This window comes from Perognathus longimembris, chromosome 1 (genome assembly GCF_023159225.1).
Source record: "Perognathus longimembris pacificus isolate PPM17 chromosome 1, ASM2315922v1, whole genome shotgun sequence".
Taxonomy (NCBI): domain Eukaryota; kingdom Metazoa; phylum Chordata; class Mammalia; order Rodentia; family Heteromyidae; genus Perognathus; species Perognathus longimembris.
The window spans coordinates 12,609,931-12,682,019 of NC_063161.1; the positions used below are offsets into that span (position 1 = coordinate 12,609,931).

The 72,089-nt window shown below is 42.4% G+C and overlaps 1 protein-coding gene across 1 annotated transcript; it reads right to left on the reverse strand.

Moving 5' to 3' along the window:
* Window positions 1–13,191: 13,191 nt before the first annotated feature.
* C1H12orf75 (chromosome 1 C12orf75 homolog) lies at window positions 13,192–46,318 on the reverse strand. Its single transcript, XM_048349504.1, has 6 exons — window positions 46,231–46,318; window positions 33,238–33,262; window positions 19,009–19,044; window positions 17,782–17,861; window positions 16,534–16,566; window positions 13,192–13,905 (listed from the first exon to the last, which is right to left on the reverse strand). Exons 1-5 carry the CDS (start codon window positions 46,274–46,276, stop codon window positions 16,562–16,564), a joined length of 192 nt encoding a protein of 63 aa, XP_048205461.1. The 5' UTR covers window positions 46,277–46,318; the 3' UTR covers window positions 13,192–13,905; window positions 16,534–16,561.
* Window positions 46,319–72,089: the final 25,771 nt, after the last annotated feature.

Consider the following 72,089-nt stretch of genomic DNA (forward strand, 5'->3'; position numbering starts at 1 on the left):
TGTTTCAATTCTGTATATTAACCCAAAAACATGTCATATGGTTTGAAAGCTTAATCCATTTATATTGTAAATTTTTTACATTATTTTTATTTATATCATTTTTTAAAATGGTTCAATGGATCTCCCTTTTCCTGATTTCTTTTCCCTTCTTTACTTTAACCTACCTTTTCTCATTGCCTTTTAAAAAAGTATTTAAGGCTAAGTGTGGCAGCTCACATCTGTAATCTCTGTTACACAGAGGTCAGAGGGGTCACAGTTTGAGCCTAGGCTAGTCCAAAAAAACCCACAAAAATTGGCAGAAATCATCTCAACCAATAATCCAGAGTTTGCTCATGGATGAGTCCTGAGGACAAATCCATCTCCTTTGAGTTATCCCAAGTCTCCTGCCTCTCGAGTTCTACAAATTTCCCTCAGGTAGCACAGGATTCTCCCACTTCATATACACCTCACATGATGTTACTGCAAAATGGCGCTGCTCACACTCAGTTCCCCACCCAGAATACAATGAAGAGAAGTCTATCCAAGTTTCCACTCTGAGAGGCTGAGGTCAGAGCACGGGTTCCAGTCCTGACTCCAAAGCGTGCTACGAGAGTGATGTTGAGTGGGATACTTAGGCTCTTAGAGCTTTAATTTCTTCACATTAACTGAGGTTGCACTTATGCAACCAAAGGTTACTAAGTACCTACTGCATGCCAGGCACTGTGTTAGGGCTTGGCATCCATAATTAACAAATAGAATCCCTGCCATTTGGCTGGGCTTACATTCCTATGGGGAAGAGAAATATAATTCCAATTTGAAGTTCACTGAGGGAAAATTATACACCATTATGGGAGAGTATGGGACAAAGTAACTTAGCATAGGGATTGTGGATAATAATTATATCTACCTCCTGCATTTTGGAGGGAATTAAGTGAGATTAGAAGTCTGAGCAGTGCCTGGCATATGGCCAGAGATGTAGACATGGCCACTATTTATGTCATTTCAGCAATATAAGGTGTCTATCTTGGGGCTGACACATGGTGTATATTTTCCTTCTCGACAGGCCATTCTTATCCTGTATATCTATGGTTCATTGTGCTTCAGATCTAGCTTGAGGTGGGGTGAGTAGAAAAACAGAGCCTGTAGAAGAGAAAGCAAATCCTTTTTCACCTCTTCCTAGTATCTGTGGCCTGTGGTCTTTCATAGTCTTGGTTTATAGATGAATCACCCCAACTTTTCACTTTCTTCTGTACATATCTATATGCCCAGATGCCTTTTTTTGTGCTTATGCTGGGGCACGAACTCAGAGCATGGGCACTATCCCTGAGTTCTGTGTTCAAGGCTAGCCCTCTACCATTACAGTCATACCTCACTTCCTGCTTTTTGTTGGTTAATTGGGGATAAGAATCTCATAGACTTTCCTGCCTGGGCTGGCTTTGAACCACAATCCTCAGACCTCAGCCTCCTAAATAGCTAAGATTGCAGGTGTGAGGCACAATACTCAGCTACCCAGATATTTTTAAGAACACCAGTAGGACCAATGACCTTCCAAACACATTCATCCTGTAACAACTGGCTTGAGGTGGGGTCTTGCCGGGCCTCGCTTTACCCCTCCATCTGCGTGGGGGGGGGGTGGTCCTGGGCTTTTCTGTCTCTTCCATGTGGGATCCATTCTCTCTCTCTCACGCCTCCTGGCCAGTAGAGGTTAATCGCCAAAGCGGGGTCCTGATGCAGCCTCGGTTCGCATGTAGTTGCGAGACCCCATGCCCGCCAGCCCAAGGAAAGACACGGGCTTGTGGTGGTCTCAGAGACAGCCTCTGGGGCGTTCTGATTTATTCAAATGAGGAGTCAACAGATATACCCCCAAAGGCTGGCACAGGAGAGGGACTACAGGTTGGCCACAAGGACTGTCCATCAAGTGATGTCAGGGGACTTCCTTTGTGGGCGGAGACCCAGCCCCCCAAGGACTGGGTTCTGGGGTCCCCGGCCATCAGACACGTGCTAGACCCCCAGGGGCGGGGGCTTCTCTTCCTGTTAAAGGCGGAAGGGGAGGGGACGGGCTAAAGCCAGCTGTGGCCTCTTAAAGGCACAGCTGTCCCCAACAGGGTCTATAGCTGGCAACCATTCCAGAGGCCCCTGTTTGAGTATTCCTTCACAACAATGAGAAGTGTTGAGTTCATTCAATGTCCCTCCCTGCTTCCTCATCTCCCCAGTTCCATCTACCTGGAAATAAGCTATTTGGAGTGCGGTGGTACGTTCTGCATCTTCCATCACTCGGGGTTGCCCTCCAGGAGCAGTGATCCATCAAAGCAGAGGCCGTCCTTGGAGGGCCACTAGGAAGTCTGTGAAGCCAGCTGAGAGGGATGCTATTTTAAAACCCAGACTTCAAGGTATTTGGATGAATCCCAGACTTCCCTGCCTCACTGTTACCTCCCTCCAGAAGAGATTCAAACTGTGAGGTGGAAAGGAAACCACCTTAATTGGACCACTAATTCCCCACGCAGCTGTTGAGCGACACACTACAGTGAATCAGGCTCCTTGGAAGCTGGCTTAGGAAATATTTTTCTCAAACCTGATGAGACAGAGTGCAACACTAAAACCAGACAAAGTGAACTCTGGACCAGGAGCTCTGGTTTTCTTCCAGGTTTTCGATCATGTGGCAGGTTTCACTTTTCAAACAGTAACAATAGTTCCCATCTATTGTGTCTCTTGAGTGCCTACCAAAAAAAAAAAAAAAAAGACTCCCTTGTTTACATAAGACAGCTCTACTATGATTCTCATTGTTTACCAGTGAGAAAACTGAGATTCAAGAGGTTAAGCAAATTGCCCAAGGCCACCTATTTAGGAAGTCACGGTGATCTGAAGTAAGCCCAGGACCCAGTTGGTTCCAAAGTCTGGGCTCTTAACCATGATTCTGGAATGAAGCAGGGGGGAGACCAAGGCATTGGAGGGCAGCACCAGGAACTACAGAACTGGCCACCCCATGCAACAACAAGTAGACAGGTCCCCAGGGGATGTGGGCCCAGGAGCCTAACTTGACCATTTTCTAATTCCAGGTTCCAATTTTTAAATGCTACTTATTGGCTAGAATACTTTTTTGGGGAAAGACACTGGGCAAACTAAATGAATAAGCCTCTGTGATCCAGTAGGAATATTGATTTCCCACTCCTGTTTCCTGTGGGATGAACTAGACTCCTCCTGGCCTCCCATCTCTCTCCCCCAGTTGGTGAGTTTTGAGAAAGGAACTGTGCATGCTCATCTCCTTTCTGAGAGACAGTCTGGCCAGCAGAGACAGTCTCGGCTTCTCTGGATGGAAAAATCTATGTAGATCTGGCACACAGAAAGCCATGTTCTGCAGAATGCTTGAGACATTCTTACCTACAGTGGAAAGGGTAGACACCCCATCCCACTCCTGTCTTTAGTGAGAATGAGTCCAGTTTTCCTCCATTCAGTATAAAATTGGATACAGGCTTATTGTGATACACTCCTATTCATCATTTCTCCAGAGCTTTCATCACAAAAGGATGTTACTTTGTGTCAAAGGCTTTTTCTGCAGTGATCATGTGCTATCTTTGTTTCTGTGCTACATTGTATTTATGGATTTACATATGTTGAACCAACCTTGCATGCCAGGAATAAAATCAACTTGATGATGGTGTGCAATTTTTTTTCATGTGTTAGCGAATTAGGTTGCCTAGTATTTTATTAAGATGGATCTAATATTCTCTTGTTATGTCCTTGTCTGGTTTTGGAATGAGTGAAATACTGGCTTCATGGAATGAGTTTGGTAGCATTTCTTCCCTCCTTATCTTGGAGAAAAGTTTGAGGACTGCTGCTGTTCTTCTTTAAAGGTCTGCTAGAATTCATCAGTGAATCTCTCTGGTCCTGAGCTTTTCTTTTTTGGAAGACTCTACTTCTCCACTTCTACCTCCTTGTTCATATAGATAGATATATTTAAATGGTGTATGTCCATTTGTATGATTTAGGTAAGTCAATTGTATATAGAAAAGTATCTATTTCTTCTAGATTTTTCCAGTTTGTTTGAACATAGTTTTTCAAAGTGTTTCATCATGATCTTCTAGATTTCACTGGTATTTGTTTTGATACCTCCATTTTTATCTCTAATTTATTATTTGAAAGGAACTTTTCTGTTTCGTTGATTTTTGAAGGCTTTGGGGGGTTCTTTTAGTACATATTCCATTGATTTCTGCATAAAATATTTCTATTTATGGGTTTGGTTAATTTTAGTTTTCTAAGAGTTTGAGGAATATCATTAGGCTATTTGAGATAACTGTGTTGTTTTATTTCTTTTCTGTTTCATTTTGTTTGACATAGGCACGTACAGCTACAAACTTTCCGCTCAATTCCGTGTCCCAATGTTTCTGGAGGGTTATATTCCCATTTTCTCCAAACTTTTTGATCCCCACTCCCTTTTTGGCTTGTAGTAACTCGAGAGCTCATCTTTGTTTCACTTGCTTGCTTAGCTGGTACTTTACCACTTGAGCCTGCCTACTGCCTAGTTTTATGCTGATTATTTTAGAGATAGAGCCTCATGTACTTTTCTGCATGAGCTAGCATCAAACTGTGATCCTCCAGATCTTTGCCTATTGAATGTCTAGCTCCTTCCCCTCTTATTTCTTCAATCACCCATTTATCACTCACCAATGTATAATTCAGTCTCCTTGTATTTGCCCACTTTCAGCAGTTTCTTTTGCTGTTGAGTTCTTGTTTTATTCTGTCTGATAGAATACAGGAAATTGTTTGATTTCCTTATATTTTCTATGATTTGCTTTATGTCCTAAAAATATGATCTATAACTTTCATGGCTACTGAGCAACCTGCCCGCGATCGACTTGATGTTCCTGTTGTGATCTTCAAGAATGGGGACTTGCTCCAGTCAGGGATGGTGAAAGGGTTCACCAACCCCTAGATCCTTCACTACCTAAGCTCGCACGCTGCCCTAAATTCTCAGCTCTCCTGCATCTAATTCTCTCTCTCCAAGACCACTTTTCTGGCAGTCTCCCCGGTGTAGCTCAGTCTCTAGACTAGTCTGCCTACGGACTGCTTACCCCCTCAGCTAATGTAGACCAGTATCTCTGGAACCTCCTGCAATCCAAGCTGTCCACAAGAAGAGGTGAGCTCATCCTTCAGATAATAAACTGCTCTCCTCAGCTGGATGCGGCTGCCAACAGCTTCCTTAGCTCTCCCTGTGAGCCGTCTGTTTGCCTGAGTCATGACCTCTACCTCTCTGTCAGAAGCAGATGGTGATGCCATCAAACTCTTTATCCATGTTGCACTTGCTAATCATCATCCACGTGTGAAGTCATTTATTCCTCACACTTCTCTGAGTAGTACAAGCTATTTTTCTCTAAATTCTTGGTTTCCATATTTGAAACATAGAAATCATATTTGTCCTTACATAATAAATTCAATAACTTAATAAGTGGCATGTGATAAGTACTTCATATCCATTAGTTTTTAATATTTTATTGTTGATACTGTCTTTATTTCACAGGCTAGGGAACTAGGACTCAGAAAAATAACTTGCATAAGATACACAGCTAATAAGTGGCCAAGCCCCAAGGTAAACTCCTTGATATTATTACTAAACATCTCCCTTTTACAAAGAATGGCCAAATAAGTAAAGTGAGTGCTCAATTACTCCCTGACAATACAGGAGAAAGAGAAAATAAAAAACAAAAAACCCAAGCTGCTACTAGAAATCAATTCCACCAGAGGGCAGTATATGCATGTATTACATAGGCATGACTTACAGATACTATACCAATTAGTAAGGAAGAAATTGATTCAAACCGTTCTTACATTTTTGTCACATTAAAATGTAGAATATGTCTATCAGGATTCAATATAACCACATATGTTAAAATGCCTGGTAAATGGTCCAGCAAAAGAAAAGGTCATCAGTAGTCAATAACCTGCTGTTACTCAGTGAGCCTGACCAGCACTAGGGCTGGGTGTCAGGGAGTACAGGTGTGAAGTTCGCAAGATGATGAGAGACAAAGGCTCAACACACTTCCTACTCGCCACTTTCCCTAACTGAAAGACCATAGCAATGGTTCAGGCACAAGATAGTGCTGGCTTAGAACCAGAGGTGGCAGCAAACAAGATAAAAGGAGTTAGAATTCAGAGCACATTGAAAGCAATGAATGAACCTGAATCTAGAAAGTGAATGCAGTGAGTGCTCCGTTAAGACCAATATGCTAGTTGGTGTAGGAGCACCAGAGGGAAATGGACCCATCCTGCCAGGAGATGGCATGGGAAATCAGCCTTTACAAGTGTGTAGCTGCTTAATGGGCAGATGGAGGCAGGGGGAAATACCACAAGCAGAAAGGCATGCCCTGAGAATAGAGCTGTAGCTCAAGTGGCAAAGCATCAGCCTACCAAGCCCAAGGCCCTGAGTTCAAACCTCATTACTACCAAAGAAAAAAGGAAAGAAAGAAAGAAAGAAGGAAGGGAGGGAGGGAGGGAGGGAGGGAGGGAGGGAGGGAGGGAGGGAGGGAGGGAAAGAGAAGAAATAATTCTCTGGATCATGGTGTCGAACATGGACAGCCTTTGGACCTTTGAAAATGAGAAGGTAAGGAGTAGAGATTACCCAAGACTTGTCCATGCTAACTACCCCACCCCACCCCCATAAGAAAGCAGAAAAGATGAAAGAGAAAACACTGAGATTCTTTCATTTTAAAGAACATGCATAGGTATTCCTAATGACCAGTCTTGTTTTAAATATCTTGGAATATATACTTCATCACACACATAAGGAAAATTTCTTTGTTGTCTTCTTATAGTCACAAATGTTATGGTGCATGCATATATACATTATATCTAGGACTATTCTACACCCAATTTTGCTAGAATTTGAATCACTGGATCCAAGACATTGACATTTATTTTTTAATGTTCTTGATTCAAGTTCAAACCTTTTGGCAAAGATGAGTCGATTTCACCACCATACCCTCAAGTGAACGATACTAAATGAAATCTACAGTCTTGGGCTTTTCCCCTGAAAGAGAAGGGACAGGGCTTTGATTTGGGGTCTCTCCAGCTGCTGTGCTCAGAAGAGACATCTCCAAAGAAATGTGTGTCTCATGGGGATTGGGGAGAGGCCAGTTGTTACTATATTTTGTTTTGCCCTGGACGGAACAGGAAGCTGAGGATGAGCATTGTGGAGAATTCATTGGTGGTGTGAAGAGAAGTGACAAGATAGGAAATACTCAACTAAAGGGAATAGACTGGATAGCTATAGATGGTTAGACTATGAAGTGGGACATGACAGACCCGCTGGAAGTCTCCAGTGCATGGCAGTCTCTTATTTTCATACAGCTATATTCAATTGGACAAATGTAAGGTTCAATCAGGATCATGGTGAATAAAATGAGGTGGTATATGGGAGTTAGGAGGAAGTTATGTGCAAAGGAGTGATCATCCTGGATAGCCTTAGTGTGTAAGCTGGGCAAAAGGGGATGGGACAAGTTAGAAACAAAGGCAGAAATGAGTGGTTCCATAAAGATCAAAATGAGTTACAGGAAGAAGAGGAGATGATGGTGAAAAGGTGGGATGTTAAGTTGCCATGGGAAAGCAACGGTGGGGTATCATGATGGAGTGCATGAGTGACTGAGGACAAATTCACTGGAGGTGGAAAGGCCTCAGAACTTCAATCTAGGGTCCTAGAAGCTCCTGCACATAAACAATGAGATCCAAGAGTGATACTGAGGAGCCAGGAATCAGCATGGCAGTACAGCAGCAGTGACCGGCTATCAGCGGATGACCATGAGGTAGGGAGGGTAGTACCATCTAACGGGGATCATGCCTCTTATTTTTTTTCCAATCACTTGACTTTAATGAGGCTGACTTCTTCCCGTATGACTCACTGGCCACTTACAATCCTTTCATGAACTATCTTTTGGGTTTCTTGGTTGATAATTCTCTGATACATACTGTTGTTCATCTTTTTTTTAAAAAAGGCTTCCAAAGAATAGCCTGTCCATACTATCCCATTTCTAGATTATTCCAGAAGCTTCCACCCAGCCATTCTCTTCACTCCCATCCTTACCTCACCCCACACAGCATCCAGTAGCCTGCTAAAGCTGAGATGACATGATGTCTCCATCCAAGGGCTAAGAGCTTTTTCCTCCCAGTAGCCCTCAGACCCTTCTATCACATGATCATCTTCAGTCTGATCCTGGCCACACTGCTCTTTTTTGCTCTTCAGGTATGCCACACACTCCACTGCATGGGACATTTAACTTGTCCCTTCTCTTTAGAATGTCCTTCCAATGGAATCTTACATAGATGGCTACTTCTCCTCAGGTCTCTGCCTTCCAATGTCATCTTTTCAGAGAATTCTCTCATCATCTGATTTAACCAATTTCCACTGTCCCAAGTGGCCCTCTATTCCCTCTTCTCTGGTATTACTTTGACAAGTACAGATAAACTACATCCTCATTACTCTGTCTCCCTTCTATAAAAAGCAAGTCTCACAGGATCTGGGACTTCTGATTTGTTTAGTGTTATATTTCCAACAGAACAGTCACGGGGGAAATAGTTGAGTGAATGACTCTATGCATGAATGAATTCTGCTAGCAATCTTAGCATTAATTATTCATTAGGATTAAATTTACCCCATCGATTGAAAATGTCCCCAACGATTGAGGAAAAAAAAATGACTCAGCCCTGTATTATCCCAAAGACACTCCACTCTAACAAAAGAAGACAGAGTCTATCCTTCTCTGGGAAAGGGTCATAAATTCTTTCACATTTATACCAACTCAATGTCATTTCTTCATTATGAGTCCCAGGCCCTGACTTTAAGAAGATGGGAAACAAAACAAAATCCCTCCCCTTATTTTACATTATATGTCAAACAGGAAAGCAGCAGCTTCACAAAATAGAAGTGTGAGTACTAGTCATACTCCCTGCAGAGACAGATCTGCAAACAGCACATCAAGATACTAAGACCAAACATCCTCATAGCCACAAGTGGAGAGGGCTCTTCAGTGCCTGTGACCAAAGGCTGCACCACTCTCCAGTGGCTTTTCCCAAAGTGGCCCACAAGACTCTCACAAGCTCACCTCATCCATCATCCACCAACCAAGCTCACCCCCAGCAGATGCTGGGTTACACCAAGGACCTTCAAGGGCTCTGAGCCTTTGGACCCACAGTCCTTTGCCTGAAGGCTGCTTTCTTCTCCACCTAACCCTACTCCCCCTACAGCTCTACCCAGGAAATTGCTGAAAGTCTGTCTTTTCCTGCTATTAGGACACAGGAGTCCCTATTCTGTGCTGTCAGCATTACCATGCCAACCTTGTCTCCTCACCCCACCCCCACCCCTGCCAGCCAATTGCTGTCCATCACAGGTAACAGTGCATTCACTACTCTTCTGCAAAGCCTTGAATTCATAGATTGGGTTTTTTGGGTGTGTCTCTAGTAACCCAGCACCCATATGCAGCAGAGCAAGGACTTGGCTGGTAGTGGTTGATAAATGACTAAAAGTCTCAGGTATGTTAAATGATCCTGCATGAGACTATCTTCGTAAGTGAATTCCTCACTGAACTTTACCCTTCCCGAATTTCATTACTGAAATTCTTGAAGATCCTGAGATGGATCCAATACAGCTATTCACAGTCGTGACCAGGCCTTCTCTTCCTCTTCAAATCACACCAATTCAAACACCCAGAAAGGCACCCCTCCACTGTACTGACTTAGCCACTCCCCCTCAAGCTAGTCCATCTCACTTAAGAAAGCTCCATTCCTCAGGCCATCGTTCTTGAGAACACTCCAGGGGGAATGTATCTTTTCTATTTTTTTCAGAGCCAGATTTTTGTATTCCAGACTTTCAAAAGTAAATTCTGAAAATTGTCTTAATTAGGTCTAAGGATAGGTGCTTCTTTAGGCCTCTTAAGAAAATCCTTTATGAGCTGGGAATATGGCTTAGTGGTAAAGTACTTGCCTCATATACATGAAGCCCTGGGTTCAATTCCTCATCACCACATATATAGAAAAAAGCCAGAAGTGGTGCTGTGGCTCAAGTGGTAGAGTGCTAGCCTTGAGCAAAAAGAAGCCAGAGACAGTGTTCAGGCCCTGAGTTCAAGCCCCAGGGCTGGCAAAAAAAAACTATTTCTAATCAATATTACTAATCAGAAATTCTCTGAAATTCTTCTGTTATACTTTTAAGCAATGGAATACAGAACAAGAAGTGATGACACATGCCTGTAATTCCAGATACTTGGAAAGTGGAAATAAGATGTGGTTTTAAGGCCAGCCCAGGTGAAAGTGAGACACTATCTCAAAAATAATCCAGGTGTATGCCTGTGGTCGTAGCTCCTCAGGAGAAGGAAACAGAAAGATGGTGGCCAAGGTTGGCTTCAGGATAAATGTGAGACTTATTTGATTTGAGAAACAAACGAAAAAGCTAAAGGACTGGAGGACATGGCTCAAGTGGTTGAATACATGGGACCAGGAGTTCAATCCCTAGTATCATAACAAACAAAGAATATACCATTTGAAAGGGCTTAAACCCTTATATTTCAGGGGTTTTTAAGGCTCTACTAATCTCTCGTGTTCTTTTGAAAGATCTTCATGTGAATAGTTTATTCCTCTGTGAGACTTTCAATATTCTTGCAATCCTTCATAGAGAGGAATGTGGGTGGGCGTATTAACACATGTGACTCTACATTTAAATGACACCTAGTTGGGGGGAGGGAGGCTAAGACTTGTCATAATATGGAAGGTAGTATTCATTTATTATGAAATGTGATGAAGCTTTAAGAATGTATAACTAACTTTTGAATTGTATTTGTTAAAACTGCTCATTACTGAGTCAACTCAAGGCAGGTGCCAATGGCTCACACCTGCAGTCCATCTAGTCAGGCAGATAAGGTCTGAGGATCATAGTTTGAAGCAGTGACAAAAGCTAGATAAAATTCACTTTTCTTTGGCAGTACTGAGATTTGAACAAAGGCCCTCATGCTTGCTTGACTGGTACTCTGCCACTTAGGTCACACCTCCAGCTCTGCTTTGGGCTGATTATTAGACATGGAGTCTTATGGACTTTTCTGCCTGGGCTGTGAACTGAAATCCTTTGGATCTAGTATTATAGGCATAAACTACCAGTGCCAAGCTCAAAGACAGAAAAACTGCAGCAACAAAGTACTAATAATACCAGATTATAACCCAAATAACAGAATACCCCTAAATCCAAGCCAATGCAAATAAATGATTAAATAAATGAGTAAATGAGTGAGAAAGGACCAATATTTCTTAGAATTTCCAATAACACAGATAGAAGGAAAGGGCTAAATAAAAAACAGAGGTGGGGTAGAGCACCAGTAGCTCACACCTGTAATTCTAGCTACTCAGACAGCTCAAATCTGAGGATCGAGGTTCAAAGCCAGCCAAAGCAGTAACGTCTGTGAGACTCTTATTTCCAACTAACCACCAAAAACCCAGAAACAGAACTGTGTGGCTCAAGAAGTAGAGCAATAGCTTTGAGCAAAAAAGATCAGGGATAGTTCCCAGGCCATGAATTCAAGCCCCAGGTCACAGCAAGAGCAAAGGACAGATACTAATATCAGTGGACCAAACTTCACAGAGTAATGGCAGGGCCTCAAGATATCTCTTCCAAAGTATTTATTATCAGGACACTTTTAACAAATACCTCGAAATTTCATGATACTCTTTTCTCCAACAAGTAGAGCTTAATTTCTCTGTCTGTGCTCTAAATTTGGTGAATTTCTTAAAATGAATTGAAGCTAGAAAAGAAACACCAGAAACTTTACAGCAGAGAAAGTGGAGACACCATTTAACTGAGTGATCAAAGTTAGTATCACCCATAGTAAGTTAGAACTCTTGAGATCTTATGATACAATGGGATGAGAGGCTTATTGTGTCTCCATGTTCCTCTCTCAAAATTCTGTAATATCCATAAGAAGAAAGAGAAATTCAAATCAAGGGGGAATATTCCAAATTTCTAAGCAGTAGATTTCAAAAGGTATCAAGGTCAAAAAGAAAGAAAGGAAGGCTAAGAAAATGTCTTCAAGGGAGGGGAGAGAAGGAGATGAGAAGAGCAAATGTTAACAGAATGCAAACGTAGAATTCCAAGAAAAGACACCAGTGGAACAACTAATTTAATCTAATTAAAAGCTGCAGTTTATAGCTCATCTATGTTTAATTTCTCAATTATAGCAAGTACATTATGGTTATATGAGATAAACATTGGGGGGGTGAGTCAAGGACACACAAGAACTCTAATTGTACACTACAGGACTACAATTCTAACACCCTCATAAAGGTAGTTTAAAAAATTGTGCCAGTACTGGGACATGAACTCAGGGCCTGTGTGCTATCCCTTAGTTGCTGGTCCTCTGCCTCTTGAAATATACCTCCACTTTCAGCTTTTGGTGGTTAATTGGAGATGAGCCTCTCTGATTTATCTGCCTAGAGGCAGGCTTTAAGCCACAATCCTCAGATCTCCAGTCTCTTGAGTAGCTAAGAATACAGGTGTGAGGACTAAGAATATGGCCTAGTGGCAAGAGTGCTTTCCTCGCATACATGAAGCCCTGGGTTCAATTCTTCAGCACCACATATATAGAAAAGGCCAGAAGTGGCACTGTGGCTCAAATAGCAGAGTGCTAGCCTTGAGCAAAAAGAAGCCAGGGACAGTGCTCAGGCCCTGAGTCCAAGCCCCAAAACTGGCAAAAAAAAAAAAAAAAAAAGAATACAGGTGTGAGCCACTGATGCCTGGTCAGCTATTTAAAAATTAAAATTCTGTCCAAGTCAATCACTTCATTATTCCTAAGGAGATACCCTGCTGGTTTCCCATAATTTTTCATAGCTTCTTAGTAATTTTATTTTTTATATTTTTCATTAATTGGATGGCCTTGTGGTTACCACATGAACCAAATATTCAAGTAAATGCTTTTTACCTTGGGGAAAATATTTTGGTTTTTCATAATAGTTCAAAAATTAAGACTGACTTTCCTATGTTGACATACTGTATACATGCAAGACTATGACACACGTAGCTTCTTTGAAAGTATTTTTTGAAAAATAACTAAAGAAATCCAGGTAAAGAGGGAAAAAAATATTTAATTGTTGAAATACATTGATAAATTGGATCATTCACATTGCAGCAGGAATACACATCCTATCATAAGCAAATTAAGAACTTTCTAGATTCCTCACTAATCTTCAATCCTACGTTAACAGTACAATGGGAGACTCTCTATCAAATATTTAGAGTAGCATAAGCCTTTGAGTAAATAAAATAGGACTTTAGTCAACATGTGCATTTGGCATACAAATTTAATTCAGTTATTGTTAAATACTGCAGTGTGATACACTGGTTCTAATCAAGGAGATTTAAACAGAATTTGAAAACCAAACAGTAAAAACAGGGATGTGACAGCAGTAAGAATCCATTTCCCAATTTTACAGCTAAAAATTAATACAAAGTAGAAACAGAGAAAGACGACAAATATATTACTTTAGGGCAATTCATTTATAGTTCCCTATTATCTTACTTTACCAACATAATAAGGATTTTTGTCATATAAAAATTATCAAAAGAGTCTCAATGAAAAGACATGACTTCTGTGAAGTATTGTGCAACCGGGGTGTAAAATGCTGTGGAACCCAGAGGCCCAGGTGCACAATCACAGACCTCAGGAGAGGCTCGTCTTCCATAAGTGGGATGCAGAAAGTTCCACAGACCAGCACTCTGTCTAATCAATCAATTTCCCTGTACTAATTTCTCTGTCTAATCAATTTCAGCCTGTACTCACTGCTTTAACTACCCACTGAAGACTGTGGGAGAGGGACCTGGGGACAACAGTTTAGAATTTCCATGGAAAGATCTACGCGACATTACAACGTCCCCAGTGCTGGATTCCTTCCAAATTGATGAGCAAGCTATGAAGAGAACAAAAAGAAGAGAACAGAATTAACACACCTAACAAAATACAATTTTGATCTTTAAAAATATTTCAGCTTTAAACCTATAAATTACTGACCGACTGTCTTTTAAGTAAAGCATTCAACATCCGCCCATTATTTAGGTGAAACTTCAACATTCAGTTGAAATGTGGTCAGCACAATGCTGTTGTACAGAGAGATTTTATAAACTTACAATTAAAGGCGGCCTGAGGAACAGCCCACCCAGCCCTAGCTGCATGCACCAAGCTAAAAAAAATACCAGCTGCTGAGCCACACTTCCATGCCTTCTCTATATGGGAACTCTGGGCAGGTTGAGCCATCCTCATCATTAGAATTGATGAGAGTTGGTCCATCTGTGGACATCTGAGAACTCTCACATCAGCAGCTCTGTGCTCGGGTACCCCACACATCTCTGTGGCCATGCCTGTCATCCCGGAGCCACGCATAGAAGAACCTACTCATGTGTTTCATGATAGATAAGTCATGTCAGCTGGAGACATGGCTTGAGTGGCAGAGTGCCTGCCTTGCGAATTTAAGGACCTAAAGTTCAAGCTCCAGTACCACCAAAAATAAAAATAATAATTTCAAGAGATTCTGAAGTTATTCCTTAACTTGGTCAAAAAAAAAAAAAAAAACCCTGCCAAACCAACTTTGAACTCTGGCCTCTGAATTAGTTTAGAACTTACAAGTCAGTTTACAATTTACAATTCAGTTTAGAATTTACAAGTTGGTCAAAAGGTATAGCTGGTCTTTTTCATAATAATCTTCCTCTTCAGGGATGGCAATAAAAATACATTTCTGTCCATGAATAGTGAAAAAACAATGTTTTGGCCAGTATCTTAGTTATGTGAGCTGCCTTCATCCCAGTACTGGTAAATTATTAGCAGCCCATTTTAGATCCAGACTGGGGATCAGTCAATTGACTGAGGGGACAGTCAATTGTCTAACACTCCCATGAGGGATGTGAGAGGGAGAGAATCTCACCTGAGGTGTGGCATACAGCAGAGCTGCCCAGGCTCCTGATAAGTGTCCGCCCAGCCCCTCTTTGAACATCCGGCTTGTGCCTTTTGAGATATACTCTCTTTCCAGGAGGGGAAACAGTGACGTCAGCTTTCTTTCAACTACCCTACCTTTGATTATGCAAATAATAAAAGTACTTCTGCAAAGGGCAAACCTGGCAGGGAACTTGGGACTCGTGGGGAGGTAGAACTCTATTAAAATACTAGAAATAGAAAATCTCCGACAAATTCTCAACAAGAAATCCAACACCCGGTGGTCATGGGGACTAGGGAATAAACAGCCTTAATGCTCTCCCTTGATGAGAAAGCCTTTGAAGAACTGCTACCACCCAGCGTTGGCTGTGGCTTCTGTCAGGAAGAAACTGAAAGAGGTGAAGCTTCACTGTTTCTCCTTTTTCAGTGGGGAAAAGCTTACTAATCTCCACCTGTAAGCCTCTTCTGTAAGCCCAGCCCAGATACCAGCTCCGTGCTAGGCCTGAGTAAGAAGTTAGTTTCATATCAAAAGAGTGTTGTTTCTGGTCTGCCATTGGCTGGGTTCTGTTTATATAACAAGAATAATAGGATGATGGTGGTGAGAGTGGTGGTGATGATAATGATGGTGGTATTAGTGGTGGTAGTGGTGATGGTAGAGTGGTGATGATGGTTATGATGTTGCAGTAGTGGTGGTGGTAATGGTAGAGGTGATGGTGATAGAGGAGATGGTGTGGTAGTGGTGAGCGTGTGGTTGAGGTGATGGTGGGGTAGTGGTGATGGTGTGGTAGAGATAATGGTGGTAAAGGAGATGATAGTGGTGATTGTGTGGTAGAGGTGATGGTGGTAGTGGTGTAGCAATGACGGTGGTGATGATGATGATGATGATGATGGTGGTATGGTGATGGTGGTGGTCATGAGGGTAACAGTACCTACCATGTATTTCATATTTAGTCTTACCCACAACCCTTACATCTAACCATTAGATCTAACCATTTATAGATTATGAAATGGGCCACAAAGGAGAAGCAACTTGCCTAGCCAATAAGAGAATGTCTGACTGCCAAAGGTGATAGGAGACAGGGCATTCCAGAAGAGGAGATTTAAGACTGAACCAGGTGGTGATCCAATCATTGCGTGTGAACTGAGACTAGTGCCTCCAGCACAAATGCACCTGTGGGCAATGACCAACCACCATGGAGCTCTGGCTCAGGCCCACCTCCTCCTACACCACGTAACCCCCAGCTATTGCCAGCACTACACATTGATCCCCATCTAACTCCGACCCGAATCTCTTGTCTCTCCCTTTTCTATTACTTTAGTCCTATGCACTCAAAGTTTTGGTCAAGAAAGATGAGCCATCCACAGTTAGGCAGCCTCACAGCTTGGTTTTATTAAATGAACTGCACTTGTAACAAATTGAATTTTTTTAAGTAGCTGAAAAGATAACTGACCTGAGTATTAACCTTTTTTCATAAAACATATTTGAACCCAGAGATGAGACCCCAGCCTTGTAACTGTGAAGTTCAAGATTAACTATCTATAGCAATAATATCTAAAGACCAACCATGATCACATCAGATTATGTAAAAATATTTAGAAAAATATACCATACCTCTTAATTGTTGTGCTGTAATGTCATTTCAATCTTAAAGAGAAAATTAAGAAAAGTTAGAGGTCAATGTAACGAACAATGATCCAACTGCCCACAAAACTACACAGTAGTGATACATGTGTGTTTGCAAGCTTAAATCATGAAGTAAAGAAAGAATCATGTGGGGGCTGGGGATATAGCCTAGTGGCAAGAGCGCCTGCCTCGGATACACAAGGCCCTAGGTTCGATTCTCCAGCACCACATATACAGAAAACGGCCAGAAGCGGCGCTGTGGCTCAAGTGGCAGAGTGCTAGCCTTGAGCGGGAAGAAGCCAGGGACAGTGCTCAGGCCCTGAGTCCAAGGCCCAGGACTGGCCAAAAAAAAAAAAAAAAAAAAAGAAAGAATCATGTGAAATAACTACTTAGAGCATTTTTACAAAGTGAAACTGTACCATGGAGTAAATCAGCATCTTTTTTGTGCTGGTAGTGGGCTGGTAGTGAACTCTTGGCTTTAAACTCTTGCCTGGATTTTTCTACTCACAAGCTGGCACTCTACCACTTGAATTACACCTTCACTTCCAGACTTTTTGAAGGTTAATTAAAAATAAGTTTAGTGAGTGGATTTGTCTGGCTTTGAGCCTGGTTCTTCAGATCTCAGCATCCTGCATAACTAGGATTACAGATTTGGGCTACTGAAACCAGTTTAAACCAGAATTCCTTACCACTAGTCTCACTTGAAACTAAGCAAAAAAACTTAAGCAAAAAAACCAGCTTATACACAGTCACAGAAGGGTCTATTATTCAAGAAGACTTCATTACCACATAGTTACTCACTATTCAGCTCTGAAAAGGGAATCTCATTCCATTTAGTTATGCAATGGGCAGTTCTCTCTTCCTAATCACCAGACTGCATATCAGCTAATCATCTCTATAACAAATTACAGAGCTCAAATTACCTTTGAGTTCTACACAAAGAATCTACAACCTTACTTCAATGACAGTTTTCAAGTTCAGCCTGATTATCATTGAAATTAACAAGAAATTGAGATTATCCATGAAGCAGAACCACAAATGGAAGCTGACTTCACTCTGGAATTCCTTGAAACATGTAGATGGTGAGTTCAAGAAAAGCTTAAGATGAACCGATAGTACTTACAACATGGCTCACTGATGCTACATCATACATAGGATGGGTGAGGAAGGAAGGAACATAAATTTCATAGAACATACAAAATATTTTGAAAAAACAAACATGCTCTATTGTCTTACTTTTTTGTACTGTCTTTGTTTGATTGGATACCATGTTGACAGCTTCAGATGGCAGACCAACGTACACTCCTCCATAGTTTCTTTAAGAAAAGAAATCAGGCAGATTTAATCGGTACTATAAATAGATATATCTATATCTATCTACCTACTCAGGAGGCTGAGATCTGAGGATCACAGTTCAAAGCCAGCCGAGGCAGGAAAAGTCCATGAGACTTTTATCTCCAATTAACAGACCCCCCTCCAAAAAAAAAAAAAGAGAGCGGAAAATAGAGCTGTAGCTCAAGTGGTAAAGTGCTAGCCTTGAGTAAATGAAGCTCAAGGACAGCGCCCAGGACCCTGTGTTCAAGCTTCAGTATTGACACCAAGGAGATTTAAAAAATATGCTTTTTTTTTTTGTATGCCAGTCCTGGGGCTTAAAGTCGGAGACTTACACACCCACCTCACTTTTTCACTGGAGGCTGGCACTATACCACTTGAGCCAGAGCTCCATTTTTGACTGGTTTTGTTCACTAATTGGAGGTAAGAGTCTCACAGACTTTTCTGCCTGGGCTGGATTTCAAAACGCAATCCTCAGATCTCAATCTCCTGGGTAGCTAGGATTACAGGCATAAGCCATCAGTGCCTGGCCAACTCATGCTTTTTCAATAGTGGAATTCAGAATATTATTGTCACTAAAAATATAGATGCTTCTCTATGTTAAAAAGGTAGCCAAATAGTGCCCCCCCCAAAAAAATCTGTACTAAATTAGTAGACATTTTATATGTTTTACTTGCAAAGCAGCAGAAATTGTTATTGGTACAGTAACAAACATCAGTAGAACAGCACGTGGCAGGTGCCACAACCAACATTTATCAAGAAGTCAGAGATCTCCATGGCATTAGGGGAAAATGCACACACAGAAACACTTCCTTATAGGGGAACAGACAGAAAATGAGGGACAGACAAATAAGGAGAAGTGAGAGGAGAGCCGACCAGAAGAGGACTCAGGGAGCTGAGAAGTGAGGAGGGAAAAGTCATTTAAGGGGGCACCAGCAACCCCAAAGACCACAGTAGGGCAGTCAACACAGGCCAGATGCACAGAGCTAAAATCATGCTGGCTTCCAAGAAGCAGAGGCTCTGAGTGTTGGGCAAAAATCTTTTCAGATCTCGTGCTCCTCCTGGATTGCCTGTGCCAAAAGTTTCCCCCCAAATTATGCAAATTCAAGTCGGCTGAAATAGCAAACATACCTCCTCTTGTCATCTTCCGTTACTGATTCTTCAGTTCTAAAAGGTCAAAAATATTTCTGATGAGCCACGTGGTTACATAGGCAGAGAGAGACCTTGCTTTTGGTTAGGAGGAAAAGGAAATCACTGAGTTAATGCCCTGTTTGTTTCAGGTGTTTCTATCAAGTATTTCGACAGCGGAGTATCCTGGCTCTCCTCAATCACTCACATGCTCAAACATGGTGATTGTCCAATTCACCAAAATGTGCAAATCTAGCAAATTCCTAAAAAAAAAAAGCCCTATTGCCAAGCCAAATGGAAAAAACTTAAGGCAATGAGATTAGAAAAGGAGCAAAAATTAGGTGTTTGGAAAAATGAGTTCTCTCCGCTGTGTCACCTGCTCCATGGGTGACAGGGGACAGGACTGTTGCCCAGCCCAGACAGGCTGATACAGCAAACAGGTGATTCCCTCAACATCTCTCCCAGTCCTCTCTGGGATTTGGTTCAGTGGCACAACTATGGGGAGGGAAAGATACGCTTCATATAGAAAGAGTTAATACCAATTTGATTTCCTCTCATTTAAAAACATGAGCCATTTAATATACAACCTATAAGGAAAGGGGAGGCTGCTTCAAAGAAAACATTTAGGAGGAATCACTACTTCAAAACACACAGATTCTTTTTTTTTAATGTAAGAGGAAAGAGTACATTCTACCAGAAATCGCTGGTATATTTCTGAGAGCAGGACATCTTTCTTAAAGGCCTAACACACACACACACACACACACACACACACACACACACACACACACATCACTTTCAACATGTAATTCTAATTCTCCAGTCAAGCACCTAGACAGGGGCTGGGGATATAGCCTAGTGGCAAGAGTGCCTGCCTCGGATACACGAGGCCCTAGGTTCGATTCCCCAGCACCACATATACAGAAAACGGCCAGAAGTGGCGCTGTGGCTCAAGTGGCAGAGTGCTATCCTTGAGTGGGAAGAAGCCAGGGACAGTGCTCAGGCCCTGAGTCCAAGGCCCAGGACTGGCCAAAAAAAAAAAAAAACAAGCACCTAGACAGGACTTCTTGAATCTTCTGAATCTTCACTGAATGGTCCGACATTGGAGATGGTCTAGGTGTGGCTCTCTCACTTCAAAGATGGGGATACTTCCAACACAGCTCACGCACTGCAGATCACTTTGCCTCCCGGCAGGCAGCCAATCATCCAGCAGTGAACACTGGCCATGAACACAACTCCGACTCCAGTCGAGTGCAAAATCTACCTTGACATCTAATTCACACCAACTTAGCACAGAACTTGAAAGTTGCCAGACAATTATCAGCTTCTTTCACCTCTTGTTAAAGTTAAATGATCTTCAATTCCACAGTGTCAAGGTCCAGCTGTATTAGAAATGGTGTGGGGCTTATTGATGTGGTTTTAACAGTGCTATTTACTATGTTCAGTTAAAATGGATTTATACACCTTGAGTAGTACGGGGAAATGATGATGAGCTAGTCAAGATACTACAGTGGTTTACTTGAGTCATGAGTGGCTCAGATTATTATGAAATTGTATTTGAAGTTACATATAACGCCATCATGTTTGTTGGATAAAAAAAATGCTTAAAACTAATTTAAATTCCCCCAAATACAGGAAAAGGAAAACCATAAATTATTTTAAATCTATTATATCTTACTAATAATCTAATAGCTTAAAATCCACTCTGTGTGCCCCCCCAGTCTAATGAATCAACAACTTTACACAGGATAGTTGTGTAGCTGTGGTACTTATTAGATGATAAGATAGGCTTTGTAAATCAAAATCCATAAAAATGTCACTTGCAATGACTTCAAACTAGCTGTAAAGCCTGCTTTAGTACATATGCCGCCATGGTGAGGTTGCTACTTCCTTCCTTCCACACACAACTATTCTTTCATCCTAGGACTGATACAAGGACTTAAAGAATTAATCAGGGGGCTGGGGATATGGCCTAGTGGCAAGAGCGCTTGCCTCGTATACTTGAAGCCCTGGGTTCGATTCCCCAGCACCACATATACAGAAAATGGCCAGAAGGGGCGCTGTGACTCAAGTGGCAGAGTGCTAGCCTTGAGCAAAAGGAAGCCAGGGACAGTGCTCAGGCCGAGTCCAAGGCCCAGGACTGGCAAAAGAAAAAAGTAATCAGTCCCTCCCACGTGTTGGGGTCCATCTTCCCCCCTAGATGGAAGGGGCCTGATGCACCTCCCCCAGCTGGGGAATGCGGCCCTTCCATCCTCTCTACATTGGAATCCGGAGAAACCGGTCAGGCAAATAGACCCCCAACTTAGCTGGCAGCCAGCCTGGCGCCTACCAGCCCCGCCCTGGTTTGGCGCGCTCAGAGTGACGTAGCCCCTTGGAGGTCAAGTGACCAGCCCCTTGGAGGTCACCTGACAGCTCATGGCCTATGGGAATCCTGGCCAACCCCCTTCCCCCGATCATCTCCCCTTGTCCCTCTCTCAATAAAGTTAGTTCGCTCTCAGAAGCCGACTCCGTGGTCTATGTACGTTAGCTCCCAGGGTAGGATAGCGGTCACATTGCCATGTGGGTCGCGTGCACGCCAGGACGGAGCCGCCCCTACGTCTCACCCTGACAGACCTGCAGGCCGAGGGTTAGGGGAGAGGACGATACGAGGGTAATAAGAGAGAAAATAAGCATTTGAGCCGGAGCAGAGAAAGCAGACCCAACACCCACGTGCCAGTCACAGTGCAGGGAACTTCAGTGCTAGGACTCACAACAGCTCTGACAGCCCAGATGTGAGGAAAACAGCACAGAGAGCCAAGGAATTCATCAATACTGGAGAGTGACAAGCAAAACTGACTGTCAAATCCCATGCTTCACAGTCTAATCCACCACTTTGCCTCTCAGGAAGACAGATGCAAAAGGCTTTAAAACAGCTCCCGTGAGATATCAAGATGGCCACATCTCCTGCTTCACTTCGCAGCCTGCTTGTGTGACTAAGCACAATCCTGCAGCTAAGGTATTGGCCACAACTAAAATAAAATAAAATAAAAACTCAGCCTCTGAAAGGCTGACAGGATATCAAGGGAACAGAGCAGAACCCAAATCCAAGCATGGCATGCCAACCACCACTCCCCCATGTTGTGAGCTGGGAAAAACACAAATCACCCCCAGATGCATCTCTCCACTCCTTATCATCTCACTTAAGGAAGAAGGAGACCTAGACAGTAAGTAAGTCCTCATCTGCCTCATCAGCATTAGGAGACACCTCTACCAGTTGCCAGAACCATGATCTTTGCAGAACTTGTCAAACTGCTCCATGGTTCCTTTTTTTTTCCTGAGTACAAGGGTAGTCCTAATCAGCAGTTACCGTAGAATCTATTCACCAAGATAATTTGGGCAAACAGAAAAAAAAATCTAGTGGGTCTAAAGCAAATCTCCTGATGGAAGGAAAAATCCATGGTTTAGCTGCCTGCAGCAAACCAAATGGTCCATCCATGTCCAAGAACAGCATCTTACAGACCTGCTAGAACTGGACAGGCCACATATAAGAAACGAGAAATGGTTCTGAAAGCAGAAATGGATCCCTGTGGACAAGAAGGCCCAGAGATCAACAGGTCACCAACATGTCAGTGGCATCCCCTCAACGCTATGAGGCTTTCGGGCTCCAGGCAGGAGTTTAAATAATACACCTTCTGGTCTGTCTGTCTGCAGCCAGTGCTGCTGTGAGGCCCAAGAGTGGCCCATAGTAGAACTACTTGAAGAAGTAATTAAGATCAGAGAGCAGGAGTATACAGGTCTGGATTTCCAATAAATACCTGACTGGATTGTCACAAGAGACATGTCTAGAACACAGTATTTGCTGATGCCAGAGCATAGTATTTTTCCAATGATGACAGAAGCCTAGCATGTACACACATGTATACACACACACGTGTACACACACACAGATTCTGGTGTGGGGGCTCATTTCCCTAAAGACTGTCTCTTGCTCAGAGAAGTGGGTATTATTATCCTGTGGTAGTTCAGAACGGGGTTGGTAACAGTTTATCTTACCACTCAAGACTTACCAAGAACCTTACCTTTAAGTCTTTGGGATTCCTGTCTTGTTCTCAAGTTTGAGCTTTGGATATGCCCTAACTGGGTGAATAACTGGGCTGCACATCTGAAGAAAATCATTGTTCACAGAACTTAAAACATCCCATTCATAGAACTTTTAACTTTCCAAGAGTTACTTATCAACCTGCCTATAATAATTCATTTACTAGCTGGGTGCTGATGGCTCACACTTGGAATCCTAGGTACTCAGAAGGCTGAGACCTGAGGATTGTGGTTCAAAGCCAGCCAGGGCAGTAAAGTACATGAAACTCTTATCTCCAATTAAACACCCCCCAAAAGCCAGAAGCGGAGCTGTAGCTAATATAACAGAGTGCTAGCCTTGAGAAAAAAAAAAATCTCAGGGACAGTACCTAAGCTCTGAGTCCAAGCCGCAGGACCAACAAAACTATAATCATAATAATTCATGTACAAATCATTTCTTAGGCAAGTAACTGCCAGAGAATGTCTGATGGGCATGGGATAACCAAGGCTTCTATAACGAAGAGATGTGATTTAAATCCAAGGCAAATAAATTTCAAGTTTGGTATGCCTGGGCATAACATAAATACATGCAGGTTTCTGCTAGGTTCTAGAAGAAATGAAAACAACTCATGGCATGGTCATCTTCAGTGCTGAGGATCCAGAATGTCAGGCTGAGAACTGTGCTGGGGCAGGAACCTCCACGGCCATGTAGCTCCCCACAGCCTCGTCAGCTCCGATGAGCCATGTGAAGCCAAGGAGTCTCGCTGAGGATGTGATTGTTTTTCTTCAATGGCCCACTACAGCTCCAGTGGGAGGGCAGTGACTGCTGACCGGCTAGAAGCTGTGATTACTAATGGACTACAAAATCTGTCCCCTCTTAACCAGGGAAGAAAGTGGGAGGGAGAACAGAATACCAAACCACACCTTTCCGAGCTTCATGAGAACCCCAGCCACTAACACAGAGTCCAGAAGGTTCTCAGAAACAGGCAGCACCAGTCTATTCTGTCAGGACTGGAGATCAGTCAGCGTAGAGAAAGAGATGACTTCACCTCCTAGGATCTCCCCTCAGACAAGAGAGCCTGAAAATTGAATTACTCCATGCTAAAAAGAGATAAACAAGATGAGAGCGAGGCTAATTCTCAGCGGATGAACCAGAGAAGAGGCAGGCAGCTCGGCTGGACTTGATAACACTCTTCGGGGTGGGGAGTTAATTCGTGTAAATACGTCCATGAACTGAGGTTACCCACAATCTTGTCCCTGAGGAAAAGAGCCCATACACGGGCATGAACCAGGATAAATCTCCTATGTAATCTCCAAATCCACTTTTCAATTACAGCCTCTTTGAGAAGGAGGTATGAGTCAGGAGCCAAAGCCCGACCACCTACAAGCAGAGGCACTGACATTGGAGAAAAAGAAGAAAGGGAAAAAAATATGAGAGAAATATGAGAGAAGGGATTTGGGAACAATGAAAGCACCCCCTTAATCTAACTGAAGTGAGAGGGAAATCTTGAGAATAAAGCTTATTACCGAGAGAACTAGGATGCAGAGCCACAGGAGACAGAGGACCAAGTAGGTACCAAAAAAATCAAACCACCTAATCTAAGGAAGTAAAAGGTATGTTCAGTTTCCCTCCCACCTCCTCGACCCTGGTTCCAAGTCCCCAGGCTTAGCAGGTGCAGGCAGGACTTCTCTGTCTTCCCTGGCCTGGCATGGAGCTGGAGGCTAGAACTTGAAGAGGAAGGGAAGTTAGCACACTTTAGTGGAAATCAGGAAGTTCTGGAACAACCATGAAGACAAAACTTGCTCTCACTGGGGGCTATGCTGGATACAGAGTGACAGTCTGCCACCTCCAAACCATCTCCCTGAAACGGAGACTCTGAAAGCCACATTCTCCTTCCTGGCCTGGCTCCCTGTGGTCCTACCAAGAGGAGATGCTAGAGTCCAAAATGCTCTTTCCAGCTTTTCCTGATAACCAGCATTGCCACAGTGCACCAGGCCCTGCTTCCAGCCTTCTTCAAGCATTCCCACAGCAGGGCATTCCTCTCTTCTGCTCACTACAGCTCAAGCGGGAGGCCATGTCAACTGAGTGGCCTGCAGCTGTGACTACTGACGGGTTACACAATTTGGAAGGAAAGCCTCAGTCTGGCAGTGCTCCCCCCTCAGAGATCTGGGTCCCAGCTTCACGGAACCTCTCTGCCTCAAGCTCTTCCAATGTGATAACCTCCATCTCTTGCCTTGGTTGCTCAGGACCTAGAGGTGCCAGAAAAGGACCTTTCCACATCATATCCTATTTAAAAAAGAAGAATAAATACTTAGAAACGTAATGCAAAATTACTTCCAAGGCAAACCAATCAGAATTAACAACTCAGTAGAAACCCTCAAGGTCGAGAGAGCATGAAATGATGTACTTCAAATTCAGAAACAAAAGATGGTTTTTAAGAGAAAAGTTAATAGCTATAAGTGCCATTTTTTTTAAAAAAAAGTTCATTCCTCAGGATCACCACCCAAAAATCAGAGCAATCTCATATCTAAAATAGTAATGGAACAGTATACTTCAAGAGCTTAAAAAAATAGGATCAGGTCTAATTCCAAATTAGTAGACAGAAAGAATAAAGAGCAGAGCAGAAGTTAATGAGATAAAGACTGAAAGCACAATACAAAATAACAATGAAATAAAGAACTTTTTGTTGAAAAAAAATCAAGATAGACAAAAATCTCAGTCAAATTAACTGAAAAGGAGTTCCAAGACCCAAATTAATAAAATTAGAAACAAAAGGGGATTTTAACATATACCATTAAAATCCAGATATTCATTAGAGATTATTTTGAAAACCTAAATTTCTATATATTAGAAAAATCTAGAACAACACATTAAAAGATCATAGTCTACAATCGAGTTAGTTTCTTTCTAGAGATGTAATGATTGCTCAGCACATGCAAAAACAATAAATGTAATATAACACATAGACAGAATTAACAAAAATCATCTCAACAGATACAGCAAAGCCTCTGTCAAAATTCAGCATGACTTCATTGTAAAAAGGACCAAGGAAACTAGAAATAGATGAATCATACCTCAACATAATAAAGGCTATGTATAATAAACTCGTAGCCAACATTATGCCAAATAGAGTAAAATCGGAAAGCATGTCCTCTAAAATTAAAATGTCATCTCTCACCACTCATCAAATATAGCTAGAATTCTTAGCCAGAGAGAAAAGTCAAGAAAAAAGTAAAAGGGGGGGGAGGGAAAAAACAGGAAAGAAAGAAGTTTAAGGTATCGCTATTTACAACATATGATTTTTATTTTTTAAAAATCTACTGGAAAACTTGTAGATCTGATAAACACTTTTGGCAAAGTATCAGGATACAAAAGTCAGTAGGTGTTCAGCACTTTTTCCAAGGGCCTGCCAAGGAAACATGAAATAGGACAAGACAAACAGCTTCTCATCATTAATTTGACCTTGGTTCTGATTTAGTACAGTCTGTCACTCTTGAAGAGGAGAAAGGGGAAACTGAAGAGGCTATAACATCTGTCTCTTATCTAATCAAACCCTTAAAAACTACAAGACTTCTCCCTCTTGCAATCTAGAACTGAATCTAAAACCAGTCCCTAACACAGTAGAGAAGGAGGAGGTTTATGATTTTTGTTTTTCCCTGTGCTGTAGACTGAACCCAGGCAGGGCTTTGTGGATGCTAATTGGTACACTACCACCACTGAGCTACATCCCTAACTCCAACTGAACAGTTTTAATGCCCTCATATCAGGGCAATACACATCAAACCCACCTTGGTTTCTGTCTTCTGCAAGCTAAGCGAAAGGAAAGGTGGACAGAGACAGGCAGGCTGACCCCCTCTATTCAGTGGTTTAAGCAATCACATCTTTGAATACTTCTAAGAGCCTGGAAAGGCTAAAATGTAAATATGGTTTAATTTATTAATGATAATCCACGTTACTCATGTTACATCATGATTGTCTCAAAGGTCAGTGAAGGATGAGGAGCCTTAGCAAGAAAAGAGGCAGTAAGACTCAAGGGCAGGGCTTAGAACCAAGAGCTGGAGTTTGAAAATAAACATCACTCATTTCACAGCTGTACCCAGAACCACCCTCAGCAGGAAAACTTACTTCTGTATTCTAGAGAAAAGCAGTACCAAAGGCCTCACCAATTTTAGTGAGTAGTAACTCCATTTTCTAGTTAAAAGCATGTGGCACACTTGCCTTTCCCAGAGGGAGTATGACACTTTCTCTGGTATCAAGACATTTCATTTCTGATTCATTTTCAGGTCCTATTTTTCATCTGAAAAATTGGTAGAATGTGGTATAATATTTCATAAGCGTGAAATCATTTTAATCATAATCTCAAATACCATCTTATGAAGAAGATCTTAGGCGTTTTAAAGCACAAGAACCTTCCCTAAGAAGTGTGAAAAGTTTATTAACCTTTTTTGGACCTGGTATAAAAAAAAAACCAAATTGGGCATTTAATTGGAATTCAGTCTGTGTCTGGCAGCAGAGACTGAAGTGCTGTTACCCATGAACAGGTGTTCAAGGAGACAGATGTGTCAAGGTTAAAGTCACCCAGGAGAATCAACATCATCTCCCAGACTAAGATCACAGGCTTATGGGACTCTGACTCAGATCTCTGGTCACTAAATCCATAAAAGCATTTGCAGAAACAAGAGTTATTGAAGAGAGACTGAACCGTGGTAACTCAAATTCCTCCCACTTTCAACATTGAGGAAATTGTTGAAGATATATCCTTAGTTGAAAGTTTAAAACATGATTCACTCCTGCCCAGTAAGCTAGTGTTTAGTGATAGGGCAAGAAAAGAAAATGGAATATATATACATATATATATATATATATTCATGGTGTATATATGCACCTATCTATTGATTTGGGATTCATATTACATGAACGTATTCATGTAACATATATAGGTGTGTATATATTCATTTTCCACATACATTTTACAGCTGGACAGTTTCTGAGTGTCCATTAATCCCACTTCTAGCCTGCTTCCTGTGAACTGCCTTTCTCAGATTGAATGTCTCTATCGACCCAGAGTCTGTAGGTAATTATACACCTTTTCACACTCATCCTGTAGCTGTTTTCTAAATGAGCCAGAAAGACCAGAGGCTCCATAACCATAAATAAGTTGTAACCTCCTTGTAGGTCAGAGTTCCAGCAGGTAGATGCCCTGGACACAGATCTACTGTGTGTTCTAGGGCTGTTCCTTAGGGCTGGTGTGCTTTCATCTACCTGTCTTTGTTATCAGTGGTGTACTCTCTGCATACCTATTTAAAACGAAGCATGTACAGCATACCTCTTCAGTCATTTCACACTAATTTTCATTCGACCAATGACTACCACTTTCAGTAAAAGAAATCTCAAAGTTAACACATCAAATTTGTAAACTACTATTTGTTCCTTCCCCAGAAGCACACAGTAATCAAGAACTTTTGGAGGGCTGGGAATGTGGCCTAGTGGTAGAGTGCTTGCCTAGCATTCACAAAGCCCTGGGTTCAAATGCTCAGTCCTATATAAACAGAAAAAGCCGGAAGTGGTGCTGAGGCTCAAGTGGTAGAGTGCTAGCCTTGACCAAAAGAAGCTCAGGGACAGTGCCCAGGTCCTGATTTTAAGACCAGGACTGACACACACACCACAAAAAAAAAGTTTTCATCCTTATATTTGCTTAGCTTCTTGGTTGTTCAAAATAGCTATCTCAAGGGACCTAAAGGTTTCAAAGGTTAAAAAGAAAATACAGATGACAAATATTAGCAGCCAACAACTCCAATTAACATTTCCTAACTCACCCTGACTACAACTTGTCTGATCATTCAGAAAGTTCTCATTTGCCTTCCAGAACAAACATATTTATATGACAAAGACACGATGTATTTTTTACTTACTCATCAGGAAAAATGTTCTAAATATAGAGCTATTCTTATTAGAGCTCATGTAAGAAGCAGAAAAACTGCCTGGCTTTGTTTTTTGTTGTTGTTTTTTTTCCTAGATTTCGAGTGCCAGTAAAGAGGCTAACCTTGTTTTGATTTGTGAAGAGTACAAATTTAATATGGAAGCCTCCGAGCATGCATGTAAAGCTAGTGATCTATTTTTATCCCTCATGATAATCTTTTGGAATAGGTGTATTAATTGACAATATTTACTATAATTCTCTACATGAAAATGTAATCACTTAATTTTCTTCACAGTGTTTTATAGTGCCTGTTGCTCCTTAAGGTAGGTCCAATTAACTCTACCAAACTTTTTGTAAGATTTCTGACTGAACTCATGTGTTACCATGGACTTGTTTGGGCCTATGCTTAATCTCATTCATCTGTTCACAAGTTTCAAACTTCTTTGGACAGTTGTCTTCCCGTCTCCTCTTTCGGTTGAGTCCCTTGGCCACCACTGGTCCCTTTCCTTTCTTCCGAATGTATCTCTGGGGAATATGAGTAACATTCACTTCAAAGGAAAGCTTTTCAACTTCTCTTTGACACAGGCAATGAATAGATCAAGTGCTAAGCTGAGATCTCCCTGCCCACCCTGATTAACTGTTCTCTTTTCCAGCAGTGTGAGGTGGCGTGTCAGCCTCTACCTCAGTGTCTCCAAACAGGAGGCAGAGCCTACCAGCCCCTACCCTCCCCACAGGGCTCTTTCCCAAAGGACGGATTTCTCATTTACTCAAAAAAACTCTTCTCTTTGGAGTTCTGCCTCAGTTATACAAACCCCCAAAGCCCTAGAGATTTTAACTATGTCCCACAATCTTTAGGTCCCCTTTATTAGATTCCCCCATTATTAGATCCCCTTGACTTTTCTTAGGGAAATACTAGTTTACCAGCCAAGTAATTAGTGGAGCTATCTGATTGGCTTTGGTGGGGGTGGCATATGACCCAGGCCTGGCCAATGAGAATCTGACATTGTCCTGGCTTGCTAACTCATTCTGAGAAGGTGCTGGCCCTTTTCTAACAGGTGAGAGCCTGGCTCTAGGATTGCTGATGAAACTACTGGGAAGAGGAGCTATTTTTTCCCCCACAGGCTCACTAAGGTGGCGCAATAAGGACTGCCCATCTCTGTCAGTAGAGAGGAGCGGGGGAGAAGGAAGCTGCCCAAGAAGGAAGCCCAGATAGAAAATCAGAGATACGGAGTTTCTTCCTCTCACTTGGCCACCTGGATCCAGCTGGGACCAAAGCCACCCCCCTGGGGCTTTTCCACTACAAGAGCCAAAAATTCCTTTTTGTTTGTGAAGACCAAATAAAGCTGGTTTTTGCCATTTCCAAACAAACATATTGCAACACGGCCTATTGGTGCCAAATAACTAAAATTCACTGAGATAAAATAAAAGCAGAGTTGACTTTTGCTGGTTTGTAAGGCAGGTTTGTAACGGTCATCACCTGAAATTTACTTCTGTTTTGTTCTCTGGTGTTGCATTGCAATTTAAAGAGGCAGGGAGAGGGTAAAGGGGCCCACCCCAACAGGCTCATGGTTCTGAGGGCAACTAAATCCCAAGACATTGCCCAGGGTTTCAGTGTGTCTAAAGTCAGCCTTCCAACTACTATTTTAATCTCCCCTCACCACACACACACACACACACACACACACACACACACACACACACACACACACACACACACACCTCTACCCAGCTCCCAGCCTTTCTAACTCTGGGTACTCTTTAATCATATTTCTTGCATTTAAGACAATAAACAGAAAAAGAAAAATCCTTCACTATACCAAGTCATCCACATAGAAAGCAGATGGATATATTACCAAAAGAAAATGTTAAAGAGGAGAAAATACTGATGATGGTTGTTTCTAGCGGTCAGATCATACCTAATTTTTCTCTACCTTAAAAAAAATTAGTATTCTGTGCTTTCCAAAGGTTTCCTGCCATTCCTTATGTAAGAAAATACATATTAACATATGCTTCCCCTTCCTGCTACCAAGTAAAACACCACGCATCACTCTCCCTGCTTCCTCGCGCACGTCTACTTCAACTCAACCATTATTCAATCCACTCTACTGAAACTACAACCCTCAAGTGGACATACAGCCATGGCTACACAGCCAGTGGCTTCTCAGATGGACCTTTGGCCCATCTGACCTCTTTGGAGCATCAGTCATCCCCTCTGCATCTGTTCTTTCCTTTTCCTTCCACATGAGTCAACTCAACACAGTTTACTAATACATCTTGTGCTTCCTAACACATCCTGAAAGCATTACCTCCATTTATTTCCAGGGCACCCACCTGCCAGCTGACCTCGCATGACCTTACTTGTTATCTCTCCCCCCCCCCCACACACACACACATCCAACCCTGGATTTTAAAAAAAGTAAATGGCTCTCCAATTACATAGGGATTCTTGACTCAATCCAGGGGATCACAGGTAATAACTGAAAGGTTACATAAGGGTAGGGCAGTGTCTGAGGAAAAGTAATGTGGTGATGACATCTGAAAATGGAAGAAAGCTGGGAGAAAAAGAGTGAGGTAAGGACTCAAGGATCACTGTAGCTAAATACTTTCCCAATAAACTCAAACCATGAAGCAATGAATGGCTACTTCTTCTGTGCCTAAAGTCCCAGAGAATCAGACTAATCCATTCTAATCTTCTCAGAATTTTTCTTTGTAATTAAAAAAATATTTCTACTTTAAATAGTGGATCCGCAGCAACCATCAAACTTCATCATTCTCCCATTTCTCAACATCTGTGCAAGTCTTTTAGAAAGTCTGGAGCCTTCTTCCCTAGGCCAGTAGGAAGTTGTACAAGTTCTGCCTGTGCACCGTGGCCTCATCCCCGCCTACTGTTCAACCACAAGGAAAACCCAAAGCATGATCCCCCCACCCCCCGCTTCACTCATGCTAGGTTGATCACTGCAGGTGTCTGCACCCCGCTCTCCCCTCAAAACCTCAACATGTGAATCATAAATCCTCTCTCTTGATGTGTAGCTCCCCCAGTCAGTCTTGACATCCCACCAATCTGGAGTAGGAAGACCGATCTCAACCTCCACAACTTAACTATGGCCTTAGACAGTGAATTCCTGGAATGTCGTTCCTGTAATCACCACAAGTAGGAATATACAAAAGACAGGCACTACAAAAATCCTGGAAAGGCTTCGGAGTACGAGGAGCCTCATGCAGGGAGAGGTCCCTTTATTAATGTCCTACTATGGCCTAAACAGCAACTCAGTGATGACTACTTGAGATGATGTCTCGGTCCAACCAAGTGTATAACACCAGGCAATTTATCAAAAAGCTTCTTTGTGGGGGCTGGGGATATGGCCTAGTGGCAAGAGTGCTTGCCTCGTATACATGAGGCCCTGGGATCAATTCCCCAGCATCACATATACAGAAAACGGCCAGAAGTGGCACTGTGGCTCAAGTGGCAGAGTGCTAGCCTTGAGTAAAAAGAAGCCAGGGACAGTGCTCAGGTCCTGAGTCCAAGCCCCAGGACTGGCCGAAAAAAAAAAGCTTCTTTGGTTAGGGCTGTAGGTGCTGGGAGGTGATGTCAACATGTGCTTGGCACTTTATAAGGCCTGGGGCTACTTCATGATGTAGCAGAGGGTGAGACAGAGCAAGCATGTCAGCTCAGGTCTCTTCCTCTTCTTATAAAGCCATGAACATGGTCATCTTTGAGGCCCCACCCACATGTCTTACCTAGTTCCAATTTCTTCCCAGAGGTTCCATCTCCAAAGAGCATCAACGAAAAAGTTTGAGGACTTTCAAATACACGAGCTTTTGGGGGGACCCAATCAAACCATTGTAATGGGTCATATGTATTCATCGGAATATCTAGTTACCAACTTTAAAACAATTTAGTGTGTATGTGGGCAAATGTCTCTCTTCTCTGTCCGGCTTGAAGATACCGAGGCATCACAAATGCTATGTGCTGAGTTCTATGACCGCTCGTTCTTACTAGAACTTTCTACACAAATTGGAGTAGAAACAGTTAAACAGGACCCTATCGTAGGACTGTGAGCTAAAGTACCAGGGCAACTGAAAGACTAAAATAGCAAGTCATAAGAATACTCTTCAAATAGAACTTACTTATAAACCAGATGATAATCTTTTGATGTGCATAAAGTATTCTCATATCGCTACAGCCATACCTACAAATCTCTAAATGACACAATTATGAAAAACAGCTTATAATATGGAAATGTGAAGTACTTACATATCTTTAGCTGCTCCTGTAGGGCCTAGATGGGAAAATAAAAGGACAGTTTCATATTAGTGTGACAATACTGCTACCCAAATGTTTAGCCCAATACTTACCTGCCCGAATATTTTAGAAAAAAATCAAAGGATTGCTTTAAAAAAAAATCTACTTCAAAAAAGGAAGATACAAGCCAGCACCGGTATAATCCTAACCAGCCTAGGCAAGGATTTTCTGTAAGACTCTTATCTCCAATAAACTACCAAAAAGCCAGGAATGGAAGTGTGGCTCACATGGTAGACAAAGCAAGTGGTGGCCAAAAGAAGTCCAGGGACAGTGCCCAGCCAGGAGAAGAAGGATGAAAGGGGATAAAAGAAAATAATAAAATTCATAATAAAACAAAATAAAAAAACAATAAAATTCAATTCTTAAGCTTTAATTCTTAGGTTTGGAACTAATTCTTCCCATTACGAACAATGCCTATAAAAGATAAAGCATGAGTTCTGAAAAAAAGGTGATCCAATCTCATCTAACAGATGAGGAAACTGACAGCTGTGGAACCGAATGTCTTCTAGGGTGGCAAACACAAGATGTACCGGAAGTCACACAACACGACAGATAGCACACAGGATGGATTCCATGAATGAGGACATCTCAATGGCACCAGCCTAGCTCCAAAAGGAAGCACAGGCATTTCTATCTTGGATCTTGCCCACCAATCCCTCATTCCTTCGTCCTACCCCCATCCCCAAATAGACCATCTCTGTCAGACAATACTCCCGCTACCCAATATAAATTTTCTGCCCTCATGTCTTCTTCCCCCATGTCTTTCTTCATCCAGAAGATACAGGTGGAATTCGTGTCTCTAAAAATCTCACTTCCCTCCTGAGTTAAATGAGGGAAGAAAGAGTATTTTGCTCAAAGACTGAAGGGAGATTTTTAAAATGTGCAAACAGCACGCAGTATGGACCACACACCACACACACACACACACACACACACACACACACACACACACACAGCACACCAAGCTATCATCCAGAGTCACATTTAACTTAGTTAGCTAATTTCCAAACCTATGAAATGAAAACTCAAATAACTACTGCACAAGCCCCAGCAGATCGAAGTCAGAGGCAGGTGCTCTACAAAGGAAGTTGTAAGTAAGAATGCATTGAAAGTGCTTTCTAAAATCGTGACAACCAGCCAGAGTCTGTGGCCCACACCTGTAATCCTAGCTACTTGGGAGGCTGAGCTCTGAGGATTGCAGTTGGAAGCCAGCCGGGGCAGAAAAGTCCATGATAATCTTATCTCCAAATAGCCACAAGAAAACTAGAAGTGGCTCAAAGTGGTAGAGTGCTAGCCTTGAGCAAAAAATCCCAGGAATAGTGTCCAGGCCCTGAGTTCAAGCCCCATGACAAAAAAAAAAAAAAAAAAAAGCAGCAACCATACTCTGAGAATATTTAGGATCGGTAAAAGTACAAACTGAAAATCTGACAGTGAAGGCAACTGAGACTATGTCTCAAGCACATTCTTTTAAGGCTTTAATATACCTGAGATTTATAGTAAACTTAACTCCTTTCTTAAGAAACTGTAACATTTCGATGAAAACAGCTATCATTAAAAGTATGAGTGTGTGTATATACATATATAGAAAGAGAGAGCACTTTTGGAATCTAAGATCATTTCAACTAAAATCATAATGAAAAAATTAACATAAGGAAAACTGGCAGCCCAGAGTGTTTTGACAGAAAAAAAAATGTAAAAGATATTTGCCACTATACATCTGTAAAAAAAAAAAAAAAGAACAATTAATTTCAGAGTCAAAAGAAGCATAATCTGGAAGAAAGTCTAGGAAGAAAATATTACCCATTACTGATTCTCATCCTCCTGGAGAAGGACAGAGAATAGTTTTAGGATTCGTAGTGGTCAGGCTAACACTCAGAGGGGTCAGAAACTTCAATCTTCCACCTCTTACACAAGGAAGAAAGTCATTGTGACATTTAATGGGGGCCATAGTACAGGCCCCACACAGAACAGTGGACAGAAGTCATCACCCACTCACATCTCAGGGAGGGTAGCAGGCTATGCGGGTAGGAACCGCATGCAATTGGAAGGCAGAAGACAAGTCAGGTCCTGGCTGCTCCAGTGTCTGCCTGACAGTCACTAAATCATTTTGCTTTGGTGTCTAATAAATGGGGACATAGTGGACAAAGGCAGCTAGGAAGAAAAGGCACAATAATGTGTGTGAAATGAGTTTATAAATGGCAATGCGTTGAGCAATCAGAACTTGTTTTAATCAGCTGCTGGGAAGTCGTCGTTGCTTCACCTTGATTGCACCTAGCTAAGGGCACCATCAAAGCCTCTCCCTGCTGGGCACCCCATTTACCAGCCCAGCGGGCTCCACCTTCCAAATGGAAGTGGACAGATCATTTTTTCTGTTCTAAAACATCTTACACTGGAAAGGGCACAGTCTATTTAACAGCCGCAATGGCGGAGGAGGGTGAAGTCACAGACATCTCAGCAAGTACATATATAATCTGTACTTTCTTTTTAGAGCAAAGCACTGGTGGCTCATTCCTGTAATCCTAGCTACTGAGGAGCCTAAGATCCAGAGGACTATAGTTCAAAGCCAACCCAGGAAGAAAAAATTTGCTAGACTCTATCTCCAAATAACCCAGCAAAAAAGCAGGGCTGGAGGTGTGGCTCAAGTGAAAGGAAGCCATCCAGGCTCAGAGCCAGGCTCTGAGTTCAAACACCAATAGCAACTCCCTCTGTCCCCGCCCCCCCCAAAAAGCTCTTCATTTTCAAAAAGGGAAGAAAATGTGTGTCACAGAAGACAGCATGATGGCTAATGAGAAGCTCATACCAGGGCAGGAAGACTGACTCATCAACATGTAGGGTCCCACAGTAAAACTATTAATTTTTAATGTTTAGACACCCTAGGCCAAAGTCAAGGTTTGGCCAAATTTAAGATCTGAGAATCAAGGTTCACAGTCAGCCTGGGCAGAAAAATCGGAGAGATTCTTAACTCCAATTAGCCAGGAAAAAGCTAGGAGTGGAGGCATAACTAAAGGTTGGGAGAATGCCAACCTTAAGGCAAAAAGCTATCCAAGAGCATGAGTCCCTGAGTTCAAGACCAGTACCAACACAAAGAAAGGAAAAGAAGGCAGGCAGGCAGGAAGGAAGGAAGGAAGGAAGGAAGGAAGGAAGGAAGGAAGGAAGGAAGGAAGGAAGGAAGGAAAAGTGAAAGAAGGAAAGAGAAAGAGAGACCCTAGCCCAAACTATCAGAGTACATAAACATACAAAATAGGAAGAATAAGTCTGCTTGTCCTGCAAAAGTATAAAATTACAAAACGATCAGAAACAGGAAAGTTATTATCCTCACTATATTCTAATCAAACTTCACTTAATTATAATTAACAAGATCAGGATGCCTAATGACTAGATAATTCATGCAAAAAATATATTAACCAAAACTATTCAGTGATAAAAATCTCATCTACTTGAAACTGCATTCATGAGTCATGTAATACCATTTATTACGCAAATATTTAGAGTGGTGCATCTACTTCTTTCCAGGCCCCAGGGATGATGTTCCAGCTCTGTTAATAGCACTTCATTTCCTGCCAACTGGCTCTTTACTGTTTAAGCACAGTCTTAATATAATGGACCTTAGAACTAAAGGTTGAGGAAAGGAACGTATGTTTCATATGGAAAGCAATAAAAAATGGAATATTAGGAATTGCATGGGTAAAAAATATGTAGTAACTGGATTGCAAAGCTGATAAATGATCATTATAATGTTATCTTCCTAGCACAAAAAGAGAGGAGCAAGGTCTGCTCTCAGAAGAAAAAAAACTATTTCATTCTAGGCCCAAGAAATAACATTTCCAGCCAGGCACCAGTGGCTCACTGTAATCCTATCTACTCAGGAGGCTGAGCTCTGAGGCTCAAGGTTCAAAGTCCCTGAGAGACTCTTATCTCCAATTAACCACCAGAAAACCAGAAGTGGTACTGTGGCTCAAAGTGGTAGAGTACTAGCTTTGAGCAAAAAGGGCTCAGGGATAGCACCCAGGTCCTGAGTTCAAGCCCCACAACTTAAAAGGAAGGGAAGAAGGGAAGGGGGAAGGAGAGGGAGGGAGGGAGGAGGATGGAGGGAGAGGAAAGAAAGAAAGGGGGTGGAGAAAGAACTAACTCTAACACTGCAACATTGTGACTGTTCCTGGTGTTATTTCATTTCATCCTAAGCATATTTAACTTTACAGTATACTCTTGAGATGATTTTATTATTTTATTCATGGCTCTCTAAGTCAAAAGTCTCCGTTACATAAAATGGTACAGCAAGTCCAATTTATCCAAATAGTCAGAAAACTTCATCAAAAACTGAGCTGTCATAGAAACAGATTTGATCTTTTCCCTCGGTTCTTGGCTCAGAGCTCCTGAAAACCCTTGGAATTCCCTGGGTGGGTGCCTTCTGTTAGTGAGGGGACTCTTGCCAAGCCCCCAGGTAGACGGGGTCTGCTCCCATTGCCCTATGTATGCCTTCCCCAGCTCCCAGGGCGGCGGGCACTCCTTAGCTGTGGCTGTGGCCACGTCACTCATTACTCCGTGCATCTCTGCACCATCTTCACCTCTCTGTCCCTCAGAAGAACATTTATCATCCAATTAAGGAGCCAATCAGACCATCCAGTACCATCTCCTCATCTCAAAATCCTGCAAAGACCCTGTGCCCAAATAAGGTTACATGTATATATTTCAAGGACAGCACACAGACACTATTCAGAAACCTACACCACTTTTTCCCTTCTTTCTTGTTTTGGTCCACTTTGTGTTGCTTTGCTTCATTTGGTTTTATTTGAGATGGCGTCTATGTCAGCTCACTGGTCTAGAACTCATAATGTTCCTGTCTCTGGAGTGATGGGATTATATGCCCATCTAGCTACAATCGCTTAACTTTGCCTTCCCCTTTCTCAAAGAGAGAGAGAGAGAGAGAGAGAGAGAGAGAGAGAGAGAGAGAGAGAGAGAGAGAGAGAGAGAGAGATCAATCCACCAGGCACCAGTGACTTGAGCCTGTAGTTACAGTTATTAAGAAGTGAGATCTGGGGGCTGGGGATATAGCCTAGCGGCAAGAGTGCCTGCCTCGGATACACGAGGCCCTAGGTTCGATTCCCCAGCACCACATATACAGAAAACGGCCAGAAGCGGCGCTGTGGCTCAAGTGGCAGAGTGCTAGCCTTGAGCGGGAAGAAGCCAGGGACAGTGCTCAGGCCCTGAGTCCAAGGCCCAGGACTGGCCAAAAAAAAAAAAAAAAGAAGTGAGATCTGAGGGACCGAGGTTTAAAATGAGCCTGGACAGAAATCGAGACTCCATCTTCAAATAACTAGCAAAAAGCCAAGTTGGAGGCATAGCTCAGGTGATAGCATAGCAGGCAAGTAAACAAGCTGCACAATCATAGGTCCTGAGTTCAAGCACTGACACTGGAAAGAAAATAATTCCACACTGAGATATAACTCAGCATACAGTACTTGCCAAGCATGCTTTGATTCCTGGTATAAATAAATTCTTTAAATACATTGAAATATTGTAATAAGAAATTAATATTTTGAAAGGAGACTAAATTTAAAGTAACATGTTCCTTCAATAGACATCAACTTTTTATTCCTAGTGAATTACCACTAAGAATTATTTACTAATCAATTGTCTTACAGTAAGCAATTAGAAAATAAATGGCTATGCCTCTTATGGGGAATAAGAAACACATGCAGGAATCCTTTACTTTTTAGTTGTTCTATAAAAGAGAAATGTCCCCTGAGAACTGTATAAACACAACTATAGAAAAATAAACAAAGTTCTCTTCAATTCTGAGTTTGCTAGGAGCTCTCTGACCTGTAATAGTTCCAAAACTAGGTCATGCTCTCAACTTGCCCAAACGAAGTAGAACAAAAGCTCATTAGTTCATCCAAAGCAAAAGTTTATTTTTAAGAAGCCAGTCTTTAAAAATAAAAATGTGGAACCGTAAGTCATTTCTTCAAATAGCGGAAAAATTCAGGTCAACATACCCTAGCAATAGAAAACCATGTCAATGAATTGAAATGTGGACGCTTTCTCTTTATTTAAAAATGTCCTTGTTAAGTGGTCATACTTCAGGTTGGTAAAAATTAATATAGGATAAGAAGCACATTGCAAGGAGACACACCAATACTTCCCTGCCCCAGGATGATGTAAGCTATGCCTGTGTGCTTTACACTTGGCTCATGGTAGAATTAGATAAATCACATGATACACCTTCAGGAACTACTCACAAGTATCCCTTTGAGTGCTGGGGAGCTGAAGGAAGTAAATGACTGGCGAACGTCCTCATTCTGCCTAACGGAGGCACCCATACCTCCTTATTTGCTCCACTTCTGAGGTTGTAAAGCCAGTAGTATATGGGTCATCTCCATTCCTTCAGTGAGAAGCAACCTCCATTCCATTCATGGGGCTTTTAACATCCTACTTCATTTTTTGTATCACCATTTCCACCTCCATCCCACAACTGCAGTTCTTCCTAGGGGCGGGGGACTCCAGAGACTCAGTACCACAACAGCCTTACACTATGACGCTCCTGTACGCAGGCACCTTCCATGGCTCACCTTCCCTTGTGTACCAGTTACCAATGTCTTTCCCTCTAGGTTACACTCTCCGTGTAGCAATAAATGGCATGCTGGGTTCTTACAATAGATGAGGTATTGTTCTGAGCAGTTTGGATACACTAACTCATTTAATCTTAAGCGGTTTCTATTATTACTCCCTCATTTTATAGTAGAGGAAACTAAGGTATAAGCAGCTTAAACAAGTTGCCCCAGGACACACAGCAAATGAGTGGCAAAAGAAGGACTCCAATTTGGGCTTTGGCTTCGCTCTCACTTCTGAGCTGTTACTGCCTCTTTATCCTCCTCACTTCCTATCTAAACCATCCCTCCTTCCTTCCTAGCACTGGCCACCAAGAGAACTTCAAAAGGTAGCCTAGCCAGGTTTCACACTGTCTAGAAATGTGTCACATCCATATCTGCCTTTAGGACTTCAGACGGCATCACTAGAAATGTCCTCCAGCTGAAGGTGCAGCTCAGCGGTTATAAGCCCTGGGCTTAATCCCCATATACCACATGGGAACTGATGGATGAATGGATGGGCTAGAGATAATGACGGATGGATGGATGGATGGATGGATGGATGGATGGATGGATGGATGGAGCCAGAGACCTCCCTTCTACGTTCTGTTGCTTCAAATCTTGCTGATTCTTTAAAGCTATATCCAATCACATTCTCACAAGCAGCTTTCGCTTACAACTTGAAATTTCAGTTCATTCTTTCAATTGTCAGTGTGCCCACACCATTTAGTGCTTAATTTTCAATCCTGTTTGTTTTCAATACATACTCATTCACTCAACTAATTCTTTGAAGCCCCCCCCCCAACAAAAGTTTAGGGGTCAGTATAGAGACTGAGGCTACAGCTGTGTGTGAATGAAATGAGGGGTCTCGTGGGAGTTTTGTGACGAAAGGGGTAACAAATAAGACAGGACATAGAGTAGAGCAGCAGCAACTCCCCAGCAAAGAGTAACTCAAAGTGAGAAGCCAGTGTGCTTAAAGAACAGGACAGTGGCCTCCTGTCTACTCTCAGGCAAGGGGAGGAGGGAGTAATTTGAGATAAAAATGACTATTTTGATGCTCTCAATAAAATTTTACATTATTTCCCCACAAGGCTAAACATAATGGGATCACTTCAACACTATCAAACATCCACAGATGTCAATTAAAGCTGGGCCAGTGTGGCCACAGTGAAAGAGAATGCAATTATCTAGCTAATTGAGGACAAGGAAATAACTAATCTAAATAACTGGGCCTGAAAGGATGATATTAACTCTCTAGTTACATGGATAAAGGCCTCAGAATTGGGAGTAGGTGTTTGAAGCCAAGAAGGTCCATGTCAGAATTAATAAATAATTATTAAGCTCCTTAGGCTCTAACTATTAGTACATAAATAGAAGAACCATTATAGAAACAGTCTGACAAGACATTGGCCACAAAGTGATGGTCAGAGGGTTGTTTATTATATTTCTGAAAAAAAGCTACAACTATCCAATTCAAGGAAATTATCATGAGCCAAATACTTCTAAAATTACTCTGCTTAGGCAAAACAGGAGTCTGCACTGAAATAGGCTACTGCAGATATTTGAGCCCATTTGAACTTTCAAGCGATTCTTCTGATTTCCACCACAAGGACTCATTGAAGCGTCTCTATGTGACTTTATGAAAGGGCCGGGGGATATCTGGTACTTCATTAGGTCGAAATGCAAAGGCGCTCATTTGTTGGCTTTGTTAGGGGAGAATCCAAGGAAAAACAAGGACATACACCTGTCTGCAAAAACCCCCTGCCTTGAAATAAATGTGTCACTTAAAAAGCAAGACTACTGCCAGCACCGGTGGCTCACGCCTGCAATCCTAACTACTCAGGAAGCTGAGATCTGAGGATCTCAGTTCAAAGCCAGCCAGATCAGAAAAGTCCCTGTGATACTCTTATCCCCACTTAACCACTCTAAAACTGGAAGTGGTACTGTGGCTCAAATGGTAGAGCACTAGCCTAGAGCACAAAGAGGGTCGGCGACAGTGCCCAGGCCCCTGTGTTCAAGCCCCACAACCCACCAAAAACAAAACAGAACAACAACAACAAAAAAAAACCAACAAGACTACTGCTGGGCTCTAGTGGCTCATGCCTGTAATTCTAGCTGTCCAGAAGGCTCAGACTTGAGGATGGCAGTTCAAAGCCAGACTGGGCAGGAAAGTCCATGAGATTCATCCCCAATTAACCACCTAAAACCTGAAGGCAGAGCTATGGCTCAAAGTGGCAAAATGCTAGCCTTGAGCAAAAAATCCCAGGGACAGTGCCCAGGCCCTGAATGCAAGGCCCACAACAACAACAACAAAAGCCTATTTAACCTCAGTATTTCCCAGGAAAAAATTACTAGCTCCTTACAAAAATGAAAAATAAAAGAGGCCCTCCTACTTTAGATCTAGGTTGGGGGGGGGAAAATCATGTTCCTATCATGACAGAATGATAATATCAAAGCAATAAAATGGGCTGGGAGTGTGGCTTAATGGCACAGAGCTTGCCTGGTGTGCAAAAGGCCTGGGGTTTGATTCCCAGCACTGCAAAAACAACAAGAAAAATCTTACAATATAAAGTTCTCATGTAAATATCATTCAACATCTTCTGGGACCCACAGATGTTTAAGGTGGGTTCTTGTACTTTGCTTTGCCATTGTTCTCACCTAGACTACCTACATAACAACAAGAAGACAGTTCCTGGCAGTGTGGTTCCACATAGGGGTGGGCAACGTACAAGACTATAGAGTTAGAAATCTCCCAGAAGTGTAAAGCTACCCCGTATTATCAAGGAGCTGGCCTGTGTCATTTTCCTCCTGACCACTGGACTACATATCTGCTCCCCCACTGATGCGAACATATGGAATCCAATTGACTCAAGTACATTAGTGCGTATCAATCTGTGTCCTACTACCCAAGGTCACTAGGCAGAGCCAAGAAAGGCAACAGAAAAGGAAACAGCTCAGAGCAAAGGAAAACAATTATCTGGGGTTGCCTGGATTACTTAGGGAACAGACTGGGCTTATTAATAATGACAATTTCAAGTTCAGAGACCTTACAACACTGTTAGGGCACGAAAGTAGATTTGCCTTTTTTTTTTCTGTAGAAACAGGAAAGCCACTTGGTCTTCAACAAGGTTATAATTTTTTACAATATGGTAATGACCGCTTACAGAGCACTTTTTCCTCTTCATCTAACTTTGAGGTTTTCATGAGCCTTAGAGAACAAGGCACATCTAGCTTTCTCCATGGTACAAAGGACTGAGTTCAGAAAAGCAACACAAAATGTCCATAGTAACACAGCTGGCACAGTATAAAAGAGAGGTGTAAGCGTACCTTCCAGGCTCAATTTCATCCCCTAAACCTTTTTCATTTTTCTTTTAAAAGAAAGTATGATTCTTGTTAAGGACGAAGTATACAAAGTCGGACTCTTGGGACACTGCAGAAGCTGTGCCCTATACATACCTAGAGGACAAGAACATGTGTTTACTGCATTTCCTAGTGCTTCAGTGCAGTGCAAGTTTACAGCCTGCTCAAGAGTTCCTTGGCACTGATGTCAGGACTGAAAGAGAGATTGAGTACTTTTGAATTTGTGTCGTGGTGTGCTTTCCTTACCCTTCTATCAATCATCCTGATGTATTTCCTTTCTGAAACAAAATTCCTCCCATCAACAGAAAATAACAATGACCAAATCCCAAAAACAGCCAGCTGGATACACAAGCAGGGAAATGTTTGAGAATGACTTTGTAAAGCCAAGGGCAGATCATCTCCAAAGAGATGAGGCAGTAACTCCCTACACAGAACAATTTCCCTTCATGTTTTACTGTGTGTGCTCACTCGTTGGCTCTTTTCTGAGCATAAAGTAATTTTGAACTGGAGAATAACATGCTCTCACGTAGGCTGGCTTTCAGAAACAAAAGTCATGGGTAGGGATGTGCACTGCCCTTTAAAAAAAAAAACAAAACACTGTACTCCCTTTACCTAATAAGAGATGTATGCAAACAACAAAACTCAGAGACATTCTGGTGGTGCACAAGTATAACCCCAGCACAAAGGAAACAGAGCCGGGAAGGTCAAGTTTGAGGTCAGCATGGACTGCCCTGCAAGTTCTAACCCAGTCTGGATTAGCTGGATTACATAGTAAGGTCCTGTGTTCAAATAAAAAAGTCGATCACAGGGCTGGGAATACGGCCTAGTGGTAAAGTGCTCACCACACATACATGAAGCCCTAGGTTCGATTCCTCAGCACCACATATATAGAAAAAGCTAGAAGTGGTACTGTGGCTCAAGTGGTAGAGTGCTAGCCTTGAGCAAAAAGAAGCCAGGGACAGTGCTCAGGCCCCGAGTTCAAGCCCTGGGACTGGCAAAAAACAAAACAAAAGTCAATCAAGTAGCTGTAAAGAAAAATCATGTTTTCTCCAGAAATATGGCTCTTAAATTAACATTTCAGAGCTACCGTATCATACTTGATCTTATTCTGAGTTTCATTTAGTACCTCATCCACCCAACCTGAAATCTCACAAGCATTTCCTTAACAAAAAATGTAAATGCACTAAACTCTCTGCTTTAAAGGAAATTTGTTACAAACCCTTCCTACTGTGCTTTTGTTTTGTTTTGTTTGGATGGTAGTACTGAATCTTGAACTCAGGGCCTGGGCACCCTTCCTTGGGATTTTTTTGCTCAAGGTTGGCATTCTACGGCTTTTTGCTGTTTAATTGGAGGTAAACCTCCCATAGACTTTCCTGCCCCAACTGGGTAGGAACTGGGATCCTCCGATCTCAGCTTCATGAGTAGCTAATATAACAAACATGAGCCATTAATGGCCAGCTTCCTACTTTTTTTTTAACTTTATGTGAGTAATTGTTCTTAACTTTTTTTTTTTTAATAGCAGAGTGCTAGAGCAGCAGGTTACCTGGTGGTGGATAGGTACAGTCTAGTGTGGGGGTGGTCTTGACACTTCCAGGTTTCCAAGTAGAGCTTTCTGGCTTCTCTAGGGCCTGAGTCCTTTCCTTTATAAACCTCGCAGAAGGTAACTGACCTACCTCTCCTACTATGATGGAACACGACAAAATTCGCTCTTCAGGGGCCCAATTATCACATGGGTAGAATTTTTTTAAATTCCAGACAGCAAAGGCTACCTGTAATATAAACTTTTCCATGAATCACCTGAGTTCACTCCCAACCTTTTTGCCCCTTCTCTTGATGTGGAATCACACACACACACAGAGAGAGAGAGTTGACTAGTTAACTGAGCAGCCTTCCATCCATGGTTCCCACTTTCTCTTTTTCTTAAATAAGAACTTCAGGTCTGCATGAAAGTAAAAGGGTGGCAAGCGCAAGGTTACCAAGTGATTGACGGGGCGTCCAAGCGCGCCCGCCTGCCGGAGAATACTGCAGCACCCCACAGCTATTTGCCTGCGCAGGCTGGGGCGGGTGGGATGCTTTAAGAATTGTAAAATATACCACCTCGCTGATCTCGGCTGAAGGATCAGGGGCGCTCCACCCATCGCCCAAAGCACATTACAAGGGGGATCAGCAGATGATCACCCTCAACACATCTGGAAGACCTCAAACCGGCTGGGTCAAGCAGAAAAGTTTCGGTCTCGGAACGCATCACCTAACACAAAAGCGTGTCCGGCCGCGGGACGCCTGGAACCAGACCAAGTGGCGTAAAGCGAAGTTTCGCTGTGTTTTTAAAAAGAGAAGAAGAAGAAGAAAGCATGCACCGAACTGCGGGCCGTGACACGCACACTCTCCCCGTCCTCCGCTCCGCGGCTTCTCGGGGACGTCGGGAGGGCCCGCCGGCTGGGGCTCCGGCATGGAGCCCACGAGGATGCGCTCCGGAGCCCGGTCCGCGAGCTCTCCCCGACAGACCCCACCCCGCACTCGGCCCCACCCCGGCCCCCAGCCAAGTCCGCGGACTCGCCCCGCCGCGCTCGCTGCTCCAGGTGCCGGCTCCGGGAGGCTGGGGGCGAGGCCTGGAGGGGCGGAGAGGGGGCGCCGAGGCGGGAGCGGAGGGGTTGCGTCTGGGAACCCTGGGCCCGCTCCCCCCACCCCCCCGCATCCCCTTCCCCGGAAGGGTGCGGAGCCCGGCCGGCGGCAGGGAGACCCGGGGACACGTCCTCCCCGCGCTCCCTCCGCAGGGCTCGCCGGGGTCCGGGCGTCGTCGCCCCCGCACCGGGCACCGGCGAGGCTAAACGGGCTCCCCGGCCCCGAGCGATCGGGAATAGGGAGCGGTGACCGCGCGCCCTCCCGCGCCCCGGGTCCCGCACGGTCCTTCCTCGCTGCCCTTGCCCCGCAGGACTCTCGCCCCGTAGGTACATTTCCCCCCCCCCCGCCCCCCCCCCCCCACACACTCCCGCTGGCTCACCTCGGCCTGCGCCCGCGTTGGTAGCAGTGGAGTTCCCGCAGCCCATCGCGCCGCCGGCCGGAGAAGCCGCGCTCCGGAGCTCGGCGGCCGCAGGTCCCGGGGGCGGAGACCCAAGTGGAGGCGGCGGCGCCCCGGGCTGGAGGCCAGCGGCGGCGGAGGGGGGGGGCGCGCGGGGCTGGGGGGATGCGCGGGGGCCGTCCCCTCCACCGCCCGGGAGGCGGCGCGGGCCGAGACACGCGGGCCCGGGCGGAAACCACCGGGGTTCCCCCACCCCAGCCCCCGCCCCACTCGAAGACCCCGCGGGACCCACCCGTTGCCTCGGCAACCGCGGCGCTAGCCAATCCGCAGCGTCCTCCGAGCTTCGCGGAGGGCCATTGGTGGTTGGAAAGAGGGGGCGGGAGTTTGAAGTGGGTTTGGGAGGCCGAGGTCCGGTTGGGGGGCGTGGCGGAGTGGGATGGAGGACGGGAGGACGCCCCCCCACCTCACACACACACCCTTTCCACTTCCTCGTCGCCTGGGGGGCTCGCCCGGTTCCACCGTGTTGAGCCTCCTGGATGCCCAAGAAAGGTGAGGGTCGTACATGATGCTCGAGTTCGAATCCCAGACTCCAGTCCTCGCCTGCTTCCACGGGAAGCGCATGCGTCTGGTCGCATTAACGGACTCTACTTTCGAATAAATGTCTGCTGCGAGGTCCATCACCTGAATTCAGGACGGATGAAATGACACAGCCACGAATGGACCCAGCTGGGCAAGTGTGTCGGGTCAGCCTGGACAACGGTCCCCCCAGCCTGACCCCTGATAGCTGTGTGACTTCACGAAAGTGACTCGCCTGTGAAATGGCCATAACTTGAGTGCCTATAATACGCTTAGCTCACTGCCTGACCCTCAGTCCTCTTCAGCTATTATCTCTATGTTTCTTAAATCTGTTAGAAGTGGATCCAGATTCTTTGAAGATGAAGACTGATGGTTCATATGCCGCCCTGGCTCATTTGACAGGCAAAATAAATGTACTGTGATGTAAATTCAAGGCAGAAATGAAAGCTTCATTTAAAACTCACAGTATTTATAGAGAGCCTAGCCTGGGCCAAGTTCTTGGTTAGGTTCCAGGGATATAAATATGTGAGAGACAGTCTCACCAGACAGACAGATTACAAACAAATCAACTACAGCTACTGCAGGGATGGTGACAAGAAGACAGGGCACAAGGAGACCCTGGTTAGAAAGATTCTGCTAAAGCCATACAAGCTGCAAGAAAAACTTGATTGAAAAACCAAAGCCCTGGAAGACCTTGCACCTGATCTCACAAGGTGACGGTAAGAACTTGGCTGTCCTCTTATTCATCATCCTTTTTGTGCTGAGATGGTACTACTTCTTGAACAAATAGTAAAACTTTTCAATGGATTTTCTAGAAGCATTGTATCTCTCTCTGCATTGGTCTCCATTGTCTTGGCTCAGTGTGCACCCCAATAGAAAGGGGAATACTACTAAATAGAAAAGGAAGACTACTAAACAGTCACAAGAAATACTCTGGCTTGTTTCTGTGCTGTCCCATACTGAAGTCAGCCGTAGGACACGTGCAAGAAGGAGCAGACTCTTACCATCCAGAAACTCCTGGCCAGACCTTTCATTCTCCTGTTAAATGGGGTTGTGTTGGGATAGGGCGTAGAACACTTACAAGCAATCCCAAGACCTTGAGTCCAAATCCCAATACCTGCAACACAATAAGAAAAAAAGTTGCACAGAACACCAATATCACAGTGGGCCACTCTGAATAATGAAATGAGGCCAAAAATCACCTAACGGGGGCCTAAGCCCTGCCAGTTCCTTCATGATGTCCTCTTACTGAGATAACGTGTAGCTCCTCATGATGTTTTTGTTTTTGTTTTTTGCTGAAATAAGGAACAATACATTCAACCTGCTCCACTGTAGGTATATTCCTGGTGGTCTTTGTCTGGAGGGTATTGATGCTTGTCAACATCATGTAATCTACTTGTAATATATATATATGTATATATATAAGTGGATATATATATATCCATTCTTTTGGCACTCTCATTACCTCCTTTGCACAAGCCATTTCTCTACATGCTTGACAGATGGCGGGGAACAAGAGAAAAGAAACATCCAGTGAAAGGAGACATATCAAGGTCAGGTGCCAGTAGCTCAAACCTGTAATCCTACCTACTCAGGAAGTTGAAGTCTAAGGATCAAGATTCAAGTAGGAAAACCTGTGAGATTCCAATTAACCTCTAAAAAGCCAGAAATTGAGTTGTGGCTCAAGTTAGTCTTGAGCAAAAAAGCTAAGTGACGGTGCTCAGGCCCAGAGTTCAAGCCTCAGTACCAGCACACACACACACACACACACACACACACACACCAAATGAAATGATTCTAGCCACTGTACATGCAATGTAACACAATTAAGAGACCATAGGTAGGAAGAGAAGCTTAATGCTATTTGAAGTACCATGGCTAAGGAAGAGTGTATAGCTGAGGTCCAATGGATAAGAAAAACATCAGACGTGTGAAGATCCAAAGAAAGATCACTTATACCAAGAGAATGGCAAATGCAAGAGCCTTGGGTTAGGAACATGTCAAGGATGCTTCATAAGGGGAAAAAAGTCCATAAGGCTAGACTAGAGTGGAGATGGGTGGTGGGGATCAGAGAGAGCAGCTCAATTTCCTATGGACATGACCAGCCTGGGTAAGGAGTTTTTAATGGGGGGGGGGGAGGGGGGAGGGGCAGCCCAAGATCATTTGACTCAACAGCATATGTAGAGTTCCTAGTAAAATGGAGTAATAATAATTTTTAAAATGCTCCCCATTCATCACCTTTATAATAAATTTGTTTAAAGAAAGAAATGCCACTCCTTCTTATCTAATATGGAATGAAGAGCAAAGCTATTGTCTTCTTTTTCCTGTCTGAGGTTTTATTTTATAGGCAAACTTTCATTTTGATGCTTCTTTAAAAAAAACCAAAAGCTAGTGAGCGCCCCCACACACACACCAAAAATCATTAATACATGCCCCATTTTCTGACTGGTCAAAGTCAGTTTCTTGCTCTGTGACAGTGAAACCACAGCACTTGGCCACCATTTTCTTTTTTTCTTTTTTTTTTTTTTTTTTTGCCAGTCCTGGGGCTTGGACTCAGGGCCTGAGCACTGTCCCTAGCTTCCTTTTGCTCAAGGCTAGCACTCTGCCACTTGAGCCACAGCACCACTTCTGGCCATTTTCTGTATATGTGGTGCTGGGGAATTGAAGCCAGGGCCTCATGTATACTAGACAAGCACTCTTGCCACTAGGCCATACCCCCAGCCCATTGGCCACCATTTTCATTCTTTAAGCAATAACTGTATTGTGGGAAGGAGAAAAGAAGAGTGTGAGCAAAGAGGTTCTGATGAGGAAACGCGAGCAAAAAAATCTGAGCTCTGGTGACTCACACCTATAATCCTAGCTACTCTGGATCACAGTTCAGAGCCAGCCCAGGCAGAAAAGTCCGTGAGACTTATATCTCCCATTAGCCAAGGGGGGCGGGGAGGAGCTAGAAATGGAGCCTCATATGGCTCAAGTGACAGAGAACCAGCCTTGAGAAAAAAAAAAAAAAAGTTCAGGAATAGCCCCTAGGATCTGAGTTCCAACCTCAAGATTGGTACAAAAAAAGAGGGGGGGGGAGGCTAAGCTTTCTTCATTTTTCTGCTTGCAGACAGCTCCCTTCAGAATGTCTAGCAGCCTGGATTTTATTTGTTTTCCTGTTTCCCTGTTAACAAGGCTGCAGGACACTGGTGAACCTCCGCTCTCTCAGTATACTATGCAACACAATACTCTGCAACCAAGAGGGGGCATATCCCTGGCTGGGGTGCCTTTTAAGGCCAGGACTCACCCAGCACACACTTTTTCCATTTCTTGATCAGGATAGTTACAGCATCTGATAACTTGAACATTGTATCATCTCACTCATCATGAGGAAAAGAAGGAAGAATATGGTCACATAAGGTATTTTCAGAAAGTTTAGCAATAACTAATAATAAGACAATAACTAGTATTATCTTCCTGCCACTGGACCTTTGCACAAGCTGTTCTGTCTGCCTGGAATGCCCTCTCCTCAATTCCTTGTTGAATTAATACTGCTCAGCTGTCGTGCTTTACTAAAGTGCTAACAGAGAAGTCTTGCATCCCCTCTCTGACTGCCCAAGTCTCCTGCTACACAGTCCCAGAGTCTTCACGGCCATCATCCCAATGCACATCATAACAAGCATTTCTCTCCTCCTACAGAGAATTCAGCCCAGGCTTGGTTTTCCTCCGTGTTGCTTCTCTAGCACCCTGGTTAGTGTTTGCACCAAAGCAGGGGTTCAGACATATTTGGGAATTTCTATCCTTGTCACTCTGGAGCTCAGCTTCTAAAAAGACACGTTAAAACAAACTCATGCAAAAACTTGTCAGCTAGGGTAAGTGCCGTTAAAGACACTCAGCCCAGCATCAAACACTGAGATTAAAAACAGAGTCCGGAAACTGCTTAGAGGCTGGCGGGCACACTTAAGATGGGGCCTGTAGCTAGGGAGGAGCTAGAGCAATAGTTCCAATCAGATATGCCCCTCAGGGCGCTAGGAACCAGGGCACCGGTAAAGCCCTGAGTACAGAGAAGAGCTTGCCTAGCAAATGGCCTGGGGTTTCAGAGCAAGAAAGGATTTCAGGAATCCAGTTCTCACCCATCCAGTAGGATCCCATTTTTATTCCACACAGTGATCCACTGTGATCCACTGTGTTTTCATGAGGCTGCTCCCCAACCCCTATGCTGGGAATCCAACTCAATGCCACAAGCTTGCAAGATAGGTGCCCTACTACTTAAAAACCATACCTCCTAGCCTGGCACTGGGTGGCTCATGCCTGTAATCCTAGCTACTTAGGAGACAGAGATCAGAGGATGGTGGTTCAAGTCCAGCCTCAAGAGAAAGTCTGTGAGACTCCTATCTCCAACTAACCACTAGGAAAACTAAGTGGAGCTGAGGCTCAAAGTGGTAGAGCACCAGCCTTAAGCAGAGCAGAAAAGCTCAGGGACAATGCCCAAGCCTTGAGTTTAAGTCCCATGAACAAAAACAACAACAAAAATCCATACCTCCAGCCTTTTGCTTCTAGTTTGCTTTTCAAGACCTCCTGTCTCTACCTCCCTAGTAGCTGGGAATACAGATATACCTGATGCCTACTTTATCATCCAGTTGGCCATTTGGGAATAGATTCCAAGAATAGTCAATGGATCTCCTTATAAAATACCCTTTTCTCTCCATAATCACTATTAAGCTTTCATCATCTGATTCCATGATTTTTTTCAGTTGAAATAATATTCACATTACAGAACAGGTCTAAAATATATGATTCAGTAGTATCAAGTACATTCTTAGTGTTGTGCTTCATTATTTTCACTTGGGAATTGAACCTGGGACCAGAGGCATGCTAGACCAGTGCTCTACCTGAGCCCTACCCCCAACTCTTTTTCTTTTGCGGGGGGGGGGGGGGGGGGCTTGAACTCAGAGCCTAGCCACTGTCCTGAGCTTTTTTTTTTTTATCCCCAACTCTTTTATTTGCACTTTTTTCTTTTCTTTCTTTCTTTCTTTTTTTTGTGCAGGTCCTAGGCCTTGAACTCAGAGCCTGGGCACTGTCCCTGAGCTTTTTGGCTCAAGGCTAGCACTCTATCACTTGAGCCACAGCTCCACAATCCAACTTTTGAGCAATTAATTGGAGATAAGAATCTCACGGACTTTCCTGCCCAAGCTGGCTTTGAACCATGATCCTCAGATCTCTGCCTCCTGAATAGCTAGGATTACAAGCATGAGCCACCAGCACCCAGTTGCATTTTTTTTTATGTACAGAGTCTTGCTGGCCTCATAATTTAAGGTCTTCCTGACTCTGCCTCCTGAGTAGCTAGAATTATAGGTGTTCCCCTACATAATGTGCTAGTTCCAAATCCCTTCTATCACCCCCACAAGGAAATGTTGAAAGCAGTTATGTCCCATTCTTCACCCAGAAATCCATATTGTACTTTTCCATCTTGATGAATTTATACGTTCTGGATATTTCACCTAAAGAGATGGCATTGCGTTTTATACTTTGGTAGAACGTATTCATGACCAAAATTTGTATGTTGTTTTGCTTTTTGTCAGACTTCTCAGCTACCAGGGCTGACTGAGATCTGGAATAAAGGGTTTGTTTGGAGACACGGGTTGTTTATCATTTGAAGGTAGGAAGAGGAAGCAGAGAAAGATTTACAGAAGCAAGGTGACAAGCCTGTTGCCTGGCACCTAGTCAAGCACCATGATGAGGGTTCAGTTTACTTGTGAAACAAATAACATCATGTCCTTTTCTCCAAAACAAACTCTTAGAAAATATCCTCACGCCCTCCAGGGAACTGAGAACATTTTCTTTTGTCATCTGATGCTCAGGACCCAATACACATCCACTCTCTGTGGAGTGGATAAGGGAGCTCAAACCAGAATTCAAACCATGAGCAGGAAGTAACTAATGGACTTGATTGCTTTCTGTTTCCATTTGTCAGTTTTAGATTTATTTTGTTAGTTGATACATAAACATACAAAAACTGGCCAGTCACTACTCTGGGGGACCCCTTAAAATCCTAGCTACTTAGGAAGCTGAGATTTAGTGGACTGAGGTTCAGTGCCAGCCCAGGCAGAAAAGTCTGCAAATATTCCATCTCCAAAACAACCAGCAAAAAGCTAAACCAGAGGCACAGCTCAAGTAGTAGAGCACCAGCAAACAGCTGAGAGAGAGCAAGTGAAGTCCTAAGTTCAAACGCTGATCTCAACAAAAAAATAAATACACAAAATCTGTACATGTGTATGGGTACTGTGTTATATGTCAGTATGTGTATATATTGTAAATGGTTAAACATAGCCTATTCCCCAGACTGTTATCATTTCTTTATAGTAGAAAAGGATATGATTCAAAATCCTTTCTTCTGCCCATGTTGTATTTTTAACTTATTTTTGTATATTATTTTTCAAGATTTGAAACATAGTTCACTAATCTTTGGGGATTTACAAACCTATAACATTATGTGACCATATGCCAATTTAACATTCAGCCACAACTCTTAACTGTAAGTCCTTGAATTTCATTTTAAGATCCAGTATTTTGAATAATAAAATATAACCAAGTCTTCCCAGAGATGCAGTTTCAATGAACATATATGAAGTCATTGTTAAACACACACTTATTTTATAAGTTTACTTTCTTTTCCCTTTCAGCAATACTGGGGTTTGAACTCAGGGCCTCAAGTACTCAACTTTGCTCTCCCTCTAGCCCAGGTTTTGCTGAATCCTTTGGAAATGGCATCTGGAGGACTTCTCTGCCCAGTCTGGTTTTGAAACGAGATCTTCAGATCTCAGCCTATTGAATAGCAAGATGAAAAGAATGAGCCACCAATGCCTGGCTTTAAGCTTGATGTTTTTAAAAAGTAGATTCTAATAACTACACATCGGCCTGTCTAAGAAGGAAAGGGAAGAAACCTGATATTGAAATTCTGCAATGCCCATTTGTCCTGACAAGTCCAGTTTCTTCCAAAGGAATTTCTCTCCCCCTTGATTATTATTCATAGCCTACTTTAAATGAAACCAAATCAGCTGTGTTCTCATCTCTCACCATTACCTTTCCAAAGGTATCTGAAAACCAAATCAATATGTCCTACCAGGCTAAGGAGACTTTCTCTTTAACCACAGCACTGTCATCATCATAACAATGGTAATATATACAAGGTAATCAACCTGTATGTTAGCATCAGAAATTTGGCTAACAGGACCAGAATGTCAATATCCTGTTGAAGTTGCTAATTGGTCTATGAAATGGCTCTGTTGCCATGACTAACTAAACAATATCCACAAATGACTAAGATTAAATTGCATGGGAAAGAAGGAGGGAAAAGGGAAGTGAAAAGGAGACATTTAATCATTAGCTAAAGCAAAAGACATTTGGAAACTGGAGCCCTAACTCAAAGGGATTTCTAACAGAAGTGATTTCCAAATTGAGGCAGGCCTTAGGAGTGGAGGAAATTTCCAGGACGCAGAGAGATAACGAGGACATCCTTTCCTGACTTTAAATAGGACAACGATGTCAAAAAGAGACATTAACTACAACTGTGTTTCCCAGCTTAAAGGCCTTACAAAGCCAAGTACCAGTGGCTCGTTTGTATAATACTCAGAAGACCAAGATTTGAGGATCACAGTTCAAAGGCAACCTGGGCAGGAAAGTCCGTAAGACTCCTATCTTCAATTAAACAACACCCCCAAAAGCCATAAATGGAGCTGGGGATCAATTGATAAAGTGCTAGCCTTGAGCAAAAGAAGTTCCAGGACTCAAATACCAGCCTTGAGGGAAAAAGGAAAGAAAGAAAAGCTAAGGGATAGTGACCAGACCCTGAGTTTAAGTCTCAGTGCCAATACACACATACACAGAGAGAGAGAGAGAGAGAGAGAGAGAGAGAGAGAGAGAGAGAGAGAGAGAGAGAGAGAGACCTTACGATATGATTTCAGACACACTGTCTCAAGTGGCTAGCTGTCTAGATTTCAAGATGGAAGCTATCATCTGAGTCTCTATTTCTCACCTTAAATTTCTCCAGCCTCACTTACAACTGGCTGCTTTAGCCCCACTGTGAATCAGACTCCTCCTCGACATGCTATAGTTCCTCTGTAGGAATTCCATTGTCTAAACATGGGCTAGTATAAACCTGGTGAGTACAGACATGTATGTGTGACATAGACTGCATCAGGAAAGTGAGGGCTCAGGACTTCAGAAGAGACACTCAGAACATGGGGTTATTTTCCAGCCCTGCCATTTCTACCTAAATAAACTCTTTAGCCCCTTGATATGGACATACATCTATGCAGTGCACAGCACAGAATGGATGTGACAGCCAGGTTTGCCTGAGCCCAAATTCTAACCTCACCACATACTAGCAGGTTACTTAGTCATTGTGTCTAAGATCCGTTCTTGGTTTAAAAAAAAATAAAAAGAAGGGAAAGAAAAGAAAGCCGGGGGCTAGTGGCTGACGATGGTGAGATGCAGACACGAAGCTGGCTGGCAGGGAAACAGGCAACCAGGTGGTTTTGGTGCTGTCACACATAGCTACATCAGACTCAGCCTCGAGTTGTGGTGACAAAGACATAGGGAAGATCGGGGAAAGCTCCCTGAGGGAAGTGACTTAAACCAAATCTTTAAACATGAATGATGCTCCCCAGAAGGAGGAGAGGGGAGGCATTTCTGCAGAGGAGGAAGCCACGCCCCACATGGGTGGTACCGTCTCTTCTGTCTCGACAAATCTGATCCTATGATATTTTTATTCTACCCTCCATCTTGCCTCCCAGCTGCCAACATGTTCAAGGCCAAGCTCCCCAGTTGGTGGTCAAAGCTTTTTCACAGTCTGACTCTACCTCCCTTTGCAACTTCATCTCCAGTCACTCTTCCTCTGGAGCTTGCATAGTAAGGCCTTGAAACAGGCTTTTCTCATACAGGCCATTTTTTCACCCAGCACCTTCACACTAATCTTTGATCAAGGGCCATGTTAGAGCTTAACTGTGATCTGTCTGCCACACACTCTTGATTTGAAAGCTTGGTACCCAGCTGGTGGTGCTATTTGGGGAGGCTCTGGAAACCTTAGGAGGTTTGACTTTGCTGCAGGAACTAGGTCACTGGGGGGTGGGTCCTGGGTGGTATTTTCCTGGTTTCTTTCTTCCTCCTTCTCTCCTTCTGTCTCTCACATTTCCCCTCTTCCTACTTCCCTACCTACCTCACCCACCTCTCTGTCTTTCCTGTCTGCAAGGAGGTGAAGATGTGTCATGTTGCCATGATAGTCAGACTAGCAACAGTCCCAAAAACGTTGAGCTAAGTGACCAGGGAGTGAGCCCTCTGGAACCATACAATAAATCAATACAAATAAATCATTCCTCCTTTAGGTTGTTTATGCCAGGTATTTTGGTTGCAGCCACCAGAAACTAATTCACACAGCCCACCAAATATCCCCACACTGGCAAGTATCTGATCTGTCCAGGAAAGATTGATTTCCTTCATCCATACCTTAGGCGTATTTTTATCATACTGTGTCATTATATATTTTGTCCTTTCATCCCAGCTCCCAACTTAAATATGAATTCCACAAGATCAGAGTTGTATTGATTTTTGCATACCCAGGACCCCAAACACATGGGCAACTGTCAATCAACTTGAGCTATTGTTTTTCAGATGGGTTCTGAGCAAATGGTACATTTAGTGTTGCAGATGGTATAAGCAAAGCTTGTTTGAAGAAAAGGGTCAATAAACTAGCTCAAAGGCTGTTAAAGCAATTTTGCACAGGGAAAAAAAGCAATTTTGTTCAGCCTCTCCTAACTTCCTCTCTCCTTAGACTCCCTCTCTCCCTAGTCTCTTCTTCTTTTTTTGAAATGTATAGCCAAGAAGAAAATGTAATTGGAACAAATTATACCTTTCGAGTCCCACATCCCTGTGAAATGCACAGAATCTCTTGCCATCCAGTGAGCACTCATAGGTTTTTAGAGACTGACCTAGATTTCTCCACACAATAAATTAAAAGTAATTCCTATCTATTAGCATGGAACAAAATTCTTACCTTCCATAGCTTTCCAGGGAGGTATACAAGATCAATTCAAGCTCTACCATGAGCAATAAGGACTTGGTCACAGCTCCCCATAGGAAAATGGTGCTGTGTTTCATTAGTGTCACTGTGAAGGAACAGCTCCAGTGGGGAGAAGACCTGTGACAGCAAAAGTACAACACATTGGGACAGTTCCAGGGTTGGGGGGTGGGGGCACCATTCATGTTGTATTCCATAATGATGGCACATGTAGAACATTTGGTGTATGATAAGAACATACCTTGGAGTATACAATACAACAATACTGGTCAGGAGAACTTAGGGCAGTGAGTGGTCTTAGCATTTAATAAGCTTCAGAATTAAATGATGTTCTTATGAAAAGTACAAACTCCTGGGCCTTGGATTCAGAAGCTTGCATTTAGTAAGTCTAGATGCCAAGCTAGAAATCTGCACCTTAAACAAGCACATGTATGCCTCATCCCTCACAGGGAGTGTGATGCTGCTCTTCTTGGGATCATCTGCTGACCAGCATTAGACCTAATAAGTATGGGGCTATGAGCACTGTATAACAGCTTTGAATAGGCATTTCCCTAACTCTTCAAATTGTTGCCTATCCAAAACAAGGGAACATTTTTTCTCTCTCTCTCTCATGTGCCATGTCACTAGGCTATTAGGGTAGTCTTACAGAAAACGTAAAATGGATATCTTAATCCTATACACATACAAAAGTACCCCTAATTTTTCTGCAAGTCGGTAACCCTCTACCTACTACCATGAGAGATCTCTCACTTCTACCACTCTTTTCTCCATAGAGAACCACTTTTTACATATATGAATTTTGTGCCAATTATAGAAATAAATTCCGCTTGATTTCTCTGCTCTCGGTTCTTTCTACCATTTTTCATCTTCTCACTTCGTAGGCCATCTCCTGTCTTTCCATGATCCAACTCAGACTACTTATGAGTATTCACTAGGCATCTTCTAGGACTACCAACCTTTAGGTTTCTCAAAAGGTGGTAGGACTTAGACCCTCTCCTGTTCACAATGCTACTTTATGCTGAAATCATCCCAACTGATTGGCCAAATAATGGTAGAAGGCTGCTCTGAATTTTGCCTATTCGAAGTTTTTCTTCCCTTTTTGCCATAAGAATCTACATCTGTGTATGGTTTGGGTCTAGGACGTCCCCCAAAGTTACATATGCTAAAGGCCTAGATACCAGACTGGTACTACTGGGAGGTAGTGGAACTTTTAAGGGACCAGGCCTTGTGGGAGGAAGCTAGGTCATTGGGAGTGAAGGAGATATTGGGATCATGGCCCCTGTCTCTGATTTCCCCCTTTGCTTCCTGGTACCATGAAGTAAGCAGCATCTCTTCCATTTGCTTCCACCACGATGTATTTCTTTGCCACAAACCCAAAAGCATTGGGGTCATGTGACCATGACTGAACTTTCTGTAACTATGAGACAAACTAGCTCCAGTATCTTGTCACATGGATAGAATCTGTAAAATGCAATCAAGATAGCTGAGTGGTAGGTTTTAAAAAGCACAACACAATCCTCAGGCTTGCAGAATGACTTCAATGAAAGCCATCCGTCCTTTAGAAAGAATGGGGAGAGGATGTGCGTGTTGCCTAAAATAGTGCCCAACATACAGTGGTTTCAAAACCAAGTTAAAGATAGGATGATCCTATCTATGAGATATCTATATAAACACACCTATGATAGGTTATACACCAACTTTTTAAAAGACAAGATATACATTAATAGTGGAGTTGCTCTAAGAAATACAAAGAGAAGAATGGATTTAGCTTCTACTTTTCATTGCCTGCACTATTGAAATTATTCTAACTGAAAGCATGTCCTACTTTTATAATTGAAATTAATTCATCAACAGTGGGGAAAAATGTTAAATGCTTCCCAAGGGATTCCAATCATCAGCCAGTTTCAGGGACCACTGCACCAGGCAAATGAGATACAAATCCATTAGTTTAATTTCTCAGTGAAAGAAATCAAGTTTCCATCAAGATTCAAGGCCTTCCAATTATCCTATAACTACCAAGCCTCATGCTATGTCAACACCTGCTAGTTCTTGCCTACACAGAAAGCAATAAAAGAAGAGATGAGGAGCAGAAAAACAAACAATGCATATTGAAATTGGGAGGTTGAAACATTATAACTCCTAGAATGGGAGGGAGGAGCCTTAAAGCTCCTAAGCAACTAAGAAAGTATAGTCCTGACCACTGTCTATACTTACTATGCATAGAGTGTCTGGTCTTACCTTCTTGAGGAAGAATATCCATAACTCAAGCTAAAACGTTATTGCTTTCCCTCCCTTTGAAAGCTTTCATTTTGATTGTCAAGTAGCTAATGTGTTGAACTTTATTACTCTAAAGTCTAATCATTTATCATTTTGGTGTTGATCTGAGTCAATCTGAGTGATCCAAATAAGATGTTATTTAATTTGTGTGTGTGAGTGTGTGTGTGTGTGTGTGTGCACCTGTGTGCAAGTGCACAAATCCTGGGGCTTGAACTCAAGGCCTCTGCACGGTCTTTTAGCTTCTTTGCTAGGCTAGCACTCTACCACATGAGCTACAGCTCCACTTTTGACTTTTTTAATTGGAATTAAGAATGTCAGAGTCTTCCTTGCCCAGGCTGACTTTGAACCACAGTCCTCCTGAGTAGCTAGAATTACAGACATGAGACAAATACAAATCTGTGTTTAGGTTACCAAATGGAGTTTTCAGCTATGAATTTCATAAAATACTTATTTCCTTATCTGACCACAATGGCTCTCTGCTGTTCATCTAAGTATCATGCCTGCTACCACTAGCTTCTCTAAAAAAAACCTTCTTTTTCAAGCTGGTGCATGTGGCTCATGCCTATAATCCTAGCTACTCAGGAGACTGAGATCTGAGGATCACGATTGGAAGCCAGCCCAAGCAGAAAAGTCCCTGTGAGACTACTGTCTCCAAATGACCATTAAAAAAAAAAAACAAAAAACGGAAATGGAGTTGTGGCTCAAAGTCGTGAAGTGCTAGTCTTGAGCAAAAGAGCTCAGGGACAGCACCCAGGCCCTAAATTCAAGCCCCAAAACTGACCAAAAAAGCTCCTTTTCTTTTTCCTTTATCTTCCCCAGATTCTCTCTATCTTCACACTTTTAATTTTTTGGACATCTCTCTAATTCCAAGAAATTGGTCCTACCTTTTACTGCCATTATTATTCTCAAGACATAAAGAAAAAAGAAGTTGAGGGTTTAGCTCAGAGGAGCTTTGGAAAAAAAAAAGTATAAATAAAGCTAAAATATAAAGAAAAAGGCACTCCCATATAGATATTCTAAAACTGGGCTACCTTTATATATTATTTATTATAAACAATAAAAGTTGAAAAGAAAGTTTACTGATAGTGTCAAAATACTCAACCTTTTGGCAGGCATTTTTATGTACTAAACGAACATCACACACACACACACACACACACACACACTCATCTTCTTTCAAAGTGATGGCCTAGTCACTAAAAGGCATTGATGGGGAATAGGTCTACCTTTGGCTCTAGAGTAGGACATAAAAGATACCCAAGCCTGGGGACCACTCTGCAACAACGTAGACAGTGGGTAGCCATGGTGGTCAAAGAGAAGATTCTGCAAAACTAAATCATTATTCAGAGAGGCTAGAAACCACACTGCTTGGAAGAGTTTTCTAGACAATTTTTCTACATGAAAGTTTTATTTCAGCAAGTCACTTTCAGACAAAGTTTTTCAAGGTCGAACAGTAAACTTAGTTGGAAGACGGAGAAAGTTATTTATAAAGATAGAGTGAGAAAGTATTTGTGAACGAAAGCAAAAGTTTCCATGCTGAGCCCTCAATTCCAAATGTCTCTTAACTGTCCCCAAAAGACCCATTAAATCTTACATAAATAAGAAACTAGATTCCAAATCATTCCTGCATTCTAGAACTCCAAAATACTGATGCAAGTGATTGTCTTATCATACATATTTTGTATGTACGATGTACCCTGCAACTACAATCACAGTGAATGGAAAGACTGGTGTTTGGCTAAGTTTCCACAACTAAACACAATACCTGGAGTGGGTAAAAGCTTTAATATTAAATGACTAGAGAGAGCTGAGGGGCTGGGAATGTGGCCTAGTGGTAGAGTGCTTGCCTTGTATACATGAAGCCCTGGGCTCAATTCCTCAGCACCACATATATAAAAAAGCCAGAAATGGCGCTGTGGCTCAAGTGTAGAGTCCTAGCCTTGAGCAAAAAAGCCATGGACAGTGCTCAGGCCCTGAGTTTAAGCCCCAGGACTGAAGAGAGAAAGAGAGAGAGAGAGAGAGAGAGAGAGAGAGAGAGAGAGAGAGAGAGAGAGAGAGAGAGAGAGGATAAGAATGCTCATTAATGGCAAAGAAATTACTATAAGAAATAAAGCTATGTAACTGTTTTCAGAAAAATATTGGTACCTAAGAATACCTTTTCACTATATGTTCATGTTTTCCCTTTAACATGCCATGCAAGTCCAGAAGCTACAGGGTTAAAGAAACAAAAATGTGACCAGAAAGCTCTACTTTACAAAAGTAGAGTACTTTTCATGAGTAGCAGAAAGTATAATTTGTCCTTTGTTACATAAGAAAGCTCACACATATTTTTATTTAAAAAAACAGTTTTTTGTTTCATCAAATATATTTATCAGTTCTATTTCTTCTATCATAAAATGGTCGATCCATTTGCCGTTGAGAGATAAACAAATAAATAGCACCAATTTTAGCATGTAATTGAAACCTTCTATTCTGTCATAAATTTCAGTAATAAATACCATTGAAAGCAGGAAGGGAAGGATTGTCATTCAGATTTCTTAAAGGCATCCCATAGACTTGCTGGAACAATCCCAGTATTAAATACTCTATCACTCTCTCTGTATCTATCCTTGCTTGGGTTGATCAAACCAGTCTTCTATGCAGTTGACATTTACTTTTTGCCTCTCAGCATCTCTACTTTACAATAACTATCAGAACTTGCCTCAGGAGGACTTATTGGTAGCTTCCAATTAGAGTACCAAAGGTAGGGGCATGACTCTTTAAAACCAGGATTATTATTATTGACTCCTTATCTACCATTTCTGCTCCTGTCTTTAAGTCTCCACCCAAGTAATAGCCACAATCCAAGCTGACAATGGCATGTGCACAAGAAAAACAGATTCAACAATAATAAAGCTGATGATAAAGTAAGTGGAAAACCCTGTCGTGGGCAACATAGACACTATAAAAGTAGGTGATTAAATCAGATTTAAGTTTCTGAGGGAAAAAAGGTACCATAATAAAAATGTATTTTTTGCAAGCATTGGCACATTGAGATGGATTTGCTGTTTTGTTTTTGTTTTTATTGTTGGCCAGTCCTGGGGCTTGGACTCAGGGCCTGAGCATTGTCCCTGGCTTCTTTTTGCTCAAGGCTAGAATTCTGCCACTTGAGCCACAGCACCACTTCTGGCTGTTTTCTGTGTATGTGGTGCTGGGGAATTGAACCCAGGGCTTCAAGTATAAGAGGCGAGCACTCTTGCCTAGGCCATATCCCCAGCCAGATATGCTTAACAATATAATCAGAAGCCCAAAATCTGGCATAAAATGATATGGAAATTTAGTATGTGATGAAAGTGATATTTCAATTCAATCAAAAAAGACTAATTATTAGGGTAGGGATAATTGAGTAGACATCGGTGGGAAAAAAATCAAGTTGTACTGGTCACAGCTGGCTTGCACATATAATCCTTGCTACTCAAGAGGCTGAGATCTAAGACTAGAGGTTCACAGCCAGCCAGGGCAGGAAAGTCTGTAAGATTCTTATCTCCAAATAACCATCAGAACACTGGAAGTCGAGCTGTGACTCAAAGTGGTAAAATGCTAGCCTTGAGCAAAACAGTTCAGGGACAGGCCTAGGCCCCACAACCAACCAACTACTAAAACAAACAAACAAATAAATGAGTAAATGAATGAAAAACAGCTTTGGAAAATAGTCTTTGAGCAGTGCAGTTGTATGATGAAAATGATTAAAGAGATGTAGAAATCATAAGTGAACATTGGCTTTTGACCCTAAGTTCTCAGAATGTGTTCACTAGCCACAGAATCATGTTCCCCTTTAGATTTCAGAAAGAACATGCCTACCTTTTGCATTATTTATTCTTTGCGTTAAAAAGTAAAATGAGCATTTTTATAATAATTTAGTAAAGCATAATATTTTACACAAAAATGAATGTTAAATTCACATTTATCAGCCAAGTTCATAACTATTCCCCCTTTTTAGGGATACAGTTAATTTTCATGTTTTTCCTGTGGATTAGAAGAGAAGGAATATATGGCCAAATCTAAAGAAAATGATTACCTTGAAATTGTGTCTAGCTTTTTGCACATAGAGGATTCCTATTCACCTTCCCTACTATGTAGCTTAATACATTTCGAAAGCAACAAATATTTCATGTGTAGAAGCAAGGATCACTCAGGGTAATTGGCAGAGTAATCCCAAGAATAGGGGTCAGGATTTTAAAATTATTTTCCAAATCAAAAATTGTCACAGATGTTAATTTTTCCTTTTTTTTCTGGCTGAACTTAAAAAACTCATATTTCATAATTGTTTAAAGTCCCACTATTCCAGTTCATATATTACCACCTAGCCATCATGCCATCTTCAAGAAGCTCCAAGAAACCACCAACTGAGAGTACTTGGGAAACTGAAACCTCCACAAATCCTAAATCCAGATATGTAAATTTTTTTTTAAAAAATCATGAGATTCATAAATAACTTGTGGCCCTCAAATACTATTAATGCCACAATAAAGGACTAAAGTGAGAGTAAGGAAGAAGAAAGTCCAAACAATGAACTTAATAAAACAATGGTAAGAATTGTCAATGAAGCCTGTGTCAGTGGCTCATACCTGTAATCCTAGCTTCTCAAGAGGCTGAGATCTGAGAATCGTGATTCAAAGTCAGCCTGGGCCAAAAAGTCCCTGTGAGACTCTTAACTCCAATTAACCACTCAAAAACCAGAAGTAGTGCTGTGACTCAAGTGATAGAGTGCTAGCCTTGAGCACAAAAAGGCTTACGGACAATGCCCAGGCTCTGAGTTCAAGCCCCACAACCAACAACAAAAAAGAATTGTCAATGAAATAAAAAAGTGTTGTTGTTTATTTTTGGCCAGTTCTGGGGCTTGGACTCAGGGCCTGAGCACTGTCCCTGGCTTCTTTTTGCTCAAGGCTAGCACTCTGCCACTTGAGCCACAGCACCCCTTCTGGCCATTTTCTGTATATGTGGTGCTGGGGAATTGAACCCAGGGCCTCATGTATACGAGGCAAGCACTCTTGCCACTAGGCCATATTCCCAGCCCCTAAAAAAGTGTTTTGTTTTGTTTTTTTTTTGGCCAGTCCTGGGCCTTGGACTCAGGGCCTGAGCACTGTCCCTGGCTTCTTCCCGCTCAAGGCTAGCACTCTGCCACTTGAGCCACAGCGCCGCTTCTGGCCGTTTTCTGTATATGTGGTGCTGGGGAATCGAACCTAGGGCCTCGTGTATCCGAGGCAGGCACTCTTGCCACTAGGCTATATCCCCAGCCCCCTAAAAAAGTGTTTTTAAAAAGCTGAACAAATTCTAAGAACAGTTGGACAAACAAAAAGTAAATGAACAAAAGATTACAAACTAATAGCACTAATAGCTAAGTGAGCTATAGAAGACAATGAAGGATTTGAAAAAGTTGGATAAAAAGATTTAAACCATGAATAAACCTCTGAAATCCTTCAAATGAAGAGCTCAAATGTCCTGATATAAAACTCAACTAAAAGTATACATAATAGAACATAACACATTGAGAACAGAGTATCAAAGGATGAATATAAAGCAGAGTAATTAGATCAAATAGTCAGAGATTGAAAATCACTTAGAAGATACCAAGGAGACTTACAAGATCTCTCAGACTCTGTCTAAAGGTCAAATCCACATGTAATGGAGCGAGACAAGGAAGAAGAAATCAAAGCTAAAGGCTTTGAGAATCTATTCAACAAAATAATAGCAGAAACTTCCCTAATAGCATGCAATGGAGGCTTACAAAATGCCAAGCAGACAAGATCAGAGAAGAAACACCTCTAGACACCTTATTGTAATACACAGAATAGAGAATATTGATAGCTACCAAATAGCAAATGCAAAATACTAGCTACCAAAATGGCAAGCCCATTATAACAATAGATTTCTCAACACGCAAAGATGAAGGACGGAGTAGTCCGTGTTTTCAGGTGGAGCATGGCCACCGAAGCCCATACATAAGACAGGATGTATGGAGGTAGTTAATGTTTATTTTGGTTCCAAGAGAAATGTTTACCAATGCTGAAGGAAATAAGAACATGGTCTGGCTTCTAGAGAAAGAAGGTTGGCAAGAGTTCCAGTCACCCCAAAATCATGACTCTACTTTCCCACTCATACCAGACACACAACACTGGCAAGAATGGAAGGCTAGAGTTTATAGCTCAAGAAATATCCTGATTGCTACGCAGTCTCAATAAATACCCGTCTTAGGAAGCAACAGACATTCCCTATCTCCTTGCTGAGTAGACAAGAGAATTCACACTTGACCATGGGCTGGGCTTCTATGTCAGCCATCCTTAATACCTAAACAAATTGCATTAACTGAATCTACATGACTCACAGATGAATGTCTAGGAAACAAGCATTTTGTTGATATGCCCGCATATGGCTTTTAGATTTTGTAATATTTAAGTAAATTTGAGAGGAATGGCCAAAGGCATGTGTTCTACCTTAAACTGATGACACTGTGGGTTGGTTTCAAAAAACAATACATCTTGGCGATATTTTTGTTTAATCTCTCCTGGGAACATTCAGTGCTAGCTCAAAAGGAATCTCAAGGCATTACAGAATACTTTTCACTTTATCTAGAATTCCTTGTACAGCAAGTGCTAGATTATTACTTGGTTCATTATCATTTGGTCCTTGTTGGTTCAGCATGTCCCAGATTTCAAATGGTACAATGTTGCTGCCTTGTTTTTCTGCAGGTCTGTTCCTAATCCAAGTACATCAAAAACCACATATATCTGTAGGAACATATTGGTCCCTAGAAGTGAAGAGGGAGGCAATGACCTGGCCCTCAGGAAGAGATATCAGAAACAATTGTCCATGAGCTGCTGTTCCAATCTTTTTAGTTTGTCCTTTTCTCCTGGCCACAAGAGGATTGTTATTCATTCTCTCTCTCTCTCTCTCCCTCCCTCCCTCCCTCTCTCTCTCTCTCTCTCTCTCTCACACACACACACACACACACACACACACACACACAAATCACACACACACAAAAAAAATTCTGGCAACCTAACATATTTTAAGACCCTTGGCATCCTAGTTTTCTGTGCCCTATAGTAGGAAATAAATCCAGAAATTTCTGAGTACCTACTATGTACAAGATACAATATTAGATACAGAATGAATAACATCCATATCTGTTATATACAATATGTAACCTATACTGTGTTGTATAATATATAGTAATGTATATAGAATTAATAACCTATATCATCTCTCTAGGAAAGCTAGAATGGTTGGATAAGGCAGGATGAGAGGGAGATACAACTGAATAGGAAATAGGTTCATTCTAGAGAGCAGGGAATGAGTTTGTAAATTCTTGTGGTGGGAGAGATACGGCTATGTAAAGATTGCCAGCTGCCCCTCTGATTAGACACAGAAAACCATCTTAGTGCACTTTCCCATGGACAGGATGATGTCAGTGGCTCCTCTTGGTGGCTAGAAAAGGAAAGTTGGGACATTTTGTCTTGGGAGAGACCGTGTAACAGGCTCCGGGCTGACACCATCCCTCCTTTTCAGGATCAAGGAAATAAAAAGCAACTTGAGAATAGCTTTTTGAAAAGTGCATCATCAGGATACTCACACACATATGTACAAGGAACATTTATCAAACTTTTCTTTCATTTATGAGCGATCCAATGTCACAATCTGTTCAAGGAGACTCCAGAAACTTACATAGGTTCATTGTGAATGCTAAAATGAATTTATAAATCAAGGCGAAGTGGTTATCTCTTTTTCGGTTGGTGGTTGTTTTGGTTTGTCCTCATGCAACATGACTTGGGTTGCCATTTCTATCCATCTTGGGAAAAAAAAGAAATTCCACTTAAGCCTCCTCAAGTCACTGAGATTTTCCTGACTAAATTCTATTGTGAGTGAAATCCACATATAAGTGCTTAAAGAAAAACTGCTTCCAACGGAAGGAGAGACCCAGGCTAAGCCCCAAAGTCCAGCACAGTGGTCCAAGTATCACATATAAGTCAGTACAACTCCAGTGTGGAAGACTACGTGAGAGTCCCAGGCAGGTGTCTTGGTCAGCAAAGCTGTCTGTCTGTCACTCCAGCCAGGGTGCAGACCCACTTACTGTACCATAAATGTTTCTGTCCCTGGTGTTAGCAGCAGCTGACAACGAAATCCTTAAAAAGCCAATTACATTTCTGAGCTCTTCAGTCTTTAGAAGGCTGGTTGGTTAGATTGGTTTCTTTCTGCAGCTTTACGATGTAGTTGGAAGTGGTCCCCAGAGACTGAACTCCCAGAGAAGGCAGAATTCTGAGGACCTTCGGGTTGTTTAAAGAGCAAGTCAACAGTCAAGTTTGACCATTTGTGAGACAAAAGTTTCATGAACGTGTTGGTTGAGAGAAGATTTTAAACAATGATGATAATAATAACACTAACAGCAGCAGCAGGAACAGTAATAGCGATGATGACACACCAAGATGACATGACAATCTATTCAGAGAATTTGGAACTGTTGCAGTTTAGTTAACTGAAAAAAAAATAGCTTCCACATAGAATCACTTTAAAAAACTACAAATAACACTTGCTCAGCCTTACAAATGGTATTTGTTCATCGCAAGTGAAATCATAGACAAAGGCTTTTATTTGAAGATGTCTGTGATGAGCATGCTATATCATATTTCCTGAACGAATACAACTCACAAACTAGTTTGTGGCCAGTTTCTCCAATCTCTTGCACTAGTTTTGTTGATAAGTAATTTTGTAGCAATTTTATTTATCAGTTTGCTTATATCAAATCTTTAGAGGACATTCTCAAAGCTTTCAGAAGAGGTTCTAACAAGTTCTTTCTCAAACTCACACTCCAAGTCAGGCCTAGGAAAAGAAAAACCACAAGACCCTATCAGAAAAAAAAAATAAAGTCAAAAGCATTGGAGGCATGGTTCAAGTGGTAGAATGTCTGTCTAGCAAGCACAGGGCCCTGCGTTCAAATCCCAGTACTGCCAAAAAGAAAAGGCATAAAGAAATGTCACAAAGACAGTACTGAAGGCTGGAAGAACAGAGGCAGTGCCCACCAGGGAACAGCAGCTCTGTCTCACAAGTTTTCAGACTTAGAGCATATGCTGGTGGGAAAGGAATTTTGACAAGTCCACAGAGTTTTGAAAACTCTTTGTCAAATCTTGTCTTATACTATAAGAATACACCAAAATGACAGGTTTTCACACTTTGCCAACATTATTAATTCCTTTAAAAAAATCATAAAACTCATTACCTTGAATGAAGAAAATGTAGGAAGGTAAGTTTAGTATTCCCCCCTCTTCCTTCCTTTCTTCCTTCCTTCCTTCCTTCCTTCCTTCCGTCCTTCCCTCCTTCCTTTCTTCCTCTCTTCCTTCCTTCCCTCCTTCCTTCTTTCCTTCCTTCCTTCCTTCCTTCCTTCCCTTCCTTTCCCTCTTTCTCTCTTCCAACCTCCCTTCCTTCTTCCCTCCCCCCAACTACATGTCTAATAAAATACAAAGCATAGTTAGAACCCAAACTGCAATTTAACTAGGGCAAGGGTTTCAAAATGCATTTATCTGAAAATAGAGAAGAGCATGTCTTTGGGGAGCTTGGGTCTGTGTTAAAGGCCACTACAGCAGCAGCTCAGAAGACATAAAGGAATAACTGGGATGCTTAAGAATGGACAGGCTTCAGCAGCTCATTAATAATATTATTACCATTAGCATCACCTTCGTTGTCATCAAATCTCCTGTGAGTGCTAAACCTACACAGAGCCCTGAGAAAAATGTGCCTTCTGTATCTTCTCACTCCAGCCTCACCGTGACCCTCTGAAGGAGGGGCTGAGAGGATCCCCAAGAGATGAGGTGGCTCGCTTAAAGTGGCACAGCAGGGACCAGACCTAAAGGGCACCTGTCCACAGCGTTCCTCAATGCAGCTGTGGCTTTGAGCAAAGACTAGGATGTAAGGAGCCCCCAACATCCCCGTGCAGACTCCCAGCTGTGGCTTCCAGGCACCCTGGAATTTGGTCTCCCAGAAGAGAATGTGTACATGTACTCACACCAGTCTGAGATTCGTGACTTCTGTGGAATTGTTTTGTTCAAGGAGAATCTTATCTCTGTTGAGCAGAGATTCTCCCCCTCATCCTCTCAGGAGAGGCAGATTCTACTGTAGCTTACATCCATCTAAAGAAGAGACCACCAGCACAGTGGGTCTCACAGACAATCCTCGCTACATACGCAGGAATCTCTGCGAGAAACTCATATGGCACGCTGCCAAGATGGCCCAGCAGGAAAGCTGCGACCTTGATCTTCCTATTTCCCAAGTCTGGAATCAGAGAAGGGAAACCTTCATTTCTTTCAACAAGGATAGATTGTATGACCTTGACTTTCACATTGAGGAGGACTGGGTGGGCCTGCTGTGGGCTACTCTATGTTGTATAAAACAGCTGTTTTCAGGCTGCCCCTGGCCTTGACTTACTTTATTTCATAGAGCAACCATTTTGGCCTGAGCTATTCCATTCTGAGCGCGAGTGCCCAAACAGAATTACTGTGCGTCTTGTTTATACAAGGAAACAACTGCCATCTGCCAGCACTCCAAAGACACAAGCTGAAAAAAGTGTTTGTTCCAATAAAGTTGCATCTGTAAATATATTAAATTATATCAGAAACACCAGACACTGGTGGCACCCTGTTTAACCCTGCCTTTACCATTCTGTAACCTATATATTCCTTACTCTATGAGATGGGCTGTGTGGTCTGGGAGTTAATGTCAGCGCCCAAGATGGGAAGCAAAGGACCTGCACTGCCAGTGAATGGATTGTGGCTGTCAAATGAACTCAGAAGTACTTGGAAAATTAAAGCCAATCAAATAGACATGGCTTGTGGATTTTTTTTATTATTATTCAACATATTCTGATGTTATGGAAGGATACAGCACGTCTGTAGATGTTTATGGCATGGCTCATTTTGGCAGACAAGTAGTATTTTGTGGAACTGGAGGTGATGAACGATGAAGGTTAAAATAAAGTTAAGTCAGTCATGGTCACTTATGCCTGGACTCCTACTCAGGAGTCTAAGAGTGGGAGGATTGTGATTAAAGACCAACTGAAGTAAAAATTTCTACATCCTCATCTCAACAAATTGTTGGATGTGGTGGCTTGTGCCTGTCATCCCAGCCAAGACAGGAAGCCTATAAGAAGATCAGTCATGGCACATTCCTGGACAGGAAGCAAAACTTTATGTCAAAATAACAAGGGCAAAAAAGAACTGGAGGCATGGCTCAGTGGCAAAGCATCTGCTGGTCAACTGAGAAGCTCTGAATTGAAACCTTAATACTGCCAAGAGAAAAAATTAATCATGAAACACACATACACAAAAAAAAAGATTCTAAGATCACCATGCAATAAATAACTCTGGTTCTCTGGACAGAAATCACTCTATGAACAAAATAAGATAGCAATGAAAGCAGAGAGGAGGTCATTGCTACCTTTCCCAGACTTTCCTCACTGTGGTAAGACCACAAGACTATTTAGAAAGTGAGGAAAAAGTGAACCAGTTACATTGTCTGATTCCAGCACAGACTGCTCTTAGAACAAAAGAGAAAACAAAACCTTTGCCCTTTGCTTAACAATACCCAGAAGAAATCAAACACCTGGTGTGTGTGCTAGGAAACAACATTCTTCTGAAAACTCATTAACTGTTCGATTTTTTTTTTTAATACCTTGCCTTCTTTTAGTCTGTTTCTTGCCCAATGGGTCACCAATATAGCATCAGCTGGGACAGCAATTAGCATTGAAATCCACATCAAGTTCTCAATCCTGACATCCTAGAAGGATCAAAGACACTTATTTTTCATCTCTAGTATTAATACAAAACAAAATGTTTTAAATGTGACAATATGTCAACCACATGTGGAAGAAAGGAAAATAAAGAAAGAGAGAGAGAGAGAGGGAGGGAGAGACAAAGGGAAGGAGAGAAAATTCCAACAGAAGTATGAAAAGCAACTTTTTAAAAAGAGAATTCATTTTCCATTTGAAAAAAATAAACATATGGATAAATCAAACATTTACCTTTTGGTCTTTTTAGAGGTTTTTCAAAACAATGAAGATTTTTCTCTTTCCACAACCATTTTCTTTGCATGACAGAGCTGTATCTAGGGCCAGGTTTCATTCTTTTCTGTGGACCTGACTCATGGAGAGAACATAGCAGGGTCTTTCAGATGTCTCCAGGTAAACATTTGCTTTGGAAACACCACCAGCACTCTGACTCAGGTCATGGGAGCCTTCACTGAAAAGAATACAAACTCAAGAGACAATTACAATGAAAGGGAAAAGATCGGGGGGAGGGGAGCTGTAAGCCAACTAAAATGCAATCTAGTGGAAAGCAAGATGTTTTCAAAGTCTAAGACATAGAGACAGAAAACTTACTTCAGAATGAGCCATGTGAGGTTATTCACATTAACATCGAAACTTCCCTAAGGTGGAACAAAGCGTCAGGAGCATGCCCAAGGTCATGCATAGTTTTTCTTTCACTGCTCAAAGTGGCTCAAGTTGAACTTGGACCTTGCATCTCAAAGGCTCCTACTGCAACCCAGAAGGGTTTTCTCTTGTTCCCTAGACTTTGATGCTCTGGACTTGTTTATGTCCTAGAGAGCAGCATCTTCACATTATGTTGAGTTGTTTTAGACACACGATAGCTTCTCCTTTTATTATTATGGGTTTTGTTTTGTTTTTTCCTTGTTTGGTTTTTTTTGTTTTTTTTTTTTGCCAGTCCTGGGGCTTAAACTCAGGGCCTGAGCACTATCCCTGGCTTCTTTTTGCTCACACTCTACTACTTGAGCCACAGCGCCACTTCTGGCCTTTTCTATATATGTGATGCTGAGGAATCAAACCTAGGGCTTCATGTATAAGAGGCAAGCACTCTGGCCACTAGGCCATATTCCCAACCTTACTTATTAC

Coding starts and splice junctions, on each gene's coding strand:
- C1H12orf75 (XM_048349504.1), bottom strand. CDS start 46,276: ATGGGCTGCGGGAACTCCACTGCTACCAACGCGGGCGCAGGCCGAG. Junction 19,045..33,237: donor ACAGGAGCAGCTAAAGATAT/GTAAGTACTTCA, acceptor TTGACCTTTTAG/AACTGAAGAATCAGTAACGG. Junction 17,862..19,008: donor ACGGAAGATGACAAGAGGAG/GTATGTTTGCTA, acceptor CTTTTCTTAAAG/AAACTATGGAGGAGTGTACG.